Source organism: Callorhinchus milii, unplaced genomic scaffold, assembly GCF_018977255.1.
Source record: "Callorhinchus milii isolate IMCB2004 unplaced genomic scaffold, IMCB_Cmil_1.0 Scaffold2, whole genome shotgun sequence".
NCBI lineage: Eukaryota > Metazoa > Chordata > Chondrichthyes > Chimaeriformes > Callorhinchidae > Callorhinchus > Callorhinchus milii.
This window is the reverse complement of record NW_024704743.1, coordinates 66,760,921-66,833,009: the sequence shown is the minus strand read 5'-3', so window position 1 is coordinate 66,833,009 and position 72,089 is coordinate 66,760,921. Positions and strand designations below refer to the sequence as shown.

Here is a 72,089-nt window from a genome sequence, read left to right as displayed (position 1 = left end):
CTGTATTTGTTAAACATCATAGCAAAGTGGTTTCTTGTGGCACATATCTGGAATTAATTTACCGCACAGATAAGTGCATTCATCTGACATGAATACATATCCATTATATGGGACATTGTACTCTACTAAAATGTGTATTGAATTTAGTTAATACACAGGCACTGAATATTTACAATTTAACAGAAAGCTAATTATTTGTATTAAATTCAGTGAGACCCACAACCAGAAACAGTGAATACATATTAGTTAAGTATCCAAATCGATGAATATGTCCACAGTCTTCACATCAGTGTCATGCTGCTGGCTCTGTTAAGAAACTAGTTTATTTTTACTTATCTGTTTTATAATCTAAACTGCACCAGTCTGTGTATAGTCTTAGTGGCTTTATGGCTTGAAAAACTGCTTTGTAACTAGGTTGTATTTAAACAGGATTTGACAGAATTGTATTATGTTCAATTATGTTTATAGGGAACAACAAGACCTTGGATGTCTGGATGTTTATTGAGAAACTAAAGAAGGAAAACAAAAACAATCTTTTATCTCTTTTTATTTTCCATTGAAATCCAACTATTATTTATCCTATTATTCGACAGAATTGATTTAATATCTAATAAATACTAATATAGCTTGGCACATCAGTGAAAACCTATTAGAAAGACAAAAGCAAATTGGCCAGAGACTTCCCACTAACCATTGAAATCTTATGCTGGGCTTATTATGTGGAAGCAGTGAGATAGGTATGCATGAGTGAATGGCTTGACAAAGTGCAGTGAAGTCAATAGCTTTACAGCAAAGATGAACATGTATATTTATGTAAAAATCCGGTCCAGCATTCAATGACTGGCTCTCGTATCACAGCACTTGACTGCTGGTTTAGGAGGATTGTGGCTATAACCTGAATATTTTTGTTCATTGAAGAGCATTTTCTGGGTAAAGTCCACACAGATCGGTTATGCTTAAGATTCAAAGCACTTAACTTAAGGCACTTAAAGCAGACTGATAGTTTCACATATGCATGTCACCCTGTTCGTGGAAATTTCTCTGTGTCTGGAATTGAATGTGAACTCTTGGAGGGACATACTTTTCTTACCTATTTCCAAAGAGCATTAGGCGTAGATTGGCAAGAGCCAATAACCATCTTCATTGTAAGACTATCATATGGGTCCAACTTATAGCATGGCACACTGATAAAGCTGGCAATTTGTCACAGGGACATACACTGTAGCACTCAAGTTCCTCACAGGTAATTGTATCACAGGGACATACACTGTAGCACTCAAGTTCCTCACAGGTAATTGTATCACATTTATTTGCTTCTCTCTGAATATGCCCTGTAGCTCAGTGGTTAGAGCACTCGCCTCGCAAGTTAGAGTCCTGGGTTCGATTCCCGGCAGGGTGAAACCTTGGGCAAGTTTCCTTACTCCACACGCCTGATAATAATCCCTCAAGAAAAAAAACCAATAATGAATTGGTCACTTCAATCCACAACTGTTTGTGGGACACTGCTGTGTACAATTGCTGCCGTGTTTCACCCACAAATATACAGTCAATTCACTTTACAGTATATTCTGTGAAGCGCTTTGAGACGTCTAGAAGACGTGAAAAACGCTATATCAAATGCAAGGATTATTGTTATTATTATGTAATATCTGAGAATAATTTAGAAATGTAACACCTGTAGTTTTGCCTGAGTATTTTTTATGTATTTTAGTTTAGTACAAACTCTGTATACCGTGGACACATCTTAATTCAGAGTATACGAAAATATCACACCCAACATAAAACTTTTCTGTGTTTTTCACAGTGATGGATGAGTAAAAGGAAAAATGTCTCACTTTTAACGAGAGGATGCACTAGCAAGTCCTCTTTTTTTAAATTTCAAACTACAATACTGCTGAATTATCATTAAAAAAGTTGCATGTTTTCATTTTCCTGTTGATTTTTTAAAAAAAACTTGTCAAATTTGTCTCAAAGCGCTTCACAGAATATACTGTAAAGTGAATTGACTGTATATTTGTGGACGAAACAAGAACAAGTTGCATTTGTATAGAGCCTTTCACGTTGGGAGGACGTCCTAAGACACTGGACAGTCAAAAATTTAGACCTGAGAAGGGGGTTGAAGGAGGCAAGAGAGGGAGCAAAGCGAAGGGACTGTGGGGTGTAGTTCCAAAGGTTAGGGGCAGAGAGGCTGAAGGCCTGACCGCCGATGATGGGGCAGGCCAGGCAAGGGACGTAAAATAGTCTGCTGAGTGGAGAGAGCGGACAACAACAACAAGAAAATTACATTTATAGAGCACCTTTCACATCGGGAGGATGTCCCAAAGCTCTGAACAGGTTGACATGGAGCTGAAAAATTGCCAAGGTGGGGTGGAGATAGTGAGCAGAGGGTAAGACAGATGGATCTCTGAGGTAGGGAGGGTAAAAACATGGAAGTATTTGAAGATTGCACTTGAATGGTTAATCCACAGATCATAGCATTGCAATGGAAGGAGTGGGATCAGTAGGAAGCTGAGTTTGATGTTCCTGCAATAAAGAGATTAGTAGAGATATCCTCCTTTTTGGAGGACAGTGGAGAGCTAATTTAGATCCTTGATACCAGCTACAAGGTACCCCGAGATGGATGGCATCCTATATTCAGCTGCATTCAAACTCGAATCCCCGCTGCTGTGAACAACAATGGAAGTGAGATTTCTTTGGGCTCAATAATTATGCCGAAACCTTGTTGAGGGGAGGGAGAAGAAATAATGATTGAAATGAAAGTTCATTGATTGAGAAAACAGTCGGACCATTACAATGACAACCATTTAAAAAAACTGAATAAAATGTGCTAGGATCCACGGCCAGTCCTTAGGAATGGATGGCAAATGTGAATCTGTTATGAAATATCTCATTCTTCACCCCAGAAGGTCAACTGAATAGCATTTCACTGACTCATTATGTAGGGTATACAGAATAATGTTCCCATATTTAGACTCCATTAAAGAAAATATCCAAAGTTCGCAGTCTGCTTCAGTTCAAGTGACTTCAAAGGGCACATGAGCATACTTGCCATAAACTTGACCCCGTGTTGGCACTTCTCAACTGCAGGAGCTCAGAAGAATGGAGAGTTAACCCAAAGCCGTGCAACTTTATGCCAGATTGTTTGTGCTTCAACATGCTATGCCACTGAAAGCCAGAATTTTATTTTAAAAAATGATTTGTTTTAGTGTTGCAACTAAAGAAGTGTTGCCATGGGAATGTAAAGGTCTCTGGTCGAGAATATATGACCCAGGGACCTCACTGCCTGCCTCATGACAAGCGCTGATGCTCTGGATTGGTTAGAGGCACTGCGATGATTTATTGTAGTAGACATGGAGATTTACACAATGTGAACAAAATGGGTAGAGGTGAAATTAAGTACTGTTTGGGCCCCTAAAGGGGAACATACATCATCTATTAATTTACCATAAACTGCATAAGGCATATGTCATGTTACATATCAGCAAATGTAGACAAAGTATCTGTTACTGCTCAAAAATACATTCAGGATCTCTCAGCCAAACCCAAAAATCAACTAAAAGAAATGTCAACAAGTGCAGGAATATTAACCAGATAAATGATGGCACATTTTTGAAACATGGCAGGAATACAGAGCCAGACCCCAAATTTTACTCCTAGCAAACATTTCACCCAATTATCTTGATTTTCTGATTGAATTTGTTATTTTGACATCGCCAATAAGCATTATTTGCCTGGGAAATATACATTCGCCCGACTTTAGAGTATAGCTTGTGAAGAGTTTTGAGATGTCTTCCTGATGTGAAAGGTGCCATATCAAATTCAAGGATTATTATTATTGGCATGTACAATTATAGGTAGAATATGTTCTGCTAAATCATAGTTTCCACTTAGCTCATTGGTCTACAGAGTCGTTATTAAGAGGCAATTAGAAGGAAGAGGGAAAATAACCAGTTGCAAAACCTCAGCAGTGATAAATCCCAGCAATAAATACAATCAGAATTAGTTCAAATTGTATCAGAATATAATATAGCCAGTGTATCGTAAAAGTACTCACCGAAGCATAATGCATTCAAATCAATAGCGCCACAGGAGCAGAGTACCAGAAAGAAACATGATGACAATCAATCCAGAAAGGTGAAGTACCAATCTTAAGACCCATAAAATACCTGTCAGTTAATGAAAATCAATGTCTTTAGCCTACAAGGGTTCAGCAGACCTATCCTACTGGATCATGGAAGTAATTACAGAGTAGATGAAGATATCGCTGCAATTTCTATTGAGAGATCAGTTGCCCTTAAAGTGGCAGGATGCAACTCTTCAGGACGATCCTTAGAGAATCTTTCTCTGATCAAAAATGGAAAAATTAGGCCACAATGGTGGTGAACAATTGGTATATGATAATTATTACATTGTAAGATATTCCATTCCTGAAGTAATCAATCAGTGTTTAAGTCAGATTGTTTGGCAACAAGTTGCCTCTGAATCAGAAGGTTGTGAGTTTAACCCTCACAGGACTTGAAACCCATATAATTTGTTGGCACTCCAACACGGTGCTGGGGATGTGCTGCATTGTTGGAGGTGTTGTTCTTTGGATGAGACATTAAACTGAGATCCCATCTGCTTGTCCAGGTGGACGTCAAAGATTCAATGGCAGCATTTGAAAAGGAGAAGAGAGTTTCTCCTGATGTCCTGGCCAACAATCCCCTAAATAAAATTGTGGAACATTGCTGTGTGCAAATTGGTCATTGCATTGACTGTTCCCAAAATACACAGTGACTGCACTTTACAATAAATCCTGTGAAAAACTGAGATGTTTTGCTAACATGATAAAGTGCAATATCAAATGAAAGGAATATTATTATTAAGTCCCAATTGAACATTGCCTTAGGTTAACAGTTCTTCTCTCCAACTTGGTCAAATAGGTTTGCCCAAAGTTGGTAGCTGCAGCTAATGAGTCATCTGGTAATAGATTTAATCCTTTCAATTAGCACATCTCATTTTGAATTGCAATAGAAATTACGGTGATATTTTCATCTACTCTGCAATTGCTTCCATAATTCACATTTACCTATTCGGTAAATACAAGTTTAACTCAACTTTGAAAGTTGACTTCACTGTCCAGGGCCTTGGAGCATCCCCCTGACATGAAAGGCACTATAAAATGCAATTTGCTGTTGTTGTTTTTGGAACACTGACAGAGTGCATGCCTCAGAGAGAGTTCTGTTGACCAGCGCAAGGAGGGCAGCTCCAAGGCAATTTGAGGGTTCCTGGATTGCATCTGTAAGAACCTTACCATTCTGAGATCTCTGCAGTGAAATCTTTGAGCTGAAGTTCAAACAAGGATAACATTAAATTAGGAGATTCTATTTGCAAAGTTCCACTCCACTGCTATAACTGAGCTAGTATCACACTGTTTCTCACTCAGTATTGACTGGAGCTTGGTTTGCTCCAGAATCAACAAGCATTGATTTGAAGCTAAAAGTGTTGCTTGGGTGAAGTGGTGGACATCAACTACAGTCTAGGCTATCTACCACGAGAAACTGTAACCTGGGTCTGGGCTGGAAAAATAGTCAGCGAACCTTATTTGAGGACACCAATGAACTACTCAAACAGTTTTTTAAAAAAAAAATAGGAAATAAATCTTCTTAAATAATAGGATATCAGTCTGTCTCAGTTGGGAGCACTCTCACTTCGAATTCAGAAGGTTTTGTGTTCATTCTCCAGATAGGGACTTGAACTCATATAGTCTAGGCTGACACTCTAATACAATGCTGGCGATGCTCGACAATGTCACAGGTGCCACCTTTTGATGAGGCACTGAACTGTTCAGTCGGTCAATACAATCCCATTCAAAACGATTCAAAAATCACTATTCAAAACGAAAAGGGAACTTCTCCTGTTGACCTGCTCCACAACTGCTCAGGTAAAAATGATCATTCACTTTGTGCCTGTTTGTGAGACATTGCTATGCACAAATTGGCTGCTGTGTGAGCCTAGAAAATAAAGTCATGACCCTTCCTGTGAATCCTGTGAAGTGCTTTCAGAAATCCTCCCAATATGAAAACCATTATATCAAATGCAATGCTTATTATTATAATAAGCATCAGATCAAGACTTAACGCATATAATAATAATAATAATAATCCTTGCATTTGATATAGCGCTTTTCACGTCGGGAGGACGTCCCAAAGCGCTTCACAGAATAGACTGTAAAGTGAATTGACTGTATATTTGTGGGCGAACGCGGCAGCCAATTGCGCACAGCAATGCCCCACAAACAGTCGTAGATTGAAAATGACCAATTTATTATTGTTTTTGGTTTTGGAGGGATTATTATTAGGCTCTGTGTGGAGTAAGGAAACTTGCCCAAGGTTTCGCCCTGCCTGGAATTGAACTCAGATCTCTCGCTTGCAAAGCGAGAGCTCTAACCACTGAGCTACAGGACTCAGACTACAGGACTGAGCTACAGCATAGAGATTTTGATGTCATTATGTACTCATGAAAGTGTCTGAGTCTGCATTTCCCACCACTCACAGACAGTTTACAGTGATGCCAATAGACTCCACATATTTGAATTCCAGGGTCCCCTGGGTACACACCAAAGATCAAGACGTGATCGGGAAGCAGGGAGCCTGACACATCCAAAGATTCTCTAGAATCTGGACTTTGCTGGTTGAACTAAACTGAAGAAACTAAGCCTTACCAGAAGGTCCTCAAATCAGCCCCTTCTGCACATTGAAACATGAAAAACAAAGTGGTGGCAAATGTTAGCCAAAATCTGCACAGACACCTCTTCAAATAGGAAAAGTGGATGTGCAATCTGCCATTTTGCGATGCACGTGCGGGACTGTCAGTATTGTCAGTATTGACAAACTAATTGTTACAGGAAGTGGCCAACAAGGGAGAAGAGCATCCATCACAAGGGAAATAAATCATGGCAAGGCTTTGGGATGTCTATCTAAAGGAAACAGACGGCAAACATCACCAGAGAAAGCACTGATTAAAGGCTACAGCCTCACTATCAACAGTACGCCTGGAAAGTGTTGTGGGAAGCAGTCAGCACCAATTGTGGCCAAAGACATTCATTAGGGAAATACTCAGCAGTGGCTGGGCTGGCAGCGTTTGTCAGAGGAAACAGTCAACATTGACAATGGCCTATGGCATCTGTCACCAGGGAGGCAATCTGAACTGACTGAGGCATCACACGTCAGACAGATAAAATATACACTGACTTTCAGGACACAATATATTTCGGGAAGCAGCCAGCACTGGCTGAGGGCTGACTGAGGTCTCAAGTGTCAGATAGAGAAATGGACGTTTCATTTAGGGCACCAAACATGTCAGGAGAAGCAGCCTGCTGTGCCTGAGGTCTCGGGTCAATGAGGGGAAATCTTTCAAAATGATAAGTGACTATCAGGTGTTAAAGAGAGCAATTAGAATTAACTGACTTACAAAACAAAACGCAAAATACTGCAGATGCTGGAAATCTGAAAACAAAAATAGAAGTCGCTGGGAACACTCAGCAGGTCAGGCAGCATCTATGGAGAAAGGAAAGTGAGTCAATGTTTCAGGTTCACGAGCCTTGGTCATAGCTCAAAATACAATCAAAACCACCGTGAAGTGGTTTTGACTATATTTTGTGGTTACTCACTTCATGTCTGGTTGTTGTGCACAGATTGGCTGCTGCATTTCACCTAGAAATACAGGGTCACTACTAAAGCCCTGTGAACTACTCAGACATTTCAACAATGTGATAAAGCACTATATCAAATGCAAAGATTATTATGATCTGATTATTGTGTAATTGAGGAGAATCAGCAGCTGAAATCTGGAGATCCTTAGAGTTCTGAATAATCAGGAAATAACACCACAAATGCTACGGCCACAAGCTAACAGGTCTGATGTCGACAGCCTGGTCAGCCATGTCATATTGCTCACCCCAAGGCTGCTCAGAGAGAAACAGAACAGACACTGCAGCAAAGTAAAACAAACTGGAAAATATACTTCTGAAGGATGTTTTCTTACAGGTTTTCGTACAATTGTCCGGTTGTACATCTCTGACCTGCTGACCCCCTATCAAGCTATCCACTCCTTCTATTCAGCAGGCTCCAGCCTGCTCCATGTCTCCCGCCCGACCTGCCCTACCATCAGTGGCCGGGCTTTCAGCCTTTCTGCCCCCACTCTTTGAAACTCTATCCCACAATCCCTTCGCCTCGCTCCCTCCCTTGCCACCTTCAAGTCATGACCTGAAACGTTCTGACGAAGGGTCGTGGACCCGAAACATTGACTTACTTTTCTTTCTCAATAGATGCTGCCTGACCCGCTGAGTGTTCCCAGCGACTTCTGTTTTTATTTTCAGTGTTAGGGAGAGGTCGGTTAGGGTGAGGAGGTCTGAACTGCAGGAGAGCAGATGTTGACATCTCTCTCTCTCTCTCTCTCTCTCAGCCTTATTTATTAGGCTGTGACTCTGTCTAATGTAATAAATAAGACTATGAGTGCCATCGCCTCTCTCTCACCCTGTTGCTCTAACGCTCTAGCCCCCTACATGCCCCCACTGATCTCTCGCTCCAGGTCTCCCCATGTGCATTTTGGCTGCGGATCCCGATCTGAGCCAAACCCCCTCAAAATGCCCCCATTTTAATTCCTCACCCTCTGCTACTCAATCTTTGGCCTTCTCTGCCACCGCCCTCCTCGCCTTCTCTCTCTCCTGAACTCTTCCACTGCCTCCCTCAGGAGTGGGGAGAGTCCTTGGTGCAGGTGAGAGAGGGAGAAACTGGGGGGCAGGACAGCATTGGATCCTTGGGCTCTGGGTTGGAGTAGCCGGATAGCATTGGAAGCCTGAGGAAATCATCGAGGGCTATCACAGGTCATAGGTGTATCCAAGTGCATCAATGGCTTAATGGCTTGACCTGAGAAGGATGAATTACGTGAAGTCTCACCAAACCTGGTAAGAACTTCAGCTCCAACGTTTGTCATGAGCTGTCTCTGTTCACAAGTCGCTGGCAGTGAGAATGATGTGAAAGAATGGTCGTGCATCATTGATGTTGTTTTAAAATCAATACTGCATCTGTGAGTTTGAGACATCTGAACTCATCGGAAGAGTGCTAAAAATATCAATGATCTACACCACCTGCCGACTCCAGTCATGTACACAATCAGACTCAATTGTCTACTCATCCATGTGATTGATCACAACCTTCCAACCTCACGATTTACTTGAATTGGGACTGAAACCAAACAGTTTAAACTTTAAAAATATAACCCATTGCAGATCTTCAGAGATCAGGTAAAACTATGAGTTTATAAGTCTTCAATGTGGTAATTATTGCTGTGGTAACTATTGTTGGGGCTAATTATCACAGGTCACTATTTGTGAATGATTGGTGTTCAACAACAACATAACAACAACAACAAGATTCCATTTATAGAGCGCCTTTCACAAATAACCTACATTTATATAGCACCCATCGTGCAGGGCAGCATGTCAGAGCGCTATTCAACACTGAATGACCACTGGGTGGCAAAATCTCTCTTGGACGTAGGGTTTTACTGGCTTCCAGTGAAATCTAGAGTGGAGTGCACAAATTCTATAATAATAATAATAATCCTTGCATTTGATATAGCCCCTTATCACGTTTTTGAGAATTCTCAAAGCACTTCACAGAATGTATTGTAAAGGGAATTGACTATATTTTGTGGGCGAAACACAGTAGCCAATTGCGCACTGAGCAGTGTCCCACAAACAGTCGTGGATTGAGTGACAGAATTATTTTTTTAAGGAAAAACGATCCGCCAATCGACTAATAACCAGGTTCCTACATACTGCTAGATAAACAGAGGCACGTGGAGTAAGGAAACTTGCCCAACGTTTCGCCCTGCCCTGGGATCCTCTCGCTTGCAAGACAAATGCTCTAACCACCAAGATACAGGACTCCATTCTGTCCTTCACCAGAGAATGTCTGAAAAGTCTTTCTTCATCCAAACCAATCTTGTGATCCTGAGAAGCCATTGGGACAAACCATGCTCTGGGAGGCGTGTGGTGCCATCTAGTGGTTGTTTAATGTTAAACACCAAACAATTGTAAATGTTCCCTTGGGACAATTGATGCTGGTGATAGTTATCACACAACATTAATTATCATCTCGAATACATTTACCTCCATAGTTCCCGGGCTCTTCCTCAGATTCACTGAACCCGTGTGCAAGCTGGGCATCAGGTTTGATCCACAGCTTTCCTATCTCGCTACATCCGTTCTCTGATCAGGACAGCTTTTTCCCATCTCCGCCACATTGCCCGCCTCCGTCCGTACCTCACACCCACATCAACCAAAGCCCTCGTCCACGTCACTTCCCGGCTGGACTTTTTAAATCTCCTCCTCGCTGGCCCCCCCGCCGGTTCCACCATACACAAAATTCAATTAATTCAGAACTCCGCTGGCCAGATACTCACCCGCACAAAACCCTGTACCCCATCACACCAGTCCTTGTCAGGCTCCACTGGCAACCAATTACCGAACAGATCCACTTCAAAATCCACTCTCTCGTTTTCAAATCCCTTCATAGCCTCACACCTCCCTACCTTTCCAACTTGTTCACCCCCCACTCCCCGATCCGCTGCCTCTGCTCAGCCGGTTCCAGCCTCCTGTTCATCCCTTGCCCCCTCCGCTTCACCTTCGGTGACCATGCTTTCAGTCACTATGCCCCGAATCTCTAGAACTCTCTCCCTCAATCTCTCCACCTTGCCCCCTCCCTCCCCATTTTCAAATCCCACCTAAAGGCTTTCTTTTTTGATTGTGCTTACGGTCACCTCCCCGTCCCCTCTCCTCCTGGCTCAGGGTCAGACTCCACCACTGTGAAGCGCTCTGGGACTCTACTCGGTGTGAAGGGCGCTGTATAAACACAAGTTGTTGTTGTTCAACTCCTTTCCTTTTTTGAACAATGGTGTAACAGTTATCACTCTCCAATCCCTTTTGTATCCTTCCTCTTTTTAAGATTTCTTGAAAGATTTTTTTTCAGGACTCTAGAACTACAAATCCCTTTAAACTCGCTTAGCACTCCGAGAGGACATCTATCTGGGCCTGATGACATGAAACTCCATTAACCTTGGTCAGCCACTTCATCACCGATATCTGTACCTAACAGCTGTTCCTTCACATTTATTACTTTCAGCACCTCCCTGCCTTCCTGGTCTGTAAATATACTTCCAAACAACTTAGTTAGCCCGTCAGTCATTTTTTTACTCTCGATACAATTTTGGCTCGCTGTAGCCCTGAAAACACTCACAGAGTTCAACAGCATGAATGAAGCCAAAGAAATAACACGGCAGTGCACTAATTTCATTGACTGACAGGTATGGTATTGCAGAGGCATTGATTGACCCAGGAGAAAGGTGGTACAGCTCGTTCACTGTTCAGATTGAAACCATTGAATCTGATGGTCTCATGTTGAGGTGAAACAGAGGTCACAGTTTACTGAGAAAAACAGAAAAGGGAATGGCAAGGAGAGAGTGGTTCAAACCTGGATCATAAAGAAGAATGCAACATAAATGTGGGAAAAACTCAGGAAATCCTGAAAGGAGGAATAAATATCAGAGGGAATATTTATATTGAATGAACATCTTTAAAAATTATTTTATAATATTTCCTCAAATCCGCTGTTTGGAGAGTTCTTCACTGGTTTGGGGAGTTCTTGACCAGAGGACATAAATATGAGATAGCAACTAGGGACCTAAAAGAGAAACTACTTCACGCATGTTAAAGATCCCATGACATTATTCGAAAAGAGAAGCGATTTTCTCCTGGTGTCCTGGATAACAATCCTCCAGATAAAGAATTAATAATAATAATAATAATAATCCTTGCATTTGATATAGTGCTTTTCACGTCTTCTAGATGTCTCAAAGCGCTTCACAGAATATGCTATAAAGTGAATTGACTGTATATTTGTGGGCGAACGCGGCAGCCAATTGCGCACAGCAGTGTCCCACAAACAGTCGTGGATTGAAAATGACCAATTTATTTTTTTGCTTTTGGAGGGATTATTATTAGGCATCATTGATTGGTCATTGATCTCCTAGCTGTTTTGATACACTGCTGCATGCAAATTGGCTCCCGTGGCCTCCTACAAATTACACAGTCACTACACTTTCCAGTAAATCCTGTGAAGTTCTTTGATGACATGATAAGGTGCTATATTAAAAAGAAGGATTATTATTATTACTATTACAAGGGTCACGTTTTGTGTTCTCTAGAAACATTACACTGATCTGATGCTCTAGAATCTTAAATATACAAAGATTTACAAAAAATATAGAATACGGAAACAGGTCACTCGATCCAAACAGTCTGTCCTGGTGTTTATACTCCACAAGCATCTTCACCCTTTCCTTACTCCCTCCCACACCCTCAGACAAAAGTCAAGCGTTCTCATGAATGCATCTACACTATGTGAATCAACCATCTTTCATCTACTTGGCTACTCCCCTCTTGAAATTCACAATGGACTAATAATAATAATAATAATCCTTGCATTTGATATAGTGCCTTATCACGTCTTCAAGACATTTCAAAGTGCTTCACAGCATATACTGTAAAGTGAACTGACTGAACATTTGGTGGCAAAACACCTTATTCAGCAGGCTATCTATATCCCAACAAATTAATGTGTGAAGTAGTTCTCTTAAGCGCTTATTTCCCTCTTCTTGAGACGATCTTATATCTATGTGATTTATGTCATCTTCTTGTATGGTTCCTGCAGAAATTAAATGGACTGCTTCAGATGACCATTGAGAAATTCAAAAAGAGGGACAGATACTTGACAAGTGCGGAAATTAAGAAATATGGAGAAAAGGTGACAAAATGGAGATAAATTGAGTTGCCCGTAGATATAACGGTTGAGTAGATTTGACAGCTCAAATGACTATTCTTGATTTTATGGTTTCACATAAATGAAAAATCTTTGCCAAACATTATTTGTGCATTTTTTGACTGTTTAACACTCAAAGAAAAAAACAAGGTAATTTGTAGATTATTAGTTATTATTTTTTAATAAAACAGAAAAACAGCTGGAAGATAACAGAGTAACATATGCACCAATTGACATCAGGACAGACACTTAGCCTCCAAAAGCTAACAAAGCCTCAGTGTGAAAGTTTAGAATGTCCTCTGGGAAAAGGGAAGCTCTCCTTTTTCTTCAAGCGTGAACAAAAATAACACACAAAGCAGTCAACCAAAGTATAGAAATTTCCTACTCAGTGAACAAGAAGAGTGACAGCACATGAGAATTCTGCTTAAGATGCACATTACTCTAAGGAAATGGAATATGTAACACTGGAGTGCTGTGGAAGAGGTCAACACCAGGCCCCATCAAGTAAATCTTCCCATCAAAGGATATTAATGACTTTGAAAAAAATATTGCTTCAGTTTCCTTTGATTGAATACAATCCATCTCTGGGTCACCAAGCAGACTTTGAGTGGTCTATAATTTGAAACTTTTGAAAGGTTTCCCAAGACTCGGACAACACTGACAAATGACACGTTTTCAACCCTCTTTTCTTTTTGGAGATCTTGCCCATTTATGATCAGCGATGAGTAATGTGATTATTTAAACTGTGGTAAGAAACTTACCAAAGGAGCAAGGTAATGTTTGTTATTTTAAACGTATCACCAGAGTATCAATATGGAGCCTGGGACTCCTGCAAGTCAATACAACAGAATCAGCATACTTAGTTATTCGGAAACTTAGAGAAGTGATCGATTTTTAAAAAATGTACAGCACTAAAAGGGTCAATGCATTTCAAGGCTTTCAAACAAAAAGGAAAAGAAAGGCAGCCAATAGTCAATATACTTAAGGGTAATCCACTTTACATCCATTTTAAAAAGATAATGCAACACTTACTGTGCATGTAGCATTACCGTTCTGTGTTGTTAAAATGATCTGTGATGTATATCACTGTTATGACAGATTTTTCAAGGTATTTGAATTGACGTGTGTTTGGAAAGACAGTGCCAAGAACAACTTTTAATATCAGAACGTAGGGTAAAAATCAAAAACCACAATTGTATTTTCTTTGAGAAGTAGAAAGAAACTATTAGATAACCACAAAAATATAAGTAAAGGCATCTTAAATTTCACCGTTTAAAATTTGAAAATTAAGATTTTGTAGTGAAGAGAAGTTTAGGTGACAGTCTGTCTCATTAGGCAGCGCTTTCACCTCGAGGTCACAAGGTTGTGGGGTGCAGCCCTACGACTGGATTTTATGTGCACATTGAATATGTTGTATATCTCTGTATTCCCCCACACCCCCACCCATAAAGGGGGGAACATCAGAGAGGGGACAAGACCCACTAAGTAACTGCGTTCTGTGAAGGTAGAGGAAGCGGGTGGTGGGGGGAAGCTCCTTGATCCCTCCACCTGGGTGGTGTGTGCAGAGTTAGCCCCTCTCATACCCCCACATCCCCCATGCACCATGGTTGGTTGATGGGCGTACGACATGGGATATTGTGTGTGTCATGTTTTTCTCCTCTGTCACGAGAATTTGATGCAATTGCAACTATATACTTTATTTATCAATAAATATATATTTTACTTAAAAATCTATTGAATGGAACGTCAGAGCAGAGTACAATGTTGCTTTTTAATGACACAGTGTAGCTCCCAAGTGAGGAGAAATAGATACGACAACCTTTTTTGGCATCAGGACTACAGTAAAAATTTGGAAATCAAGTCTGCATATCAGTGCAGTGCAGATGCTTAATCTGGAGACTACACATGTCTCCACATCAGGCGTCTCCAGTGAGTAAAGATATGTGAAGCCGTGGATGATGTGCAGGGAATTACAATGCTACAATTCATCAGAGGGATTCTGATGGTGCTTTAAACTGTGAAAAGACGATTCAAACAAATAACGTTTGAACCTTGAGCATACAGCCATTAATTTCAACCATACAGCCATTCACTATGATAATGTACGCTGCTACTATTTTCAAAGCCGGCAAGACATCATTAAACAGCAATGCTCAGGGGACCTCTAATGGCGATCAGAAGTGAAGAGATGACACGTGAAAAATGTATGATAATTGATGCTGATGTTCAGTTCATCAAAATGAAGAACATTAATAAATCTGAAGTCCTGTGGCAATGGTCATTGATGGAAAAATATTTTTTTTACAGCTACATTTGAGGTCAGATGTAGGATGAATGTGACATTGATCTATATGGCTCTGGACAGGCAAATAAAGATTAAGTTAGAGAATTCCAGCTATCTAGAATAGGACTAGCTCTACTACTGGAAACATTTTCTGAGTATACATTGTAACATTAGTTCCTTATTCAAGGATAGCTTGTTTCTCCTTTATAAACACATTAGAAAGCGTGCAATGATATGAAACCTCTTGGTCATCAAATCCATTCCATCCACAGACCAAGCAAGGCTAACCTACTCTGGAATTAATTCTAAATACTCTTTCTTCTGGGGAAATTTCTTCATATAGTAGTTACTCTGTTATGCCCAGAAGGTCAACTATCAATCTTTTTCCTCTCAAATTTTGCCAATAGGGATCTATTTATTCTGTATCTGTTCCATGTTCTAGCCTGGGTTACCTTACATTTGTTTATATTAAAATCCATCTGCTACTCTTTGACCAAACTGCTTAATCAGTAATCTGTCTTCTTGAATTTATTTATCATCATCTCTGCTTCCAGTTTTTAATCTTACCAATCCAGTTTTAAATAAAAAAAAGTTAATTTGCCATTATTTTCAGGAGTTTTAACCATCTTTAAAAATCACATAGTAGTACTTTATCAGATGCCTTCTGAAAAGTACATTTCATCAAGCGGATATCCCTCAATGAACTTAATGAATCGTTTCTAAATCCACATTAACTGTTCGTTATAGATCTGTGCTCTTTGGATAAGATCTGGTAACATCCCCAGGTATTTACCCAGGCAAAAACAAAAGGAAGTTTCTCCTGATATCCTAGCCAACAATCCCCACAATAAAATTAGTCATTCACCTCATGGTGGCTTATGGGGCATTGATGTGTACAAATTGGCTGCAGCATTCACCCTCAAAACAGATAATTATTACACAGTTAACATACTCTAAGGATCAATTTCAAGATCCTCACACTCGTTTTGAAATTCCTTCATGCCCTGGCACCTCCCTGCCTCTCTGACCTGCTTACCCCCCAACCCACTACCCACTGCCTCCACTTGACTGACTCTGGCTTTCTACATGTCTCCTGTGCCCTCCAATTCACCATCAGTGGCTGCACTTTCAGCCATTACCCCTTGAAACTCTGGAACACTCTTCCTCTATCTCTCTGCCTTGCCCCTTTCTTCCCCATCTTCAGATCGTGGCTGGAGAAGTTCCTCTTCGACTGTGCCTATGGTCACCTCCCCCAGCTTGGTGTCATGCTCCGCCACTGCCAAGTGCACTGGGACATTACTCTGTGTGAGGAGTGCTATATAAATGCAAATTGTTGTTGCTACTGTTGTTATTAGTACAATTTGGACTGACTTGTATATAATTACTTGGTTCAAGAGTTCTTTTTTAAATTAGTTTTCCCTGGTGTTCATCTTCAAAATAGGTGATTATGAAAACATTAAAGACGCTATCCATTTATTTATTTAGCATCCAGTACCTTAAATGTCAATGTTGTTCAGTGATAACTAAATGTTTCAGGAATTCAAACACTTTTGGGCAAAACACATTTTTTTGTTACATAGTTTGCACAATCATTTATTTCAGTTTATATTGCAGAATAAATAATTGACTGGACTCTGCAAGATAGATTTTCAATTTGCTTGTTTTTTTTAAAATGAATTATGATCCAAGCACAGGATTTAGTGACAAATGGCATTCTCAACTCTTCCTTACACAAGCTCCAGACCATCTAGAACTATGTAGCTCATCTCTTCTCTTGCACCAGGCTCCATGAGTCTATTACCCCCACCCTCACTCGGCTCTACTGGCTCCCCATCCCCACAGTGGATCAAATTAAAGATCCACTTGTATTTAAATCACTGCCTTGCCCCATCCATACCTATGTGCTCCACTCACTCCTTCCGCTCAGCAAACAATGGCCTGCTCCATGTATCCTTGCCGTATTCGCCCTACCATCAGTGGAAGAATGTTTAGACTTTCTACCTCGCTCTCTGGAACTCTATCTAGAAAAGGAAGGAAATAACCAAACTTGTACACATCGATATGTTTTGTAGGTTTTGCATATAACTGACAACTTTAATTCATCAGATACAATTTTCTGTCTAAACTGCAATCTGTATCTTACAATAAAATCTAGATAGTTTGGCAAAACATTTTCTCTTTTCAATGGTCTTGTGTAAAAATAAGAACATCTCAATGATGGGCAGCCTTGCAACCTGAACTCTTGATCTCATAGAATCATAGAATCTTACAGCGCAGAAGGAGGCCATTCGACCCATTGTGCCTGTGCCGGCTCTTTGAAAGAGCTATCCAACTAAACCCACTCCCCTGCTCTTACTCATTAGTCTTTTTTCCTTTTCAAGTCTTCTGGCCCAGAGTCTAGCATTCAACTCTTTGAATTTCTGGTACCTTTAAATAATTGTTTGTTTAATGTTATATAATGTTTAATGTTATTTGCTGTTATATTTTGGTTGAAGAAAACACAATTAATTATATTTTTGTAGTGGTTTTCTATCATATAGTTATCAATTGGAAAAGTATAATAATAATATTTTCTAAGGTTTTGGGATATATAATTACTTATTAAATACCTCTTCAACTATGAATATATATTTAATCATGTACTTGTCTGGTGTATAAACACTGATTCTTTTACAGTCTCTAGTTCACAGTTACACGGTTCATTATTTGATACATTGCACTGTGCATCCTCTTAAACATACATATTCTTCCCACTTATATCTATATTTTATATTTATCAGAGGTATATCCATTCCAAAAATTCATTCATGCCCAATAATCGTTACATCTTAGCTGACATATGATTAGGACAAGTCAAAGTCACATGTGTGATGTACGGTTTCAGAAGTCTGCATAATCTGTAAACGTAACATCTTTTTCACATGTCATCACATGTGGCCACATCAAACCCAACATTACAGGATTGTACCTTTTGGCCATAACAAGTAATGCTTGACTTGTGCATCTTCTTTTTGTAAATTGGTGGCACAACACAGAAGGCTGTCTTCTGTCCTACAAATTTCTATGGTTCTAAAAATATTTCTATAGGTTTGCTTCAGGTTATTTCTACTGCAAAACGATGACTGGCATATTTCCCCCCCCCCAAGATATGCTGTCATCTACTATTTGATAAAGAAATATATTCAAACAGCTTCTGACAACTTTCCACATCTATAATTAATACTGGAATTATAGAAGGCAAAGCAGATTAGATTCCTGGATTGAAAAAAACAGGAAACAAAGGCTAGGATTAGACACTTAAGAAAGATTTTCAAGTTAAAAATAGATATTATTTTGGCCTGTAATATATATGTAATTCAAATGTAGGCATTGAAAACAAGCTATTCAAGTTTGGCAGCAGATAACATGTTTACTGGGGCAGGTTAGATAATGAGAGGCAATGCACACAGGCTAAGAAGAATTTGGATCTCCAAGAAAAATGGCAAATGGCATAAAATAGCATAAGATGGCAAATACATAAAATAATTCATGTAGCATACTGACTATGAAAGGGTGTTTGTTGTGCATTCTACAATATGTAAAAAGTACTAGGTTGCATCACCAGAGTGCTAGAGCACAAGTCAAAACATTAATACTATTAAGGTACAAACCCGTAAGGCACTTTTTGGATCCCATCCCAACTGCAAGCAGTTCTGGTCACTATATTATAGAAAGCATATTATATCATTCGGTGATATAGATTCAGTGTAGAGCAACAAATTTGATACCAGGTGTTAGGAATTCAAATTATAGGGAAACATTATGGAAACTTCTAATTATTGGAAAGGAAGGAGTTGCATTATAACCTTTAGGAATTCCAAACTTAAACTAACATTATCAACATTAATTTCTATTTAGATAGCGCCTTTCACATCAGGAGGACGTCTCAAAGTGCTTCACACAACGCCCTGGGAGCCAAGTGCAATGTCAACTTCATTTGTTTCTAGAGAATGAAATGTCCTCCTGACATAAAAGGTGCTATATCACATGGAAGGATTATTATTATTATTTTAATGACGAGACACTGGGATAATGCTAAATTGCTAGGTTTTCTTAAACATAATAAAATTGAAAAAAACAATCTGGTCATTCAATCCACGACTGATTGTGGTGCACTGCTGTGTGCAATTGGCTGCCGTGCTTCGTCCACAGAATATACAGTCAATTAATTTTATAGCATCTCCTTTGAAGTGCTTTGAGACGTCTCAAAGACATGATAATGTTCCACATCAAATGCAAGGATTATTATTAATATTATAATGCAATCAATTCTTCTATTCTGATTATCTTTTAAAATATGTTGACAAAAGACACATTGTTTTTTATTCCAGATGAAAATGAATACACTCTTGTATGAAAAGATATATCCACCAAGGAATTGAACAAGTGAGTTAGGATTATTTTAGTTAGGTCATGCTTCTACACAGAATCAGAACTGTGCCTGGAAGTGGATGTGATTCTCTGGAATCAGTTTAAATATTTGTGTAGTCTTGTACACTGAAGGACAGTACAGTTAACATCCTTTCTATTCAGGTTCAAAAATTAATTAAACCGTCTCTTTGTGTAAGGATCAAAAACAGATTTGCCAGAATCCCCAGCAGTGGGGTTTGAAATAATGACACAAGGAAACAATTTTCCAGAGGTGTGCAAACTCAGCTCAGGTTCAAGCAAAACATCAAAGTTTACCATTGACTAGTTCAGCCTGAGCAAACAGCCAGAGCCTGACAGAATCAGAGCCAGAGGCTGGTGAGAACAAAAAAAATATTCCTTCAATCTTGTTGATGCAGAAAGTTATTGATATTAGGCGGGCAGTCAGTCACGACAGTGAGGCTCGTGGATTTGAGGGTAGTGATGGAGCGGTAAAGGTGGGTATTAATAGCATATATATGGAAGCTAACTGCATCTTTACATATGATATTATTAAGAAGCAGAGTATAAATGAGGTTAGGAAACTTTCAAGACTGGAGGATTGTTAAGCGCCCTGGGACATCCTCCTGGCATGAAAGGAGCTATATATATTTGTTTTGTATTGTAGAGTGCTGGGTACGCATAAGATGATCATGCGGGATGACACTGGAAGAGATGTAGTGATAGCATTGGGAAAGGTAGAGTGGAATTATAAAATTGTAATCCCTCAGAGATGGATGATGGAGAAAGGTTGATGAAGGAGAATGGGGAGGGCAATGGTAAAATGCAACAGAGAGGTCAAAAAGGGTGAAGAAGGATAGTGAGCCTTGGTTGCCTTCTGACAGAATGCAAGGGCAAAGGTATTGGTGTTGTGGGCATATCGAAAAGCAGGGCTAGAGGATCGAGGTAAGCACATAGAAAAATGGCAATTTCAGATTCTAGTACCTAATAAGAAAGGGGAAGAGAGAGAGATGGTTTGAAAAGGTAGATGGGTCAAAGGTGACCTTGTTGAGAAGTGGGTAATGATGGCAGTTTTGAAATGAGGAGAAATAATCGTGCTCCTATTCTCTTCTATTATTGTCAAACATTTTGTCTGGGCTGTTCCTGTTCTTTTAACATTTTTTCTTTCCATTGAATATTTTCTCATATCATTCATTTTCCCATCCTTTTTTGTTTTAAGTGTCAACCTGGTGCAGTTGGTAGCACTCTTCCCTCTGAGTCAGAAGGTTGGGGCTTCAAGCCCCCCTTTAGGACTTTGAACTCACATTATAGGCTCACACTCCAATACAGTGCTGGGGATGTACTACTTTGTTGCAGATGTTGTCCTTTGGATGAAACATTAAACCAAGATCTGGTCGACTTATTCTGATGGATTTTAAAGATCTCATGAAACTATTTGAAAAGCAAAGGGAGATTTTCTTGTGTTTTTCCTGGTGTCCTGGGCAGTAATCCCTCAAATAAAATTGGATATAATAAACAATCCTCGCAATTTGATAAAGCACTTTATCACATCGTTGAAACATCTCAAAGAGCTTCACGGGATACACTGTTAAGTGGAACAAAAATAGAAGTTGCTGGGAACACTCAGCAGGTCAGGCAGCATCTGAGGAGAAAGGAAAGTGAGTCAATGTTTCAGGTCCAAGAGCCTTCGTCAGAACTTAAAATACAGTCAAAACCACCGTGAAGTGGTTTTGACTATATTTTGTGGTTACTCACTTCATGTCTGGTTGTTGTGCACAGATTGGCTGCTGCATTTCACCTAGAAATACAGGGACACTACTAAAGCCCTGTGAACTACTCAGACATTTCAACAATGTGATAAAGCACTATATCAAATGCAAAGATTATTATGATCTGATTATTGTGTAATTGAGGAGAATCAGCAGCTGAAATCTGGAGATCCTTAGAGTTCTGAATAATCAGGAAATAACACCACAAATGCTACGGCCACAAGCTAACAGGTCTGATGTCGACAGCCTGGTCAGCCATGTCATATTGCTCACCCCAAGGCTGCTCAGAGAGAAACAGAACAGACACTGCAGCAAAGTAAAACAAACTGGAAAATATACTTCTGAAGGATGTTTTCTTACAGGTTTTCATACAATTGTCCGGTTGTACATCTCTGACCTGCTGACCCCCTATCAAGCTATCCACTCCCTCTATTCAGCAGTGCCTGCTCCATGTCTCCCGCCCGACCTGCCCTACCATCGGTGGCCGGGCTTTCAGCCTTTCTGCCCCCACTCTTTGAAACTCCATCCCACAATCCCTTCGCCTCGCTCCCTCCCTTGCCACCTTCAAGTTATGACTCAAGACCCTCCTTTTCGACCATGTCTATAGCCGCTCTCCGACCTCTCTGCCCTCCCTCATCCGAACCCTGCCCCCCATGCTCGGGTACTGATCCCCAACTGTTCAGCGCCTTGGGATGTCCTCCTGACGTGAAAAACGCTTTACAAATGTAATTTGGTTGTTGTTGTTGTTCTTGTATAAAAGTAGAGGCTCTTCAAATACTTTTTAAACCCAAATCTTAAGTTTCCCTTGAGTGGGCAATGCTCAAATACATGCTGGGAATAAGAAGTTTCGAATGACAGTCCCAGTGGAAAGCTTTCAGACAGCAGCCTTTTCTCTTCCTCTCTAGTTGTCTCTGATAAAGGAGGAAAACTGTCTCAATGATGGCATCTCTTGCCACATCACTCAGGCAGACTTTCAGGTTTGTTGACTGTGGATAAGAATGATGGATTTAGGAGAATTGTGTGAAGAAAGGAGCCTGAATGTGGCTTTAATTCAAATGTAGAGGAAATAACAAATACAAAACAGGGTTGTTTTTCAAATGCATCTCCTCTTTTACACCACAGTGCTGAATATTATCTACTGGACATTCTGCTCTTTATATTGTATGGACCTCCATCCTAGAGTCCATCCCCTTCCCTTCCTCCCTCACCTCGTTCAAAATCAGTCTCAAGACCTACTTCTATCCGCACTTTCGGTCATCTTTCTCTTTTCCACCCTCCCCTTGGTTTCCACCCCCAGCTCGGGTGCTGGTCCAGCAGTGTCAAGCACTTTGTGATGTCCTCCCAACATGAAAGGTGCTATATAAATGTAAATATATATTGTATATAGCAGAATGCATTCACCATGTGCTATGCAGGTAGAATATATGTGATTTTTGTGCTCATCAGTTTAAGGTCGTAAATACTACTGAGAAGTTTAACACTCCTAAGAGCAGCATGAGTTCTATCAAGAAAAGTTTTAACTTTCTACAGATCAATGTCAGCAGGACGGAGATTTCCTGTTTGTCTTCTGTCAGTACCTTTCACCTTAGGCACTGACCGTATTGACATTCACGAATTCTCACTCCACATCAGAGCCAGTACAGAATCTTTCGTTAGACTCTCAACTGTCCATCATACCCTACACCCATGCTCTGACCAGCTCGATTTTCCTTCACCTCTACAACATTGCCCAACTCCGCCACGAGCACTATCCCCCCTTGGATTATTGAGATCTCATTCGTTTCTTCATCATACCTATGTTTGAATATTACAAACGTTAGCTGGTCTCCCAAGCTCCTCCCTATAAATGCAACAGACCATTAAGAACTCTGCAGCCTGTGCCCTCTTATGTACCAGAGAGCCACCAATCCCCATCCTCTTCCAGATGTGAAAGATGCCAACAACAACAACAAATTGTACTTATATAGCTCCTTTCACATGAGGAGGATGTCCCAAGGTGCTGGATAATGAGGGGTTTGCACCCGAGGCTGTGGGTTGGGATCAGATAGGGGTGGAGCGCAAGGTGGTGGAGGAGGGAAGATTACTGAAGGCACAGTCGAAGGAGGATCCTGAGATAGTCCTTGAAAGTGGCAAAGGATGAGATGGAGGGGCTGCAGGATGGAGTTCCAGAAGGTGGGGGCAGAAAGGCTGAATGCCCGACCAACAATAGTGGAGCAGGCAGACAGGGTATGTGGAGCAGGCTAGTGCCTACAGATTGGAGGGAGTGGACTGGTTGATGAACTTTTAGAAGGTTGCATAGGTAGGGAGAAGTAAGACCATGGAGGACTTTAAAGATGAGGACAAGAATCTTGAACTTAATCCTATGGGGGTTGGGGAGTCAGTGAAGCTGAAAAAGGATGAGGGTGATTGGTTCACGGAGCTCAGTGTGGGAGAGGGCACGAGCTGCAGAGTTCTGAATATTCTGCAGCTTGTGAATAGACGAGTTGGGAAGACCGGTGAGCAGGGAGTTAGCATAGTTAAGCCTGGCTGGGTTGGCTGAGGGTTTCAGCAGCCTGAGTGAAGAGATAATGGTGGAGCCAGGCAATGTTGCGGAGGTGGGGTATGGCAGAATAGGTCATAGCGCAGATGTAGGGTTTAAAAGACAGTTGATGGTCAAATAAGACATCAAGGTTCTGTACTGGCTCAGTGAGGTGGAGAGTGCATCCATGAACAATGATGCTGGCAGCGCCTAAGATGAGGAGATGCTATTGGGAGCCAAGCAGGAGAGCCTCGATCTTGTCGACATTCAATTGTAGGAAATTGGCTCTCATTCAGGACTTGATGTTTGACAGACAATTGGTCAGGACAAGAGTTGTCCTGGAATGAAGGGTGGAGGCAGAGAGATAGAGTTGGGTGTCATCAGCGTACATGTGGAAGTTGATCCCATGTCTGTGGATGATATCCCAGAGCTGGAGCATGTAAATATTACAAAAGAGAGGACAGAGCCCTGGGGAACACCACATGTGACTTTGTGAGGGCTAGAGGAGAAGTTATTGGTGGAAACAAAGTGGAAATGATGGAAAAGGTAAGAACGGAACCAGGCAAGAAAAGTGCTGGAGCTGAGAGGAGAGGCGGTGGAGAATAATAGCGTGGCCAACAGTGTCAAAGGCAGCAGAGAGATCAAGAAGGACAAGGAGACAGAGAGAGCCCTGGTCACAAATAGACTGAATGTCATTTGTAACTTTTACTAAGACTGTCTCTGTACTATGGGAGGGCGGAAACCAGATTGGAGGGTTCAAACAAGGAGTGAACGGGAGAGGAAAGTGCAAAGCAGCAACTCATTCCATATAAATGTAAAAATTGCAATTGAGCATTTTCAGAAAATTAGCACAAAATTCACAGAAGTAAGGAAAGTTTTTAAAAAAAATAAATTCATGGTGTGAATAGTATCAGCAGGTCCCAAACCTGTTCAGAATTGTTTCCCCTTTAACCAGGCACAAAAGAGAAGGAAGTTCTTCCTGGTGTCCTGGCCAACAATCCCCAGATAAAATTGATCATTCAATTCATGTCTGTCTGTGGGAAACTGCTGAGCACAAATTGACTGCCACATTTGCCGAGAAATACTCAGTCACTACACTTTACAGTAAGTCCTGTGTCGTCCTGACGAAAATGCATTTTATTAAATGGGAGGATTAGTATTATTTAGTATCATTCTAACAAACATTGACAATGATGTTTGAACTTCAACTTTCTGTTCTCTTTATCCTGTAAAGGCCAAAAGTCAGGGTGAATCTTTGTCATTTACTGCCCTCTGCAGGAATTTGAGCAGTGAAATGGATAATCATTTGCATGACTTGATTAACCAATTTTATTTGGCGGATTGTTGGCCAGGACATCAGGAAAAAACTCCTTTCTCTCTGAGTAGTGCTATGAGATCTTTACTGTCCACCTGGACAACAGATGGGATCTCGATTTAACGGCTCTTTCAAAGGACCATTTATCCGACATAGGGTTTGAACTCATAACCTTCTAACTCAGAGGTTTATCACTTGAGCCATTCTGACTCAATGAAAAGTAGCACATTTACTGAAAAGGATAAAAAAAAGGAAGGAATGTATAGTTTTATACCTGCTTATCATGTCAACGTGCCTCAAGTCATTTTACAGGTAATGACTTACAGGTAATTCCTGTCCAGTGTTGTGAACAATTCTGCGTGCAAAAATGTAATCCATTTGCACCAACATGAAGTGAGTGAACAAATTTATTTGGAGGATTATTGGCCAGGACTCTGGGAGAAACTCTCTTATCTTTTCAAATAATCTGGTAGAATCTATAAAGTTGAGCTCAATAGGCAGGTGGGGAGGAGCTCGGTTAAATGATCTACAAAGCAGGCCTCGCTCAGTATAGCACTAGAGTGGCAGCCCAGACTATGAGCGCAATTGGGGTTATTCATCTCCAAGGCTAAAACACATTGAGGACTTCATTAGAGATGCTGTTTCATAAGGGTTAATGGACCCATATATCAGAGCAAGCAACCATGAGAAATAATTTGAATATCCTTGATATTACAGAAAAATAGCAATGACAGCAGGAAGTGTGAGTCAATTTTTTTTATTATGCCACTTTTTCGTAAATTAGATTTAAACCAGATATTCCCTACGGTGTCGAATGCACTGACTATATAGTTTGTTCATACTTTGAGCAGTAACCTCAATATTCTTCTATTAGATTGTTTCAAGCACTAAGAAATTATAATCAGCCCAAGTGATAGTTCGCTAATTATTATTCCCGTATACTTGAATGAACATGCTTTAAATCGTTGATCATTGATAAAGTTTTGCATATTTAGCAGTGTTTACTTTTGTTATTCTAATATATTTATAAAAGACAGATTAATTACATGGAACACTGAAAGATTTCTTCTGGCATTATACAGGCAGTGATTCAACACAGTGGTTGCAGTAAAGCAATTGGGAGCTAACACACCAGTTATACCAATCTATTCTGTATTGTTCTTGCCCGATGCTGAGTGCAAGTAATAGAGCTCTGAACATGCACAAGCAAATCATGCACAGAACACAGCTAAACAGCTCTGCATCCTGGTTAATTGTTATCATTATGAATCACCAGGAGTCCTGTCAACATTTTAATAATGTTAAAAATCTTTCAAAGCTTTTTCTTACATTTAAATGATTTTTCATTATATTTAAAAGGCTAAAGGCATACAACATATATTGTGGTCAATGCCAAGCTGAAGAAGTTTGAGATTTCATAGCCCCTTGAGCCTGTATCACCATTCTATTGGATCATTTGTACCTCAACTCCATTTACCTATGCTTTCTCCTCCCTTTCTCCATATTCCTTGATACCCTTACCTCACAAATATTTATCAATCTCAACCTTGAAAGTTCCGAGCATTGACTGAGCATTCACAGCATTTTGGAGGAGAGAATTCCAAACTTCCACAACACTTTGTGTGGATTTTTCTCCCTCTGGTTTCAATCTTAACTGGTCTAGCTCTTAGTCTACGATTATGCCCCTGATTCTGGATTCCCCACCAGAGAAAATAGTTTCTTTGTATTTACCATATCGAAAGTTTGTTTATCATTTTAAACACTTCGATTAGATCGTCTCTCAATTTTCTGAACTCCAGGAAAGTTGCAAAGTCCAACACCTGTTCTCTTTTACTTTTTAATGAGAATAATGACCATCATTAATTGGTGGCTATTAATTGGTATTTAGAATGATTCCCAGTGTGTGCAATCACACCTCAAGGAGATCCTGAAATGATAGGTCTTAAATTGGAATTTTAGCATAATTATTCTGCTTCATTCCTATCTAGGTCACATTTAATATCTATTAAGCCTCAAGTATCTAATGGCATGTTTTTGAACTTGCTAAAACGGGTATACATCCCTGAAAGGTAAAAATGCATTTCTGATAGAAAGCAAACATTAATATATTATCAGTATTAAACTAAAAAGGCATATGAAAAAGCAAGTGACAGTGGTAAGATGAGCAAAGACATATGTTCAAGTTCATATTTTCTATGTTTAAAATTTTACCCCTATCCCCACTCAGGCTTCGCGAAAATCAGGACACAAGCCTGGAAGGGTCAGGTAAGAGGTTACCACCAAACCCTCCCTTCAAGGGGGATGATATTACAGCTAGATTTCTGATACATGTGGAAGAGTTGCTTTCGAATAAAAAGTACTGACCCACTTGATTAAAAGTCTTCTGATGATGTGTAATCTCTCAATCTCATGTACCGCATATGACACTCTTACGCAACTCACATAATATAACATTGCTTCCAGCAAAAAAGTGATTCAGAGCAGTTATAGCCAGATTTATATTTGCTGCTCCTGAACTGCTTTTATAGAGTATAGAGTGACCAGCAAATATCTTCCTTCCTGCATCCAGGAAGAACAATAAAGGCTAGCATGCAGCAGATGTTCAATGCTTGCTGTTAAAAAAATTACAATAATTTATCTGATGGTGTTTAATAAATCACGTGAGGCTCAAGGTTATGATTTGAGTCCACCTGTTTCAATAAGTATTTGTTGCCCCTTTTACGTGACAAATTAAAGTCAAATCAATGCAGTTTCGAAATTGAATTGATGTCAACATTAATTCAATAATCTTAGTTTAAGGCGTATTGATTAGATTTTGAGCTCTGCTCTCAAAACAAACTACAAGACCAGTTCAGGAAGCAGTAAAAATGAATCTAGTTAACTGCTCTGAATTGCTCTTTTGCTGGAAGCAATGTTATATCACGTCAGTTGTATAAAAGTGCCATATGTGGTACATGAGATTGAGAGATTGCACGCCATCAGCTGCAGACCAGTGTTTTCTTATCATTTTTTAAATAGGACATATTCTGGTATTGTATGTGCCCAGAAGGTACATTGATCTAAAGCAAATAGGCTCAGTGTTAATGGTTACTAATTTGACCTTAAATTCTTAGAAAACTTTGGAAGGGGGAAACCATCCATCCAGTCTTTGTGATTTCATAGATTTTAAGCAAAATTTTTGCAGCCTGAAGTCTTTCTGCCTCAGCGATTGGAATATTTCATTTATAAATCTTGCCAGCTTGCTGTTGAGATTTGCACAGTGGATAAAACGTCAGTCAGTTCTAAAACAATTGCAGTAGAATTGGCAGCATAATCCTGATGACAAAATTCTGCAGAGCACTCACTAATTTGCTTAAAGCAGAGATTATCCTGTGTGAAACATATGGTATTGAAAAAAAGTGCTACTGTCTTGTTGGTGAATAAGGGTATTTAACAGTTCATTTGCAATATTTTTTGCCTGTGTGTTCCCTTTTTCTCCTTAAGGCACTGATTATTATTGGAATATTGTTCCACTGGAACCAGCGGCCCTCTGGAACACTATTATTACTATTATTATTATAAATTAGTCACCGTATCAAGTTTAGGCACAGAAATGTTGAGGAGATCTTTCAGAAACCTTATCCTAGAAAAGCAACTAATCTTAAAAACTTAAGAGCTGAGATTCTCAAAGCCATATCCAAACAACTAGTTATTTCCCTTGACCCATACATTTCAATTTTCCATCAGAGTAAAAAGCCCTGAACAATGTTCCTATTCACAACTTGAAGGTCAGACCACAATAAGAGCAGACCGGGATCCCTATTGACAATCATGTCAAAACACATGGAAATTATGGTCGATGGAAAGCTTCTGCAACATTTCAATCACCACTGCCTAATTGGTAATTGTGTTTAGGATCCAAGGAAATTACTAACAATTTTCACAAATTGAATGATTCTCTTAACTTCCAGCTCCAAATTAGCCCTTAATACTTCTCAGGTGATAAATTCCTTTAATCACTAATTGTAGCGTCTTTGGAAGTGTGTGCTTTTACTGAGAATTCTCTATTATCAGGGCCCATCAACAGAGCCACAGCATTTAGCAGCAAGGGAAATTGTACTCCCCTGGAGTCTTCAATCGGGAATGGAATTGCATTCTCATTAAAAAGCTAGTCTCTTGCAAGATAAACTGTTAAATTGCATAGTCAATTGCATCTGAGAACATAAGTGAAAATCAATTTGATAGTGTGCAGGCTACCTTCAACCAGCTGCAATACTTATATTGTAGTTGTGCGCAGGCTACCTTAAACCAACTTGAACCCTTATTTATATCCATGTACATAAATTGGCTGGGCACCATTAGCTGATTATATTAGTTCTATTGTCAATCTCCCTTTTGTACCACAAAATACATAGTCAATCCACTTTACAATATATTTCTGTGAAGAGCTTTGATGGGTCTCAACGATGTGATAAGGCACTATATCAAATACAAGTATTATTATTATAAAGGTCAAAGATGCTACCACACAGATTTTTTGGATTCCTCCGATATTGAAGGCATAACCATTCTTCATTTGCTTTAAGTGTAACTACAGCTGAAGCCTTGCTCCTCTTACTGGGACACCATGTGGGCATCTTTGCTGTAATATTGCATCCAGACATTGACTAAATACTATTAACCTCTTTCTAAAACAGAAAAATATAAAACTATTTTGAATAATAATATAATAATTCTTGCATTTGATATAGTGACTTACACATTGGGAGGACATCTCAAAGAACTTAACAGAATATACTGTGGAGTCCTGTAGCTTAGTGGTTAGAGCATTCGCTTTGCAAGCGAGAGACCTGGGTTTGATTCTCGGCAGAGTGAAACCTTGGGCAAGTTTCCTTACTCCACACGCCTAATAATAATCCCTCAAAAAAAAACAATAATAAATTAGTCACTTCAATCCACGACTGTTTGTGGGACACCGCTGTGTGCAATTGGTTGCTGCATTTTGCCCAAATTCACTTTACAGTATATTCTGTGGGGCGCTTTGAGACATATAGAAGACATGAAAAGCTTTATATTCAAATGTAAGGATTATTGTATTATACTGTAAAGCATAGTCACTGTGTATTTTGTAGGTGAACATGGCAGCCAGTTTGCACACAGCAACCAAATGACCAATTTTAACTGGGGAATTGTTGGCCAGACAACATTTATCAGTGGAAATACAATGGGTTGAAGGATTCTGAAATTGCACATGATGTCTCATTGAGAAGCAAAATATATTTAAAATTCAATAAAACTTTAAGCAGGTCGTCCCAAAACAAATAAAATTCAATAAATAATTCAAAGAAACAATATAGAAAGTGAATCCTACCTTGCAGCCAAGCGTGGGAAACAGATTAGCCATTTATTAGTTGTGGCAGTAAATATGTGTCAGATGATGTGCCAGAAAAAACTAATTACATTTCCATGCTGTTCATTCCTGACAATTGTTTCTCTGCTTGTCTGGCTATGAATACCCTACCTGTTGGGGCTTTGGCTTGCAGGCACTGAAATGACCTTCCGATGTCAATTGTGTTCACGTTAACATTCAATTTAATTCAATGTGAATCTTAATTGTATTGTATTGTTGAGTGGGAAGAATCTGTACCCTTAGTGACCAGTTTGTCCCTCAAATTGCTGTCGATGAGCCAGAATGGCTGGTATAATTTATATTTCTATGTGTTTTATATGTTTAGCTAGTTTATTTATATCTTTTACTGCTCTTATTAAGTGTATTGTTCAGTTGAATCTACCTTATGATTTATGATTCTTCGAGGAAGCAATGATAATTTTATTTATTTCAATTTCCAGATGAATAGTTTCTCAGCATCTCTCCTGGCTGACCAACAGCCATAACATTATCTTAAAATGTAAAGATTTACTGGTTCCACTCTTCCTTATTGTTTGATCTGGTAGATCACAAGCTGACCTGCATGGATCCTCCCACCATGCTGATGCGGATATGTATAGCTGATGAGGAAATTCTGAGACTGGGATGACAGCTGCTGGAAGACGATACCTGGAGTCCAGATTTATTAACAAACTTTCATATTTCTCTTAGTATTCATCTTGTTTGGTATGCAAAGAGGTAAGCAACTGCTCCTTAAGTTCCGCACCTCTAACTGAGTAAGGATTATCATGGAACCACTGTTCAATGATAATCCTTGCATTTGATGCAGTTCCTTTTATATCACACAGCTACCTCAATGTGCTTCACAGGATTCTGTGTAAAGTGTAGTGACTGTATATTTGTGTAGGCAAATAGGTGGAGATGTGTATCCAAGCTGTGGGCAGGATAATACCCTCACGCTATTCACTAGTGACGGGAAGTTCATGAGATTCTCACTGGAGAATGTGAAGTGGAGCTGGCTCTAAGGTAATGTACTTGCGATGGAATATTGGAATCAAGCTAAAAGTCTGTGGCAGTCTTGATAGTCTGGTTCCTGAGCCACGTGGGTCCACAGTAATTCCAGGCACTGGCGATGACAGATCAGCTAGCATGGCTCATCAGCAGCACTTGGAGGGCAGACCAGTCACTGGGATGAGAGATTCTCAATTTCTATCAGACATGCACGTTAAATAAAGCCCTAAAAGTTAGGTTGGTTCTGGCTGAACAAACAGTGGAATTCTTGGCAGCCAGCGCTGACGCTCTCTCTAATTAGGTAAGAAGGATGAGTCCCTTCAGGAAGAGTGCAATCCATTTCCAAACAAAGAGTGACTTCTATGTGTTTGAGGCTTGCTTCAAATCTGATGAGTTTCTGCATGTATCAGCTACCTGGCTGGCCAAAACAAAATAAACTTTACAGTAAATCCTGTGAAGCACTTTAAGGTGTCCTTCAGATGAGAAAGGCTCAATGTCAAATAATATAATAATCCTTGCATTCGATATAGCACCTTATCGCATCTTTGAGACTTCTCAAAGAATATATTGTGAAGCGGATTGACTGTATTTTGTGAGCGAAACGTGGCAGCTAGTTGTGCCCAGCAGTGTCCCACAAACAGTCGTGGATTGAATGACCATATTATTATTATTATTATTATCAATAATTTATTTTTGAAGGGATTATCACCCCGGAAAAGCGATCCGCCAATCGACTAACAACTGAGTTCCTATTTACCGCTAGGCAAACAGAGGCGTGCGGGGGCGGGGTGGGGGCGGGGTGGGGTTAAGAAAAAATTGCCTGAGGTTTTACCCGCCTGTGAATAGAACCCGAGTCGTCTCGCTTTTGCTCCGGGCTCGCTACGTGCCGCGCTCCGGGACTTCCAGCGACGGACACCCGCCACGGCTCACAAACCACCCGTCCCCACCCACCGATGCTATCCCCACGGCTGATGCCTATTCCCAGTGAGGGCAGAATCGCTCCCTCCCCCCTCCCGTCCCATGTGAGCTGCCAATCACCGGGGTGTGGGGGCAGTGGGGTTCCACTGGCGGTGACGTGTGACCTGTGGCGGGGGATTTGAATGAGGAGCGTCGCCGCTGCGCTGCTTCTGAGAAGGCAAATGGAAGTGGCGTTGGATTCAGCGGCCGACGCAGCGCGGCAGCAAGTGAAGGACGAGCTGCCCGAGAAATGTCAGAAGCTCTTCTCTGAGTTTCTGGAGCAGTAAGTGGAGGGGAGGGGATGGGGAGAAGAGAGAGAGAGAGAGAGAGAAGGGGAAAAAAAAAAAAAGGAGTCGCGATTCTCCGTTAAATGTGTTCAGATATTTTTAACGAGTGATCCAAACGCTCCTCGTACCGCTCTGGCGAACAAGAACAGCAGATGTCTCAGGTTCAAGGGAAGAGAACAAACATTTCCCGGGACAGGTGCAGGTTTTACTGTTATTTCTGTTGAGTCATTACTTTTCTCACCCGTGTGGCCGAAGCCGTTGGGCTCTCGTGGGAAGGGTTTGGCAATTGTTTTGTGTGGTTTTTTTTTTGCAGTGGGGGATGTCCTTTAGGTTTTGAACAAAATAGGGACTGGCATTCCTCTTCCAACAGTGGCGATGTGCCACTGGGGTTTTAACGTGACATCTGAAATGATAGATCCGAATAGTCATTGGGGGGATCTGCTCCGTCGTTACTGCGACTGCAGTTTTCCAGCCAAAGCGGTTTTGAAATCGAAGGTTAACAGTGCAGCTGTGGGAGTGCACAGAGCTGATACTCTGTGCTCAGCAGCAGAATTGTTTGTGAAGGTGACTCTTATTCAGCGATTTTACCCTATCCTTCCAGAAATCCCCACCCTGCAGACCTCCTATTGCAATGTCGAGCTGTTTTTAATATAAAAAAGCCACCCTGGCCCTGAACCACATTTCCTGGTAACCTGGTCCAGTCATTAATCACCTTCTGGGTAAAGCAACACTTCCTCGACTAGTGTGTGTCCTGGTGATGTGACCCCACACTGGTTCTCCTGTTCTGCTGTCGTGGGGAATCTGAAAAATATTGTTTTGAGTCTGGACAGGATGTTCAACGCCCACTTGAACAAGCAGATGGGATGTCAGTTTAACATTTCATCTGAACAGTGAGTGGCAGCACTGCCAATGCAGCACTTTCCCTTCCCTGGATTAGAGCATCAGGCCATGAGGATCAAGTCCCTGGGGGCGGTTTGAAGCCACAACTTTCTGCCCCAGAGGCAACACTGTCCCATCTCAGCCAGGCTGACCCATGATTTTTGGATTCGACACCAATAATAATAATAATCCTTGCATTTGATATGGCGCTTTTCACGTCGGGAGGACGTCCCAAAGCGCTTCACAGAACACACTGTAAAGTGAATTGACTGTATATTTGTGGGCGAACGCGGCAGCCAATTGCGCACAGCAATGTCCCACAAACAGTCGTAGATTGAAAATGACCAATTTATTATTGTTTTTGGTTTTTGGAGGGATTATTATTATTATTACCAACTCTCTTATAGAAGAGAAGCTTTGCTTAGCAATGGATAAAAAGCTATATTCTGTATGTTACTTGGCGGACAAACTCTTTAGTATGAAAATGGGTTGCTTACCTTCATTTTTTAAAAAAATACAATTTCAATTTCAAGAATTTGCCCACAAGTCACTACACTTAAAAATGCTTTTAGACATCCTCCTAACCTGACAGGTACTATAACCGATGCAAGGGTTATTATTATTTATAATAGATTATTTTTGATTATAATAAATATTATTACAATAAATTTCTGGTCACTTGACCCTGGCTTAACGTGGTACTACCACTTAAGATGTCATGCTGTCAAATATCCTGGCTGCATTTATTTATGTATTTATACATATACCTAACTCACCACTCCTGATAATTCGACACTGAGACATTTTCCCTTGGAGCAATGAAGTTAACAATTTACTGTATTTCAAATATTAAGAAAGCCACCTGGTGGTGACTAGCACAACTACAATCTCCACATCTTCAGAACTGGCAAGTGGAGCACTTCAACTCTTTTTAAAGACACAAAAATGCTCCGCGATCAAATATTTACATCATCTGCAATATAGACATGTTCACTAGTTTTTTTTTAATCAAATGAGATTCCAATTGTGTTTGAGGAAGCAGGCAAATGTGCCAGGGAAATTGCTGTCCAATATTTGAGCATCAGATTGTGGTAATTTGCTGCTGGTATTCAAAAGAACAGAGAGAAAAAAAATGTTTTTCATTTTTGGATGTGAATTTTGATTACCATTGGTGTCATTTAAATATTTACAGGATAATATAGTTGGAATGGGGTTAGGCATATATGCACTGAATACAATTCAGATATTTTTCAACAATAAAATTGAAATTTGCTATTTGAATCAGTGGCATAGCTAGGATGGAAATTTGGGTAGGCACCAACTTATGGTGGATAGGGCCAATTTTTATTCCTACCTACGCCACTGCATGATACCTCTGCTCTGCCTCTCTTCCCATGGTACTATGTGAAAAAAGAGGGAGTTTCTCCCTCCAAGTGTCCTGGTCAACAATCCCCCAAATAAAACTGGCTGTTCTTAGTTTGGACATTACTGTGCACAAATTGGTTGCCATCGGCAAAAATTACAATTGCTACATTTTACAGTGAATCCTGTGAAGTTCTTCTGCTGTTTCAAGGCTATATATTAATGCAGTGATTTATTTTGTTCTACTTGAAGCTTAACACTGGCTAAATGACCTTTAGTTTATGATCTTTTGTAAGAAATATGTTCTTTTAGAATTAAAGATTGGGCAAAATGACCAGAATGGCTGTGATAATTTGTAAAGCAGAATAGGTTAAGGATATAGAAAGACGAGTTGGTTGTTGAAATTAAAGAGAAATGATTGATCCAGAGTGGCACAAGAGAGAGATGAATGGGGATAGGAACAGGTTATCAGAAAGAATGGCTGAGGCAAGGAGGCTGGACTCATTTTAAAGAGCAGTTTGATACTCTGGTTGGAAGATGATTGGGTAGGTATTCTGAAAGGATGCGCTCAAATGAGCTGAAGGGACTTCTTCATCTGAGCTTCTTGTGGACTAGAGCAGGGAGTAAATTGTTCATCTCTGAGCTCTACTAATGAGACCTCTCCGACCTACTATCCCCCCACGTACCTGCCCGTACCTTCTGTTCCTCTGGCTCCGGTCTGTTCCACATCCCCCGCCATCGGTGGCCGGGCCTTCAGTCTCTAGGCTCTGGAACTCCATCCCCCAGTGCCTTCGCCTTGCTTCCTCCCTTTCCTCCTTCAAGGCCGGTCTCAAGACCTTTCTCTTCAGCCATGCCTTCAGCTCCCTTCTCGACTCTCTACCCCCTCCTCGCTCCTTCCCTTCCCTCCCCTCACCCTGACCATTTCCACCTTGCTCGGGTCCTGACCCAACTGTCCAGCATCTTGGGACGTCCTCCCGACTTGAAAGGCGCTCTATAAATGCAATCTTGTTGTTGTTGTTGAGACATTGTCCATGGGTTTCTTCGTCTTCTATTAAGAGTAAGGGTTGGGAAATGCTTCCTCATGTCATCTTCCGACTAATTGCACATTCAGACTTATAAAGCTGCTTCCACAATCCTTTTTAACTTAATGACCTTAGGGTCTACAGTCTGCATTTTGTTGTAGCTGGGATCTTAGTTGTTTGTTCTTGGATGTGGTGGGATGGAATTTTCCTGATGTTAATTCCCTGATCACTATTACTCCAATGTCCTCCTCGCCAACCTCCCCAACTGCAACTGATTCAGAGCACCGCTGCCTGTATTGTCCCCACATTAAACTCTGTACCCCCATCACACCAGTCTTCACTAAGCTTCACTGGCTCCCTATCACAAAATGGATCAATTTCAACAAAATCACTTGTCTACAAAATTCTGTCACATCCTGGCACCTTCTTACCTTTCTGACCTGCTTTCTCCCCACTTGACTACCCATTGCCTCCGCTCAGCTGGCTCCGACCTCCTGCTTGTCCCTCATTCCCTTCGCTTCACCATCGGCGGCTGCGCTTTCAGCCACTACCTTAAGCAGTGAGAACTACTATTTCACCTTGAGCAGTGAGAACTGTACATTTGGCCTTCCTAATTGTGCCCTCATCAAATCTGGTGGGAACGACTGATCGACCTACAGAATTTTGATTCAATATGAATACTGCCTCTGAAGTATGGACTTCGTTTTATGATACCCCTTTTTCCTGGAATAAGGAGAATAAATTCAAATATGACACCAGGAAAATCTTGAATTGCAGAGAGCTTGAATTTTGTGCTTCTTAATAATCCTTACATTTGATATAGCGCCAATATATCAATTTTATTGATTTAGCGCTCTCGGTGTCAGGAGGATGTCTCTAAGCGCTTGATAGTATATTATGTAAACTGTAGTGACTACTTGTACATCCAAATGCAGTAGTCAATTTACATACCGCAATGTCCTACAAATTGACTAATTTTATTTGGGGGATTGCTGGCCATGATACTGGGAGAAACTCCCTTCGCTTTTCAAAAGGAACCATAGGATCTTTAACATCCATCTGAACAGGCAGACAAGACCTTGGTTTAACAACCCTCAGCACTGCATTATAGTGTCAGCCTAGACTATGAATTCAATGCCTCAATGTGGGGCTTCTGACTCAGAGGCGATAGTGCTACCAACTGAGTCAGGCTGATGTGTGTGTCTTTCATATCAATAAGTGGAGATCAAAGTGCAATCTGTTCCATTATCTATCAAATCACTTCTACAGACTAGCAATTGGGGCAACTGAGGCCGACATTAATATAAATATTTGTGTTAGATTTGAAAATGATCAGATGTATATTCAGATCACGTTGAATGTTTTCCCCAGTTGCCTAGGAAACTATTGTAATTTTTCTAAAATTTCCCTGTTAAATATCAGGTTTTGTTCTATTGATGGTGAAGTGAAGTATCTTCAAGGTGCAGAGGAGCTGATGCGACCAGAGCGAAACACTTTATTTGTGGATTTCACTGATATAGAGCATTACAATCAACAGCTGGCAACAACCATTCAGGAGGAGTATTACAGGTTTAAATGCTTCTGTTAATATACAGTCTGTCTGCGTTTTAATGCTTATGAACCATGCAATAGACATTTGTATTAGTTAACTGGTTCCTGCTTCTGATAGTACCAATGTGACAAATTTTTTTTTTGGTGAGTCGGGTAGTAACCTTTCTGTTTGGTATGGAGCACACATTTTCCACAGAGGAATACGCCCTGCTTATTAAATTCTTGGCAGTTTAAATTCCAGGTTGGAAAGAGCCAAGCCTTGGATAATCTAGAACAGTGGTGATAGCCAACCTGTGGCCAGCTCGACTGTCAAGAAAGCCCTTCCCCCCACCCACAGTTTGTGTCTGATTTGTAGTGTTTTTACAGTTATTTTTATTATTGAATATTTCTTGATTTATACCAAAAAACTAAGAAATATTCAATCAAGAGAATGTATTTTGTTGCCAACCATAAAGTTAGGCCACCATTGATCTAGGATGTGCATTGAGGGTAAAGCTGGAGTTTAATCATCTAAAATTGTGCAACTAATCAATATGAACATTGGCATGTTCTTGCTGTTTACTCTACTGGCATCGCCCTACTGCCTAGGTCTTTGGCTTTCAGAATTAACAGGCACAGGATGGGACAAATCCCACTTTGGCACCTGTTGGCCCTGTATCTTTTTATAGACCACCTGCACCTGAAATATTGCAATTGGATAATTGCTGCGGAAAGCTTTTTAATTCCTAGTAGCTTTTCGCTACAGCTCTCGGCTTCCAGTCTTTTACTTTAACTGAACTGATTCTGTTGCCTGTAAAATAGTGAAAGTTCGAACCAAAGTTCAGGAACTGATTGCTTTACATTAAATAACGTTTGTGTTAGGACTGCTTGTGCCAAGAGGGATTGGAAGTTACATGGTTATTGTTTCTGGTAACACTGTTTCTTGACCTCAGTTTGATGACACCTCTGTCAATGCAGTACTCCTCCAGGATTACACTGCAGTGTCAGCTGAGACTGAGCTCAAGTCCCGAGGTGTGGCTTGATCCGACAAACTTCTGACCCAGAGGCAAGAGAGCTGCAAACTGGGCCTGGTTTGTATGTCCTCTGTGTATAATTCTTTTCTAAAGAATGTACTGTGAGGTTTGGCAAATACTCAACATAGTTCTGACTGTTTAGGGTTGGAATCGTTAACTCATTGGCTCACAGAAAAATTGGGTTGATTCTGGGATCATTGGTAGTTTTAGTGACCTTGGCGGTGAGTTTGATTTTCTGCTGTTGGGTGGATTGAGTTGACAGTTGGAGAATCAGCCTTTAGGTTCACACAATGTTGAGAAATATTGTAAAATTGGGCCAATTTGAACTTTGGAATCATTGCTGCAATGAGAAACTGTGGAATTCCAAACAATTATCGAAAATTACTTGTTTGGAAATATTGTATTACTTGAGTAGTGGACAATAATCAATGCCATCAAATGTCTAGCATAGTTTGGCAAAGAGAAAGAACTGAATGATTTGTCAAATTTGACATTCGATCTGAAATTGTCATTAGGACCTTCTAAGGAATTTTTTTTGGAGACTTCAGTTCAACTTGCTTCTACCTTTACTTTCCTGTTTTGGGTATTACTGGGTTTTGGATATAATATTGATACTGTCTATATATTCTCTTGCTATTTTGGATCCCAGGGTCTATGGTTGATGAGTTTATTCATATGGTTGAATCTAAGAATGTTTCTGTTTTTATCCCTAGGGTTTATCCATATGTTTCCAGGGCAGTGCGAAACTTTGTTCGAGATCATGGCATTGTTCCTGTTTCTAAGGAGTTTTATGTTGCTTTCCAAGACTTTCCAGCGAGACAAAAGTAAATGGACCCTTGCGGATACAGTCTGAGTATTACTCAAATTTCTAACCAGTTTGCCTATTTAAAAAAAGCATTCACAAAATGTTCAATATGTGCAATTATATCATGGAAATGCTTTAAACACTGTCTTATGATCTGACGGAAAAGATTAAGTAATATAAAAACTCTTGAAGTTCAAACATTGAGTTTCCCCCCCAAATTTCTCGATGTTCTAAGAGATGTCTGGACAAGAGATAACATGAAAGTCAGATGCCTGCCTTTCATGTCATCCCTTATTAACATATTGATCTGCTGGTTACAGCTGGACGCAGAGGAAGCACTTTGTTGTCTGACACTCCCTCTCACCTAATGCAAGTGAAATCCTGAGATGAAAGTGGAAGAGTTCCACAGAAATGGCTGCTCCCATGCTTCTAAAATATAAAATATTAACAAGAGAGAGCATAGAGATATCAACTATTGTACAAATATCTCCCTTTCTAAAGTTTGTTTATTGGATAATTCAGATGAATTCATTCCCCCTTTAAACAGAAATAGTTTTCATGTAGGATAATTCACTTTTTTGTTCTTACTACAGATCACAGTTTATTGTATTAGCTTTGACATACAGTCTGTGAGCTCTAGCAACTAATAAGCAATCCATATTTAAAATGTTCTGTTAATTATAATCCTTTCATAATTTCATATTGCATCTGTTACATTGAATGTCTCAAGTGCTTCACAACGTTTTGAAAGTATAGTGATTGTTTGTAGGCAAATGCAGCAGTCAATTTGCACACAGAAATGTCTCACAAATACAAAATTATATTTGTTTCGCACCTTTCATGTCAAGAGGATGTGCCAAGGAGCTGGACAGTCAGGGATTTGAACCATGAGTGACCATGAACTGAATGTCTAATTTTATCTGGAGGATTGTTGGCCAGGGCACTAGGAGAAACTTCTTTGTTTTTAAATTGTGCCATGGGATTTTTAACACCCACCTGAACAGGCAGATGGCTGGAACACTTTTTAGCATGGAACATTTCAAAGTTTTGAAATGCTATTTGTGCTCTGAGATTGGTTTCCAAAAACTGTTAGACTCAGTGTTTGGACATCTGGGGGGAATCACATCATTGTTGTCTTAGGATCAACTTTACAGGGAAAGAATGCCACATATTACTGGTGGTTTGGATTTTAAAAAAATAAATGGTTTCTTGGCATACCATGCTTATTCTTCATAATAGGTGTCTGCTTGGTTTAGTTTATATCAATCTTGCTTCTGGATCAGAAGATTATGGGTTCACACTGCACCTTGGAACTTGACCTCATAACCTAGGATGATACTCCATTGCAGTACTGGAGGAGTGTTACATTGTCAGAGGTATCTTTGTTTGGATGAGATATTAAACTGAGGTTTGTTTCAGCACCTTAGGACATCCTCCCGACGTGAAAGACGCTATACAAATGTAATCTTGTTGTTCTTCCTGTTTGGGCTAAAGATAACTTAGAGTACCCCAGAGAATGCATCCCCAAGACTTGGTTCTTACCAAGTTACTTGAAAAAGGTATGGAGAGTGCCTCTTTCCAGGTAAAGTGTGCACTCCACTCCAGACAAAGAGAAATTTCCATTTATAAGTAGCATGTTTGCATGGAATTGTGTCTGATTTGGATACTTTTAAGCATGGCAATAGGTTTCACGCATTGGAACTATTTGAAAAGCAAAGTGTCCTGACTGGCAATCCTCCAGATAAATTGGTCGCTCACTTCATGCCTATTTGAAAGAATTTTCTGCGTGCAAAATGATGGCCACATTTACCTTCAAAAAGAACCTCCACACATTAGTAATTAATGCAAAACTGTTTGATGTAGTTTAAATTCCTGTGCCACTATACACATGATACGATTATATGTGCAAGTTGTTGTTGTTGACATCATCATTGTCCCATTTATAGGCATCACTAAAAGTGAAATCTGATTTATCCAGTGTTTTATGTCGCTTTTTTAATGCTACTGTAAAAGTTAGAATTGTTTTATATTTTGGGCAAACAGAATCCGAGAACTCACAGCGGCAAGGATTGGGACTTTGTTGCGCATTAGTGGTCAAGTGGTTCGAACCCACCCTGTTCATCCCGAACTGGTGAGTGGGACTTTCCTCTGCATGGATTGCCAGTCAGTTAGTAAAGATGTGGAGCAGCAGTTCCGCTACACCCAGCCAGCCATCTGCAGGAATCCAGTCTGTGCCAATCGTCGCAGATTTATTCTGGATCCCAGCAAGTCTCGTTTTGTGGATTTTCAGAAGGTTAGTGTGTAGTAATGAGGATTTGCTATTGTTTTAGTGCTCTGAGATACATCTTGCATAAAATGGCACTATATAAATGTAGGTACTGTTGTTAAGAAGGAAGCCTTTACACACTATTAATTACATTGCAAACTGAAGGTGAAAGATGATTTAACATTGAGCCGGTTGCCTGTCTGGGCTCTCAACGAGGAATTGCTGTCTGGCACAGGGGAATGTGGATTAGCAAAGGAGAAAAATAATTCACGGGAGAAACAAATTGTTCCACTCTTAGGTGAGAATTCAGGAAACGCAAGCAGAGCTTCCTCGCGGCAACATTCCTCGCAGTGTGGAGGTGATAATGCGGGCAGAGGCTGTGGAATCGGCTCAGGCTGGGGACCGATGTGACTTCACTGGTACATTAATTGTAGTGCCTGATGTAGCTCAATTCTCAACCCCAGGTAATGAACTGCAGAGCTAAAGTGTAAACCTTTATGATGGGAGTGACCACTTAACAGAGCTTGAATGGTTGAACGAGCACTAAGTAAAAGGCTAAGGCCCAAAAAGCATAGCCCAATCGAGTTGCAGAGATAACTGGTCGAATGATTTGATGAGAAATGGATGGACCGCTCCAAGCGTATGCTTAAAAAGCTTGCAGGTTTTATGAGGAAGGGAAAGGAGAGGCAAATAGAGCTTCACAGTTTGAGAATCTGGAAAGTAAGTTAGTGTGGATAATAGTCCTGAGGTTTTTACTTGCTGGATAGTTTGGATTGGTGAAGAATTTAACTTTTATAAGGTCTAATTTGTTTTTCTTAATGGGATCCTGTTGAGCTGTGAAAACTCAACGGAGATCCAATGGCTTGACATAACATACTGGAAAAAATCCTCATTACCACAAATGATTTGTTTTATTCAGGAATCCCATTAAGAAATGAAGCATATTAGATCCCAAGCCGTCAAAAGCTCAGGCCATTGTATTGCTTATAAATTGTCTTGTGAATGTTCATTCAGACTTATTAAAGTATTTCCGAATATCCCTTACATTTCTGACCATTAATAATTGTTCTGTATGTATTGCTCTGCAGCTAGAAGCTTGCTGTCCCCATCTGCATTGCTGAATAAATTTGTGTTTTCTTTTGGGGGAAAACCCCCCAGGTGTCCGAGCAGAGACCAGCAGTCGACTTGCAGGACGGCAACAATTTGAGGCTGAAGGAATACAAGGTCTTAAAGTTCTGGGGGTGCGAGACCTTTCCTATAGATTAGCTTTCTTAGCTTGTTACGTGACACCTACAAACCCTCGGGTAAGAACAATGAGCTGTTCAGTTTATTAGACTGAATCCCTGTCTAAAGGTTTACTTTTAGTGGTTGTATTTTCAGTTTCAAATTGCCAACATAAACTGTGGAGTAACATTCTGTGTACACACAACTGCAACTTACCTACATACTTGGCTTGAGAAAAGCTGTTGCTTATCCACTGGAACGTTAAGATGTACAACTTCGGTAAACTATTAAGGAAAGACCAGTTATTTTAACAGAAACATGTATTGGCTTCCTGTGGAACTGGCTACATTCTTGAGAAATCTTGCATTTCAGAACCCATGGTCTTCTGTTTTATTGTGATATTATTCCAGCCAACTATTTTATACTCAGCATTTCTCCATATTTTCATACGATTGGCATTAGTTCAGAATCAAAGGTTTTGTTTCAGAAAGTGTCCCGTTGTAATTGTATATTTTGAGATACTTCTTTGGTTGACCTTTAGGTTTCTTAATTATGGAATCTGAGTGGTGCTCTTTCTGTTCATGGTAAATATGTCCCACTGACCCACACAAATCTTGTCACAGGTGGTCCCCTTGAGCTGGCGTGACATGCTTCCAGAATCCTTAAGTAACCCAGTTTGAAATCGCATTGTTTTGGACCCCAATATTGTAACAAAGCTATCTTGATGTTGGGTAGATTTCCCACTAAAATAAGGACAAACATAACTTTAAACAGCATCAATAATAGTGCAAGACAAATATTTACAAACAGTTAGTGTTAATATTTAATATTTTGTTTTGATTAAATCATCATTTGAAGTGCATCCAGACATATTTGGAAAAAAAACACGAACAAAAGAATATCTGCACTGCATTTAAACTTCTGCTTATTGCTTGAGCTATCACTTGAAATACATTACATTGAAATACAATACATTTGTTGAATATTTTAGCACATGTTGAACTTCCTAAGGTTTTTCTATTATCTGGACTGTACTTTATGAATTTTGTATGTGCAGAAATTGTTCAAAAATGAATTTCTAAATTATTAATCTTGTGCAAATGTTTTTGTGTAAATCCTAAGAAATGTAATCGTATAAGTTTGAGAGTGTTCATTTTTCTTATTTTGCACTTGGTATTTTTTTTTCTTGGCCCATTATAAAGTTTGGAGGAGTGATGTTCAGAGATGAACCTCAGACAGCAGAAAACATCAAGAACCAGATGACAGTGCAGGAATGGGAGAAGGTGTTTGAAATGAGTCAAGACAAAAACCTTTATCACAATCTCTGCACTAGCCTTTTCCCTACTATACATGGTAAGTGTCTGGATCTTGAGCTATGCTTGTTAGAGACACTGGTAAAGTGGCCTTCAAATATAAGGCTGCGTTGGTATTTATTTGTTGTTGGTGTAAATCCAAAATAATGAATTTTACAGATGTGGTGTAATGGAAATAAAGCATTTCCAAGGGTTAATGATAGAGCATACTGACGCTTACCTGTTTCAGCCTTAGGAAATGGTTGGAATTAGTGACTGCAGTTCCCAAGTCAAATTTTTTTTCCTGGTTCCAAATTAGGACAGTGCTATAGAAAGATTTGTTTATAATAATCATAATAATACTACTACTTGCATTTGATATAGTGCCTTATATTAGGAGAACGTCTCAAAGTGCATCAGGGGATTTTCTGTAATGTGCAGCGACTGTGAGGTTTATTCTCTTTTTGTTGGTGAATGTAACCACCTTCAGTTGTGTGCATTCATACACTGAGAAGTCCTATTGTAAGTGTATATGACCAAAATCAATAAATTTACTGACAAAGGAAAATAACTTTTGTTTAATCCATTGCCTCCAGGAAAAGAAAACACAGGCAATATATTTGATCAATATATTTGGACCCATTAAAAACAGTCGTAGGTTTAAAATAATAACAGGATTCGATAGGGTAGATACAGAGAAACTATTTTCTCTGTTAGGGGAATACAGAACAAGGGGGCATAATCTTAAAATTAGAGCTAGGCCATTTAGGAATGTAATTAGGAGGCAGTTTTTCACCCAAAAGATAGTGGAAATCTGGAACTCTCTTCCCCCAAAAGGCTGCACATCCTCAAGACTCGGGTCGATAACTATGTATTAGGTCAGGGTATTAAGGGATACATGGCAAAATTGGTAGGACTCTATCTTCTGGATCAGATGAAAATAACCCTATAGTTTAGTGCACCACTGGGGGAATGCTCGCAACTTTGGAGGTGCTGTCAGATGATGCAATAAACTCTGTCTGTTTATATTCCTGTAGATGTTAAAATATTCCATGACACTATTCAAAAAGAGAATCTTCCGGTCTCCAAGACAACAACCGTCCGGTTAAATTAATCATTCCACTTGGATTGATTTCATAGTTTTCGATGGACAAGCCTGAAATCTGTAAACTAACTCTGATTGATCTAGAGATTTGATTAGCTTTATCTATTTGCTATTTCTGAGCTTGTTTCTTCTACCAAGGTCCAATCTGTCTCTGTAGGTGGATGTTAAAGAGTCCATCTGATTATTTGAACGAGAATGGATTTCTCCCGTTGATGTGGCCAACCTTCCCCCAAATAAAATTGGCCTCTCACTTCGACCCTGTTTGTGAGACATTGTTTTGTTTGCTGCGTTTGCCTGCAAAATGCACCAGCAATCCACTTTACCGTGAAGTGCTTTGAGACTTCCTCCTGATGTGAAAGGTGCTATATCAAATGAGGATTTTTTTATTCTTTATTTTATAGGAAGTGATGAAATCAAGAGAGGAATCTTGTTGATGCTGTTTGGTGGGGTTGGAAAGAGCACAATGGAGGGTATATCTCTCCGTGGCGACATTAATGTTTGCATTATTGGTGACCCGAGCACATCAAAGAGCCAGTTCCTTAAGTAAGCAGCGTCAGAAATGACTGGTTTCAAATTATTCTACTTAAAAAGATGAATGATTTTCATTGTAAAGGGGGAAACAATTGATCAGTAGCAATGCATACACTTCAATAAGTTTCCTTTTGTCTTGCAATTAAGAGATCACGAACAAGACATCAGTCACTAGTGATCAACCCTCTCCTCTACTGTTAACAGAGCGGGTCGACTTCATAGAGTGGATCGACTTCAAGATCCTCACTCTAGTGTTGAAATCCCTCCATTCCTTGGCACCCCCCTAGCTCTCTAACCGCCTCTCTCCCCACAGCAGTACCCACTGCCTCTGCTCTACTGGGTCCGGCCTCCTCCATGTTCCCCGAATTCTCTGCTCCACCGTCGGCGGCTATGCTACCTTCAGCCATTATGCCCCGAAACGTTGGAACTCCCTCCCTCAATCCCTTCAGCTCGTCCCCTCCTTCCCCATCTTCAGGTCGCCCCTGAAGACCTTCCTCTTCGACCGCGCCTCCAGTCACCTTCCCCCTTCCCCTGGCTCGGCCTTGGGCTCTGCCATTGTTAAGCGCTTTGAGACGCCGCCTGGCTTGGAGGGTGCTATATAAATGCAAGTTAACCCTGCAAACCATAGCCCTAGCAGGTAGGGTGGTCCTTAAAGTTGTATGCTTTTAGGTTAAACTCCAGTAGTACCCCACAACACACTCTGGGGTCCACAAGTCTTTACTTTTGTCAACCTCTGCTTAATACTTTCCTTGATAACGTAAGCAGGATGTGTCCCTCCGCGCACAAAATACACACAGCCAGATCAACAACAACAACTACTTGCATTTATATAGCACCTTTCATGTTGGGAGAACCTCCCAAGGCACTGAACACATCACTTTACATTATATGCTGTAAAACCTTTTTGATAAGTCTCGATGACATAATGAGGAGCTGTAAAAAATGCAAGAATTATCATATTTATATTCTGACCTTAGCCTCGCTTCTAGGCAACCTATTCTAGTCATTATTATCCTCTTGGTAAAGAAGAACTTCTTGGTGTCCTGAAATTGCCCCTTTCAATTGTAAATATATGTTCTCTTGTTTTACTGCCTTGGTATATCTGAAAGTATTGTTCTGGATTTTCTTTTTCAATCCCATTCAAAATGTTATATACCTCTTTAAGAGGTCCCAATGAATCATCTTTCAGTAATTGGACAGATTGCAAATGAGAACCAGCAAAGAATTAAATTAGTTAAGTTTAAGACACTCTGCTTTTGCCTTTGATAGGCCATTCCTCCAGGGAGAGCTTGTGCATTCCATTCCAGACCCAGGGAAATTTCCAAGCGAAGGCGACAAACTTACGTGGAACTCTTGTCTGGTTAGGATACTCTTAAGCACAGTGTTGGGCTTCTGCCACCTGGCACAAATGGGGAGACTGTGAGAATTAAAGAAATAAACCATCATTAAGACAGCGTAGTTCTACAGTGCTGCCTATTCACCTCAATAAGGGAGTGAATGCATTGGGGTCACTATCCTCTTCAAACCACTTCACAAATATTAAAGGTACTTCAAAAAATAGCATAAAATGAAACATCACATTAAGTCAAACTTGTTTGTGGGACACTCCTGCTGTGCGCAGATTGGTTGCCATGTTTGCCTACGAATAGTCCTTACACTTGCCAGTAAGTCCTGTGAAATGCTTTGAGATGTCTCGTCGAAATAAGGCAAATTACAATATTAAATGCAAGAATTATAATTCTGTCACTCCTTAGCTGCCAATGCAGCTTACTCTAAAATGGGGATCTTCTCTTTCCCATTATAAAGACTCGAAAAGATTGCTACTTTTAGCCATGTGGATAGTCGGCGCTCCACTGAGAAAAAATGTTGATCATGTAGTGCTCCTATTTTACCATTGGAGAGCAGTAGCACACTGTAAACTTGATATGCCAAAAGTCACAGGAAAAGTCTTTCAACTATAACACTTAAACAACATTTGTACAATCTTTCAAGTGGGGTTTTCTCTGAAAACACCTTACATGGACAGTGTGGAACGACAAGCAGGGTGATGGTAGGGGACTAGGAGGGAGATGTCTGAATGGTCATAGCTTAGTTTTTTAGATGATATTTTGTCTCACTGTTATTCTTCTCTCCTGAGGTTAACACCCTTGACTGTCACCATATCCTAGCACTTCTCTCTGTCTCTCTGATCTTCTCTTACTTCACTCCTCTGCCCGCCTTATCTGTAAAGCTTGGAAGAGTTCACCCACAAATATTCACTTTACAGCATATACTGTGAAGCGCTTTGAGAGGTCTAGAAGACGTGAAAAGCGCTATATCAAATACAAAGATTATTATAATTATATTAGAGCAGACCGGTCACTGGTGATCTCTGGATAAGATACTGAAGGAAGATAGTTAACATACATCAAAGCCAGAGCCTATGTGGTTCATATAAATATTGTCTGTTGCAAATTAGAAGCATGTCTGTTTTACAAGTGTTGCACGACATGACCAGGATGACCTCTGGTAATGTGAGACTACTAACAGGATAATCTGCGGGAAGATATTTAACATATGCCAGGGCAAGACTTACCTCTGTTGCATGCAAATATTACCCAATACAAGTTGTAAGCTCATCTGTTTTTTTTTCCTTGACATGTTGGATGTGTTATGATGGATATCAAACACCACTGCTAAACTATAAGCGTTTATTCTGAATGTGCTTATTGAGAAATAGTATTCTATACAATAGGGTAGGAACAAGAAACAAATCCTTTAAAATTAATGATTAACAATTATTCACAAACCCTTCTGATTTTTCATCAGTAAACGATTATTATTTTTTACAGCTCATTGACTATTGATGCAAGATATTTTTGCATAAAAACTAGCAATGTTTCCATGGTGAAACTGGAATTAGCTATGATGGTTTAATTTCTGTTTTTCTTTCTCTTTCACCTCAGACATGTGGAGGAGTTCAGTCCTCGTGCTGTCTACACCAGTGGTAAAGCCAGCAGTGCGGCAGGGCTGACTGCAGCTGTTGTGAGAGACGAAGAGTCATATGGTTTTGTGATTGAAGCTGGAGCTTTGATGTTGGCTGACAATGTATGTGAATTTTAGTGTGTTCACTCCCCTTCAGATTTTCTAGAGAAACTTAACTTTAAATTATAAACTATTTTCTAAAATATCTATTGGCAGTTCTCTGTTTTGCAGAAATCTTCGATCTAAAGAAAATCTTAATTTAGCAACATTTAGCTGTTTGTTGGAGTACCATCATACATGTGGCACAGGTTCAAGCTTGTAAAGGACCATTTCCGGACAGATGTCATAAAGTATTTCTTTACATAAAGAGAAATTAACAGGTGGAATGGAGGTTATTTGGGACCACTTTGACCCATTTTAACTTGATATGCTAGAAAAATTAAAGTTTCTTTTGTAAGTATTAATTTTAGTTCAGCTACAGGAAATATGAACCCGAGAACTCCAGCTGTTTGATGAGATACAGCCACTTTTACGTGGAAAAGATTACAATATGGAAATGCTTTCAATATAACATTTTATTTCTCCAATCCATAAACCTGTCAGATGGTGACGATCCATCAACTTTTATGCAACACTAGGGCAAAATTCCACCTGGGTCTAGATTTACTCTGTTTCTTAGCATTGCAGAACGTGCAGATTTTGGTAAATTGTTGAATTTGGTCTTGGCTTTGAAGTTGTTTTCAAGTAGTTCTTAAAAGAATATGCAGAAAACCAGCTTCAAAATTAAGGCTGTATTTAAAAAAAATCTGCCAGAACCTGGACATTCTAAAATACTATATAAATAGAATAAATCTAGACTCTCAGGTGGACTTCACTCTCATGCATTTATTTAATTCAAAGAGAGAGTTTGTTATGAACATTTCATGTTATAGTAATAATCATTTGTTTTGCAGGGTGTATGCTGTATTGATGAATTTGATAAAATGGACCCCAAAGATCAAGTGGCAATTCATGAAGCTATGGAACAGCAAACCATTTCAATTACAAAGGCAGGTGTGAAGGTAGGAAATTCAGCTGGGCTTTGAACACCTTAGCTGGTAACCATTAACTGATTATTAATAATAATTCTAGCATTTTATATGGCGCCTTATAACAAATCCCGACGTGGGGCTTGAACGTCTATAACGTCTTAGAGACAACTCAAAGTGCTTCATAGTTTATACTGTAAAGTGAAATTCAATGTATATTTTGTGGGAGAAACATTCAAAGAGAGAGTTCAGGCCATTCAAAACATTATAAGCTTATTCTACTTCACCAATACATCTTGTTTGTTTAAAGAAAGAAAAATGCTTGCAAGCATTCAAGTGCTTGTTCAGGAGGAATTAGCTTTGAGTGGCTCGCAATGCAATAGGCATCATATCACAGTATGCTCCGCTCCCCGATCACCCCAGTCCTTGCCAGACTGCACTGGCTCCCTATCCCAGAGAGGATCGATTTCAAGATCCTCACCCTTGTATTCAAGTCCCTGCACTCCTCTGCAACCCCCTACCTCTCTGACCTCTCTCCTCAAAACAGTACCCGTCGCCATCGTTCCTCCGGGTCTGGCCTCCTCCTCGTCCCCCAAGTCTTCCGCTCCACCCTCTGCGGCTGTGCCTTCAGCCACTATGCCCCGAGACTCTGGAACTGCCTTCCTCACTCCCTTCGTCTCGCTCACTCCCTTCGTCTCGCTCCCTCCCTTCACATTTTCAGGTCTCTGCTGAAGACCTTTCTTTTTGACCGTGCCTTTGGTCACCTTCCTCCCCCTCCCCCTGGCTCGGCCCCAGGATCCGTTACTGTAAAGCGCTCTGAGACGCCGTCCAGCGTGGAAGGTGCTATATAAATCCAAGTTGTTGTTGTTGTATGCACAATTTAACCTTGTATCTTTTAATCTGAGTGACAATATCCTTTTGAATGGAAAAAGTGACGTGTGACCATGTAAAATCCAGAATAATAACTTGGGGCTAATTCTTAATGCCCTGGGTAAGTTCCACGATGGCCAAGAATATAGATTCTGCTTGTTGGAATTGTTACCAGTTCAAGACAAAATATATTTTTTTAATCAAGCTAAAGCTTCAATTAGCATCCTTTAATTTAATGCCCTATAAGAATGCAGTTACTTTTGGGTGAAGAAATGTGACCAAACCTCAGGAATCAAACAATTCCTTCAGCCTCAGATTTTTTTTAAAAGAAGGGGTGGATTCTGAGAGCTGAAAATAAAGCAATCTGGAGGGGTGTGGTGCCACGTGGGGTCAATTGTTTAAACCAGCAATACATAAGGAATGTTAGAAATGTGTGCCAGCTTGGCTTGATTGGTAGTCCCTGCTTCAATTCCTCTACCATGCCCTCTTTTTGCCCATCTTCAGATCACACGTTAAGACTTTCCTCTTCAACCGTAATGTGGTTTTGGTTGNTTTTTTTGTTGTGGGTTCAAGCCCCATGTCGGGACTTGCAATTTTGTTTAGTCTAAGTTGACACTTTAATGCAGTGCTGGGTGTTTGATGACGTCCTTCAGATGGAGGGCCCTCCTACAGATGAGATGTTAAACTGAGGTCCCGTCTTCCTGTTCAGATGGATGTTCAGGAAACCTTGAAAAAGGAAGGAAGTTTTCCCTGGTGTCTGGGCCATCACTCCTCCAAACTAAGCACTTCATGGCTGATTGGGACATTGCTGTTTGCAAATTGGCTGCTGCATTCACCCACAAAATGCACAAACCATAGACTTCACAGTATATCCTTGAGAGATTCTCCTGACATGTAAGGCCTATACCAAATGTAACGATGATTATTATATGATTATCACAAACTTTACTTTAATAAAACTTTGTAGTATTCCAACACCAGTTTTATTGTCTCCCCAGGCCACACTGAATGCTCGAGCCTCTATCCTGGCAGCAGCAAACCCCGTTGGTGGGAGGTATGATCGATCCAAATCTCTGAAGCAGAATGTAAACCTTAGTGCTCCTATTATGTCAAGATTTGACCTATTCTTTATCCTGGTGGATGAATGTAATGAGGTAACCAAGCAAAATTCATTTTTCCCAAAAATAATTTGATGGCCTTAAAATAATTTGTCCATTGTCTTTAGCTTGAATGGAAACATGCACAGTGTGTTTGTACGTTTTCTGCTTGGTTTCAAACTAACCATTCAGCTATCTGTTTAATAATCTCTCCCATTACATTAATATCTGATGTATGACATTTGTTTGTGTTTATCTGTGCTGTGAGTAGTTTTTCTGTGTTTCTGTGTTTATCTGTTTATCGTGGAGTCCTGTAGCTCAGTGGTTAGAGCACTGGCTTTGCAAGTGAGAGACCTGAGTTCAATTCCCGGCAGGGCGAAGCCTTGGGCAAGTTTCCTTACTCCACACGCCTAATAATAATGCCTCCAAAAACAATAATAAATTGGTCATTTTCAATCTATGACTGTTTGTGGGACATTGCTGTGCGCAATTGGCTGCCGGGTTCGCCCACAAATATACAGTCAATTCACTTTACAGTGTGTTCTGTGAAGCGCTTTGGGACGTCCTCCCGACGTGAAAAGCGCTATATCAAATGCAAGGATTATTATTATTACTATTATCTGTGATGGTTTCAATTTGTGAATCTGTTTCTATTTCCAATCTTTCAATTGTGACTGTGTTATGTCAGCTGGTAACTTAAGTTAAACTTGAGGGGAATTAGTTGCTCCTTACAGAATCTGAGAAGCTTTTTTTCTGTTACAATTTTTCCATTCCTCCTAATACAAAAAACATTCAGTTGTTTACGGTACATTCCTTTTCCGCACGTAGCTTGTGCACACATTTTTTGGGATGCTCCCCTTAAAACAGTTGGGAGTCACCCCTGTGAACACCACATCCATGTGCGTGCCCGCATACCTGAGACGCATGCAGGACAGAAGGCCACTTGACCCATTTTGTCTGAGCTGTTAGTTCCCACACCGGATTCATCTGTTCCAATTACAATGCTGTTTAGCTCATAGTTTATAACTTTGCCTTCTTTTCTTGCAGCATGACTTCAATTTTGTTTCTCGCTCAATGTTTGCTCCCAACATCTCTTTAAGTAGTTCATTTATTTAAGACTTGATAAACTCTTCCCTTTAATCCCATTTCAATCCTGTTTATTTTCGTAACATTTACATACATTTTAATGTAAACTTGGAATTTGATCAGCACTTGAAAGAGAAAAACAGGTTAACATTTTGGGAGTGGAGTTTGAGCAAACTATGGGGTAAGGGGGAAAGGGAGGAGTTTGGAAATGTGCATACAATAGCGGAAAACAAAAGAAAATGACGGTCAGTTACAGGAAGGCAGAGATTTAATGTAAAGACTAAAAGAGCAAAGTGAGAGGCTGGGAGATTATTTTGCACAGAGGTGTGTTAGGACATGGAATCTCTTGGTTAGTATGTGGTTGAGACACAATCCTTATTAGCTTTTTAAGAGGGAATTAGATAAATTTCTAAAAATGTGAAATACCAAAGGATATGGGAAAGAGGCAGAATAACGGGACTAAATGTAAAGTTCTTTCAGAGCCATGACAGACCCAATGGCGTCATCTGTAAATTTCTACAGTTCAAACTTGACATTTGTTTAGACTTTCTGGTTGTGGCACTGGAGCTAGGATGGGAGAAAGCACTAAGTTCCCTGAGATCTTGTCAATGTCACCAAGGAAAGTACATCTTCACAACTGATTTTGTCCCAACACTTTAGCAAATAACTTTCCCATTTGAAATGGCTGCATGTGAATGTTCCATAATGTGACCAATTGGCTGGTTCTGCAGGTTACAGATTATGCCATTGCCAGACGAATTGTCGACCTTCATTCAAGGTGCGAGGAATCTGTTAATCGAATCTATTCGGTAGAGGACATTAACCGATATTTATTATTTGCTCGGCAGTTTCAACCAAAGGTATTTTTTCTCTTCCAGTGGCTTGTTTAATGAAAATAACAGTTTTACATTAGAACACCAATTCAAACACCAATTTGATATAGGTGGAGGATTGTGATCTGATGATGTTGGTATATGCATTGCACTTAGTGACCATTTAATATTTAACACATCAACTGGTTCCTGTGGCACTTGTATGGAAATCTCTCCCCCACCCCCTTCCTTTATCAATGCATTTGTTTATTAAGATGCTATTCCCTCTCACTGGCAGTCCAGATTCACTAAGCCAGAGGCAACTGAAATTATCCTAATGTTACAGGAGCTAGTTTCTGTAAGTAATTTTTAACTTGTACATAAGGTATTAAGAGGAGCAATCTTAAAGATAATTTCCACTGCTTGCTAAAACTGTAACATGCAACCTCTAAGGTTGGAAGATTTTTTTCATTCAGAGGGTATTTGTCACAAGTCACTATTAAGTCTGAGTTCACAATATGCAAAAGATAATCGAAGAAAAATTTGAAAAGAAGAAAGAATATAACTGAGTGCAGAGAAAGACTGGGCAATTGGCATTAGTGTAGTTAGCTGCAGTAAAGGAGCTAGCACCAACCTGAGCTCAATGGGTTAACTGGCTCCCAATAGTTGCTATGATTGTTTAAGTGCTCCAGGATGCCACCCACATGAAGGGCACTATATAAATGTGAGTTGTTGTGTTTCTACATGTTGCCAAGTAAATGAACATCTTCTGATCTGTTTCAGATAATGAAAGAGGCCGAGGAGTTCATTGTGGAAAAGTACAGACTCCTCAGACAGCGTGATGCTTCTGAAATAAGCAAATCAGCTGGCGTATTACTGTTCGTCAACTGGAGAGCCTGATCCGATTATCTGAAGCTATGGCCCGTATGCACTGTATGGATGAGGTAATGTAATGACTGCCGCACCTTTGCTCACACACTATAATAAATTGGTACAATTACACAAGGACCTTATTTTTGTTTGGGTAAAGGGCACGGTGGATGATGGAAGGGAAAGCCTTTGTAGGGTGCCCAGATATGTGAATTTAACTTGTTCTATCCAGAACTCAAATTGAAATCAATATTTTTAGTTTATTATCTGTTCCCATATATTTACCATTCTCTTCTATTTTTCCACTCCTCAACCATTTACGTAAATCATAAGATACCAGTCTTGCAAATATACCTCTGCTAGCCAGACAAATGGGGGAGGTGGGAGGAAGGTATCCGGTCCAGCAAGCTGGAATTTCCAGCTAAGTGTAATTACAATGCCGGGACCGACATTATAATTGTTTGAAACCTGCGAGCAGAAGATGGTGAATGAGCTGTCCTGCCAAGTTCAGCTGCAAAATATACAGTCACTACACTACATTTCCTGTGAAATTCTTTGAGACTTCCTCCTGATGTGACAGGTGCTGTATCGAATGCAAGGATTATTATTAAATGCAAATGTAAGGATTACGAAAATTCTATGAAGCACTTTGAAATGTCTGAATGTGATGAGACAAATGCATGTCCCAAATATGTCAAAAATGTGATATGATATGCAACACCCAAATAGCAATTGCTATCCAATTTGCAAATATTGTATTCTAACCCCCCCCATGTAACTTGTAAAAGCTGACATGCAAATTCATTTTAGTACAAAGGATCAAGGTGATAGTGTGTCTGGTATAAAGGACATATCTCAATCTTTGGAGGTGTCCTGCATTGTTTTTGGATGTACTGTTGGATTTGGTTTTGCCACTAATCACAAATGCTTTATGTTGGTGCTTATTTTGCTCTGAGATGTTTTTTTGTGCATGAAGGGCACTGTAGAAATGCAAGTTGTCAATGTCGTTGTTGGTATTGGAAATCAATCGAAGTACCCAGAACGATATAACTCGGTCCTGATGATGTAGACTGAGTTTTGTATTGCTGTATTTGTTTACAGGTCCAACCAAAACATGTGAAGGAGGCATTTCGGTTGCTGAACAAGTCAATTATTCGTGTGGAGACGCCAGACATCAACTTTGACCAGGAAGAGGGTAATGACCAAAATGGTGCAAATTTACCTCTAAACAGAGGATCTTTTATGTAATGCACATTAATTAGAAACAAGTTTTTTTGACAATCGTTTTCTCTGATTTTCAACCTAATTTGTTATAAACTTGCGCTGAAACAGTAAATGCATATTCAAACAGAATCTCTGCTCTATGCTGAGGTCACTCGTGGGTATTGCATTTGGTTTCAATGGCCAGAAAAAGTATAACTTGGCTAGAGCTCGAACTCCCTCCTGAAAGAGTGAATGTCCAAGTATTTTATTTGGAGAGCAGGACTGATCTTGGTTGAGATGCTTCCCATGGATAAATAATATACAGTAAACTCCTGATAACTTGTCCCTCCAAAGGAAAAGGGCTCAATGAGATGTTATCTGGAGTGGTGAGTTAGACATGTGTATAAATACATAAATAAATGCAGGTGGGATATTGACGGCATGATAATTTAATTGGTAGTGACAAGTTAAGCCAGGGTTGAGTTATCAGGAGTCTACCTTATTGACATTCAATAGCAATTTCATTTTGATGAATATCATAATTCTGCTCAATTCTGTCATCGCCTGATGTCTATACATCAGGCGATAATCAGGATTCAATGGATGGAGTGCTTTCTGATTCTCTTCTCTCCCTCCCCCTCCACCATTGCTGAGGCTAATTCTAGTTCCTCAGTTAAGATAAGCTATAAGCATGGTCCAACTGGCAGCCCACGGGCCGATTTCATCTGCCCCCCCCACCCCACCTCCATTTTATCTGGCCCACTGCTCTTTCCATAACCCGTAAATGTTATGTTTCTTGAAGGGAAACGCAAAAATATTGCTTATGCAGCCTGTGGACGGTTCTCAAATAGGGCATTCAGCCCTCAGCAGACAAAAGGCTGGACTACCCTGAGCTAACTTATCACAGTCTAGAGATAAGAACTCAGGCCATCCTGATCTGTAGGATTCAGTTACATACTAGGCAATGGGTTTACAAATGTAAATTGAGCAATGAGGTTAAAATGTTATCATTAAAATAATTAAAAAGAAGTTAAATTGAGATTCTGTCTGCCTTTACAGGTGAATGTTAAAGGTCCCATTACACTATTTGTACACAATTCCTCAGATATCTGTTGCACAAATTGATTCCTGCGTTCATCTGCAAAATACAGTTGCCACACTTTTGATACTTTGCAAAGCGCTTTGAGACTTGTGATGTTGTAAGCACTATATCAAATGGAAATATTATTATTAGTGTTCAATTTCTATAACTGACTTTAAGTCTTGGGAATGAAGCCATTCAGCCCCTTGAACCTGTTCGACTAATTTATTAGATGGTGAGTGATCTTCTAATCCCATTTCCCTGTCTTCTTCATAAAACTACCCTTAATATCTTCACTTCTCTCTTTTAAACATCCAAATTGCTTCTGCCTCTAGCGAAGTACATTCTCATAGGAACTCTGGCTTGGCATTGCAGGAATTGTTTTGTAATTTTAGTTGACGTGCCTTTCTTTTCTTTTCAGCTGATGTAAATGGTTTGGCTGGGGAGGACCATGCTGTGAACAGTGAAGTTATGGAGGTAGACCAGGACACTCTGAGGTCTGAAATGCAGCCTGCTCTAAAGATGTCATTCACGGAATACAAGAAGATCTCTAACCTGTTAGTTCTACACCTGCAAAAGGTAGAAGAAGGTAATTTTTTGTGTACGTGGGTTTCTTCAATTAGTCAATACTTGCGTATGGGCGCTTGGCTGTGGAGGTCCAAGATCCTACCCAATGTGAAGGGTGCTATATAAATGTAAGTTGATTCTTGGTTATGAAGAGATTGATTAGGGTTGGCTTCAGCTATTCTGCCAATGCTTTCCGGAACTCTGTCCAGGAGTCTCTCTGATGGCTCCCTCCCATCTTTTCAAGCACCTCTCAACCCCTGCATCTTTCTGGCCCCCTTCTGCTGGTACCTGGAATAGCCAACTAACAGGAACTTGGCTATTATACGTAGATCCTGGAGAACTTGCCGGTCTCCATGACCCAGTTCCAATTTTTAGCTAAAAAACTTTCTTTCTAACTACAAATTTGAATTGCCACGTGTCAAAACTCCAAAATCAGAACAAGATATTTCAACCAGGGCCCACCATTACACCTGTGATCCAACTTCAGAAAGCTGAAATTTGTAGAGATTTCCATACTGTTACATGCAGTGTAATCTCTATGCCATGGTTATCATGTCATCATAAATAATATCCGCCAGACAGCCTCATCCTCCTGCGTGTTGTCACCCACCACCAGCCCCTCTCCGTCCCCCTCACCCTCTCCATCAGCAGGACCTACCACAACCCCCATCCTACATTCCTTCCACCCCATCTCTCCTTTCTCCCTCTCATCCACCATCATTTTGATGAAATCCACCACCTGGTTCGAGTCCTAACTCACAAACCGCAGCAATATATATCTGCCTGTCAGATCTCAGGGGTTGGATGAGCGCGAATTTCCTTCAGCTGAACATTGACAAGACGGAAGCCATACTCTTTGGCTCTCGTCAACATCTTCAATCGCACGGTTTTCATCTTCTCCATCTACCCGACCTGTCCCTAAAACTCTCTGAACCCATACGCAACCCAGGTGTTGGGTTCGACCCCCAATTATCCTTCCTCCCCCACATCCAGTCCCTCACCAGCACCGCTTTCTTCCACCTCCGACGCATCACTCGTCTCCGCCAATATCTCACCCCAAAAGCCGCCAAACCCTGGTCCCTGGTCTTTGTCACCTCTCGGCTGGACTATTGAAATGCCCTCCTCGCCGGTCTCCCCTCCAATACCATTCATAAAATCCAGGTCATCCAGAATTCTGCCGCCCGCAATCTTACCCACACCAAACTCCCCTCCCCAGTTACCCCAGTCCTTGCCAGACTGCACTGGCTGCCTGTCCCAGAGAGAATCGATTTCAAGATCCTCGCTCTTGTTTTCAAATCCCTCCACTCCTCTGCACCCCCCTACCTCTCTGACCTCCTCTCTTCTCACAATAGTGCCCGTTGCCTTCGCTCCACCGGGTCTGGCCTCCTCCTTGTCCCCCGAGTCCTCCGCTCCACCATCGGCTGCCGTGCCACCAGCCACTACGCCCCGTCCTGCCCCCTCTCTTCCTACTTTCAGGTCTCGGCTAAAGATCTTTCTTTTCGACCGCGCCTTTGGTCACCTTCCTCCCCCTCCCCCTGGCTCGGCCCCGGGATCCATTATTATGAAGCGCTCTGAGATACCGTCCGGCGTGGAGGGCACTATATAATCCAAGTTGTTGTTGTTGGAAAACAATCTGCACACATGACTCTGTAAGACACTATTATTTTGTTTGAAATCAAAGGAGTTTCACAACACTGCCATTATGGCATCCAAACTGCACTTGGCTGCTGTATGCTATTCCATTTGCCTATAATCATGGTTTACTTTGAAACCTAGAATGTGCAGCACAAAATGTGGCAACTCATTCCATTACACCTATGCTGGGAAAAAGGGGTGGGATCAGCTTGTCCTCTGCAATTAACTTGCTTAATCTCAATTCTCTGCTCTCCTCTTTCGCTTTTACATTACTTTTCTTCAAATGTTTATCTAATTTTCTTTTAACTAGTCTGCATTGAGTGTGATGTAAATTACCATACATAGCCTTCATTAGCTGTTCAACAACGCTCAAATATGGCAATTAAACAGTCATCAAATTAGCAACTTACTAACTGCAGCACATGTGGCCAAGATACTTAACTCATAATAACGGTACTCCAATACATTTGTCACAATTCTCCTGACAATAAGGATGCAGCATCAAGGTGTACTTAACGTACATTACACAGAATGCATTAAAATTACTCTTTAATGGAATACAAAACATTCCTGCCTCTGAAGTTTTATTTTTTTCCGTTGAATAATTTTATCTCCAGGTTTACTGGTTAAGGATATGCCTATGCCAGCTGTCAGCCTGGCTTAGTGGTAGCACTCTCGCCTCTGAGTCAGAAAGTTGTGGGTTCAAGGCCCACGTTAGGGCTTAGAATCACATAGTCCAAGCTGACATTCCAATGCAGTGCTGGGGTGTGTTTCTTTGTCGGAAGTGTCGTCTTTCAAATGAGACATTAAGCCAAGGTCCCATCTGCCTGTTCAGGTGGGTTTTGAAAGATCCCATGGCACTGTTTGAAAAGAGATGGGAGTTTCTCCCATTGTCCTGGCCAACAATCCCCCAAATAAAAAAAATATCTTCACTCATGACTGTTCGTGGGACATTGCTATGTGCAATTTGGCTGCCCCGTTTTACTGTGAAGCGCTTTGAAACCCTCGACTGCATGATAAGGTGCTATACCAAATGCAAGGACTTTTATAATGAATTTCAGTATCTAGTAATGTAGGACCACATCTGAAAAGCTGTGTCTCCCATAGTCCTTTTGCAACTGTATTCTGATCTGTGTGTGTTTGCAGTGGAAGGAGATGAGGCTTTTCGGAAAAGCGACTTGGTAAATTGGTACCTGAAGGAAATGGAGAGTGAGATTGAAACCGAGGCTCAACTAATTCTAAAAAAGACTATGATTGAAAAAGTTATTCACCGACTAAGTCACTGTGTGAGTATGTTTATTATACAAATCACTTTATTATCTGGCATAGGTTTGAGGTGGTGAGTAACTCTACTGCAGTCTCTATGGGCAAATCCCAGTGCATTGAGAACTTTAATTAATAGATCAGCATCTACTATTTTTGTTTAGTTTTTTTTAAATCCAATAATAAAAATTTACAAGATCATAAGAGAGGTTTGGATGAAGAAAGTTTGTCTTGACCAATTTGGATCTCATCCTTGCAGAATATTTACTATTATCTTTCCAATACAGCATCAAGGTGCTAACTTAAACCAGCCTTCCTGATACTTTATTTTACCTGTTAGGTGCTCTCTGTGTTACGAATACCCTTTGTGTAAATAAATATTTTCTATAGTCTATCCTAAAATAAATCTTCACAGATACAAATCAGTGCTCTCTTGCCCAGCTGCCTTGGTGTAGCTGCAATCTTGTTTGTAAACATCAATAAATATAGTTATGCATTTATTTGGGTGTGTGGGTGAATGGGGCCCTAGCTCTTGCTTATTTACTTTTCTGTAGCAGAAGCATGAATAGAAATGTCAGATTCATTGTAACTACTCAGTAACTACTTTTGTTCTTCAGTTTTGTTGTGATGTATTTTGTCTGGTTAGCTGAGTTGCAGTCAACTGGAAGTATTTTGTTCAACTAAGGGTAGTGTTGCAGCAGAGATTTATGACATAACGATGATGGCTTGCGGATGAAAGACTGTGGAAAGATACCAGTGGACCACAGGGTGTGTATGTGTGTTGCTTGTGATGTGACTTAAATCTACTGTAAAACCCAAGTAAATCTTCTGAGTGCGATGCCTGTAATTGAAGAATGACGGTGCAATTTTTCTATGAGGAGAAAATTTAAGTATTTTAGAATGCTTGATTTTTCAAAGAAATAATTCAGGTTGCATCAATAATTTTTTAAAAAAGAAGTAATTTGAAAAACGGAATTGGAAAGTTTATTAGTGAGGCTGGAGAAAAGCATCAATTTTCTGTTTTTATTTGTGCTGGAGAATTGAATGTTTTTCTCTTCTTCCCTTCACCTGCTTTTCTCAATGTGGCCATTTTTGAACATGTTTATGTGATAATGATGATTAATTTGTAAATTGCTTTGGTGATAACTTTTTGCTAAAAATCAAGCTGGTGGAATTCACTCTCTTTTCTCATTTTTGCTTATTGGGCTCTAGTATGTGGTGGTTTCTAATAGAATGCTTTGAATAAGGACACTAAAAATATGTTTGTAAGATGACAAGATAAGTTTGAATGAAGAAGATCCTTTGGCCACTTTGAACTTAGCCTTCCAGTGTACTCACCTTACTGTCCTATCATAGCTTGAAGCTATATTTTAAATGAGTGCAACAATCTGGCCTCACGACCCTTCCTGGTAACTTGTTCCAGTCATTAAATGCCCTTTGGGTAAAGAAATACTTTCTGGTATCTGTTCTGAAATTACCTTTTGCAACTCTGAACTTTTGTTCTTGGAGTATCTGAGACTATTATTCTGAGTTTTCAACCCCAATTAAAATCTTATATAAATATAACAACAAATTGCATTTATATAGCATCTTTCTTGTCAGGAGTATGTCCTGGTGTGAAATTCTTTATTGAAGTTTTATCTGAGATGCCTCTTTTCAAGACTAACTTGTCTAAACGTTGCACCAACTCACAAAGACATTGCTGTGATGAGCTACCTTCCTGAGATGGGTTTCCAGGAGTGAATATAGTGTACTTGTGGACCAGAAGTCCAACTCAGATTATTTATAAACAAATCCTGTTAGAAATTTCTGCTCATCAGACCCCCATTGAACTTTAATTCTGCTTTGAGTTTTTTATCTTCCCATTTCCATAGGACTTAACATAGGTGAAAAAGTGTGTTCATGTGGGTTGGCTAAGAAAGAAAGCTTGCAAAAATTATAGTCTGATTGCATGATACTTTGCACAACTCCATTTATAGTGCAAGTGTATCGTGCACCAATGGAGATGGGAACATAGCAGAATTAAAGCTAAAGTTTGAGCCTCAGAACACTGTCAGCCTGGCTCAGTTGGTAGCACTCTCGCCTGAGTTAGAAGGTTGAGCGTTCCCAAGCCCTTATGGAGTTCGTAGTCTAAGCTGATACTCCAATGCAGTGCTGGGGTGTGCTGCATTGTTGGTGCTGCCTTTGGATGAGACATTAACCTGAGGTCCCATTTGCTGGCTTTTTTAATATGCCGTGTTGTAAGGCAGGGGCTGATGTTTAAACACAATTACTGCATTATAACTGGGCCCGACTGCAAGTTTGTTGCACTTGAGAAGCCTTCCTCCCCCCTCCAACCCCATTATGTTTCAGTCCAGAGAGGGGAATATTTTTGCCTCAGATACTGGTAAGTGAAAGCAACATTTTGTTTGATCTTTTTATATGCCACCAGAAAAAGGAGTAATTCGAGCCACATGTTTCTTGGCTTGGCCTTGGATAGATTGAGCTAGCTCCTACTTGAATATCAATTTCAAAGGACTTATGCAACTTTGTCACATTGCCAACCACGGAGCACAATCTTTCAGTGTTACTTCATGAGATACTTATTAAACATTAAGCAGGCACCTATGAAACAACAATAACATCCTAACTGTCCAGCGCCTTGGGACGTCCTCCTGATGTGAAAGGCGCTATACAAATGTAGTTGGTTACTGTTGAAGTGGAAGGTCTACACGTGAAATCTGAAAGGGCGCAAGCGGAGGGAATGAGGCAGGGAGTTCCAGAGTTTCAGGGCATAGTGATTGAAAGCCTATTAAAATTGTCACTGTAAACCTATTAATTCTGTGAAACTCTTGAAAGGAGCACTTGAATATCACAATTGTATGTCTAATTCCCAATTCTCTTCCCCCCCCCCACCCCCCAGTCTTGAAGCTACATTGCATTTGGCAACTGTGATTACCTTCATTGTCAGTATTCTTTATCTATTCGTTAACATCTTCTCTTTTAGTAGCTGTGGAGGAACCACTCGCTACAGAAAATGCTTTTTCTGTACAGCTAGTAAGGGTACTTTAATTAAGATTGTTGAAAATGAATGTGGTGAGTGATTATTTGCTTCTTGTAATATATTTTCTTCAAAGGCAATTTCTGCAGCGAAAGAAGAATCAAATATCCTGAAAATATCCTTCAGATCATTTTGAAATGAGTAATGATTGTTCCACCAAGTTTGTACGTGTTCAAATGAAATCCAAACTTGCGACATGTTGGATGGTGAAATGATTGTGGTTTTCTTGCTTTTTAGGACCATGTTCTGATTGAGTTGAAAATGTCTGGGCTGAAGAGGCTAAAGGCTGGCGAAGGTGATGATGTCATTGAAGAAGATGATCCCTTCTTAGTAGTTAATCCAAACTATGTGCTTGATCTTTAGCAGATATTACATTTCCAAAATAAATTATAAATGATTATTGTTGCAGTTTACATTCAAATTAAAATGCCTGTAACACTACTAATTATATCTATGCAAGTGCTATTATAACTGAAGGAAACAAGTATTGCAGTGGTACTGCATCAATTGTCTAGTTGGTGTGAAGTGTTGTATTGCAGAAAATAAAGGTCTGAATTGCTTTGCAATATTTTATTCATTATTGTATTATTAATGAGATCGTCACTGGTAGAAAATTGTAAGCTAGATTGCTTTGAGCTCCCACCCTCACCCAAAGTACCCATTTAGCACTATAAACACATTTTGACATGAAAAGCACAATATAAATGCAAATTGTATTGTATATGTTGCTCATGACTCAAGAGTCCGATTTCAAAACTTTGCGCTGGAATGCTGAAATTTCAACTGATTGAAGAGTTAGTAACACGGGCACACGTTAAATTTAATCGCAAAAAAAACATAAGAAAAGTTAGAATTTTTTTTCTGCTGATTGGAAGTCTAGATACACTACATCATATGGTTTCCAACAGTTAATCTGGATTGTCGCCTCCTCAAAATTCTATGAGATTGATCAGGCAACACCTACCCTTTCCGAATACATGTTGATTGTCAATTATTAGATTTTCGCTCGCCCCACTATTAGCGGGTGTCCTTCTGCTACTCTGCCCCCACCCTCTGGAACTCCATCCTGCAGTCCCTCCGCCTCACCCCCTTCCTTGCTTCCTTCAAGACCCGTCTCAAGATCTTCCTCTTTGACCGTGCTTTCGATCTCCCTGCTTTCCCCCCTCTCCTGCCCTCCACTCTCCCTGACCCCCAGCTCGAGTCTGAAACTCTGTCCAGTGCTTTGGGACATCCTCCTGACGTAATTTTTTTTAATAATAGTTCCTTTCTGCTGATTGACTCCTTCATGGTTCAAATATGACATTTTCTTGCACAGACTGTTGTTGAGTCTATAGATTATGTGTGTTCAGTGTGTTCTGTGAAGCGCTTTGGGACGTCCTCCCGACGTGAAAAGCGCTATATCAAATGCAAGGATTATTATTATTATTATTATTTATTATTATTATTTTAAAGTGGAATGAGATAGATTAATTTTATTAAAAAAAAATTAGAGTACAGGGAGCAAACAGGAGAGCCGTGCAGACTTGAATGGCATAATCGAAAGGAAAGAAGTTCAATGTGGCTTCGGATCAAGGTGGGACCATTGATGGGCCAGCATTCAGCCATTCTTGCCTCTCCTCTCTGGTATTCCATCCCGAGCTCCCTCTGCCTCTATCTTTAAAGTCGGCCTTAATTGTACCTTTTTGTAATAATCACTTAAAAAAAATTATTTGGTCACTCAATCCAAGATTGTTTGTGGGATACTGCCGTGCGCAATTGGCTGCTGAGTTTTGCATGCAAAATATATAGTCAATTCACTTCATAGTATATTTTGTGAAGAGCTTTGAGACATGATAACGTGCTATATCAAATGTAATGATTATTATTATTATTTTTTTGGCTACACTTTTAGTCACCTTTATACTTCTGCCCAAAGCATTGAACAATAATTTTGGTGCTGTACGTACACAGTGGAGTTCTGAAGCCAATGAAACTTTCCTTTCCAAATTATTGACAGAATATTTGAAAAGTTGTGTCAGAAGATGTGCAGGATGGCTATAGCTCACAAAAATGGTTCACTTTCCAATTTGAGACTCAAAATCTGAGTGGGAATAACATTTTAGATTTTCCATTGTAAACAAACCTCTGAGCACACCTAGTTGGAAAAAATTGTGCAACCTCAAACGCTGCAATTTTTGTAATCTGTTCTATTGGAATTTTTCACAGGAGTTAGACTTTCACTTTAATGTTTTCTACCTTGTCTAGAACAGGCAGCAGATCAATCTTGTTTCTTTTGCAGGCAAGTAGATTCCGCTAGGATTTGGCAAGCTACACTGAGTCTTATGAGAAAATCAATCCGAATAAATGCTCGCCAGACACCACCACTGTATCTTCTCTTGTTCAAACAGTGAGTTTCAGATTTTAATTCTGTTTGATCCATGTCTTTGGAAGCCAAGAAGCTTAAAAATCTTAATACGATGAAGATGAACAAAGTACAATGTGAAAAATAATAATTAGCACTGGTGAAATCGTCATTGTTAAAATTTCCACCCCTTTCAATATCCCAATCAATGTCTGGCCTCGGAAGAACCTCTGATCCCCCAACCTTTCCTAAGCTTTGGCACTAGGGTGTTGGCTCAGTCATCTTGTGGTCACCACTGAACGTGCCTTCTTGTGGATCAAGCCTGATCCTGGAATGCCACTTAACGTTAAAAATTATAATAATCACATAGCAGTTATATGTTCACTTTGCCATTAAAAAAACTATAAAGGTAAATTTAATGTTATATCATCATTTAAGCAGCTTGTGAATTGGTATATGGTAAAATTCTGATTTCTTCATGTAGTGCCTTCAATTTTGCAGTGTTCATGTTAAAACTTTCTCTAGTATCATCACCCAATTCTACAATTTCTTTCCACTTGACTTCATTTAACACAGTAGCTCTGAGATGCTATCTTGTGTGAAGGGCTGTATATAAATGCAAATTATTGTATCTTATCCCATTTCTATGCAATATTCCACAACATTTTTTGTGTTTCATATAGTGTCTTTCGATTCGGGATGACATCTCAAAGTTGGTACTGGTGTATTCATAGGCAGCCAGTTTGCGAATAGCAATGTCCCACAAACAGTCATGAAGTGAATAATCGTAACTGGGAGATTGTTGGCCAGGCCACCAGGCAAAACTCCCTTCTCTTTTTGAATAGTGCTATGTGATCCTTAACAGGCAGATCAGACCTCAGTTTAGAACTCAGTGAAGGATGACAACTGTGACAATGCAGTGCTCCCCTGGCACTATATTGGACTGTCAGTCTAAATTAACATGGGGCTTGAACCCATAATCTTCTGACAGCGAGAATGCTACCAACTGAGCCAGGCTGACACCAAGCATCCATTCTTCTAACCCCAGTGAATAGTTCTGTGTTAACTCATTTTGTTTTTTAAAGTGTAAACTGAGTGCAATAATAAAAATGTAATAACACAAATGCTGTGTATTTTGTCGGCAAAAGCACTTACTGTGAACATGTAGGAAGTCAATTGGCATGGGAGAGAGAGGGATGGGTTATTGTTCTGGGTGTGATGATCTGCCCATGATGTTTGCCTTAAATGAACAGACAAGAATCTGTGTATCACCCACAAAATGCAGTCACTACACTTTCAGTATATTCTGTGAAGTGCTTTGAGATGTCCAGAAGATATGAAAAGCTATATCAAATGCAAGGATTATTATTATTATGTAATGGAATTCTCTGCTAGCATCTTAACTTATTAATGCTCCACATACTGCTGCTGCTGGGGTAAATCAGGCAATCAGAAAAAGTCTAAGGTGTCCTTAGAACACAAACAATCTTAGATATCTGCGCCGCACTGAAACATCCCCTCGGGAGCCTGATCTATGTTTCTTTTTCCCCATGGGTTAACATCAAGTGCATAGTCTGCTGCTACAGTTAGTGGACAAGTTTAACAAAGCAATGTTACTATATGTGAACATGTTTTTTAAATGTTAATCGTGTCTCCCCACTGATTTGAGTTTTCTTTCACTTTAATGCCAATGGCTGAGTCAGGATCCCAGAAAGACTTGCAGGATTAAAAATATAGTAATGACTTGGCCATTAAATGCAAGAATTTATTTGGAGATAAGGTAGACTCCTGCTCTTCAATAACTAGTGCTATCACTTCTTATGAAGTATTTGGTCTTAGTTTGTGCCATTCTTTTCATCTCCAATCCCTTTCCAACCACGTATTGCTCTATCTTTTCATCTTTATTTTTGTATCTTTCTGCGCTGTAGATTTCTATGTTTCTAGGATTACACAGATCACAAGTTCACATATATTAATTCTGTTTCTCACTTTTTTGAGGTAAGAGTTTTAAATGTATTGAATCAACAACAATAATAAATAATAACTTAAATAATAATAATCCTTGCATTTGATGTTGTCCCTTGTCATTTCAAAAAGTCTCAGAATACTTCACAGTAGTTTGTGTACTTTGTAGGCATCTGTGGTTGACAATTAATGCATAACATTGTCCCACAAACAATCAGGAGGTGAGTGATCAATTATTGGAAGATTGTCCATAACATCAGGAGAAATTCCCTTCTCTTTTTGAAGAATGTTCAGAATTCTCTAACGTTCACCTGAATGCATAGATTAGACCTTGGTTTTCATATAGAATCTGAAGGGCAGCATTTCCAACAATGTAGCGCTCTACCAACTGGAATGCCATTTTAGAATAGATCATGAGTTCAAAATCTGACATAATAATCCTTATATCTGATATAGTGCCTTTTACATTGGGAGGACATCACAAAGCACTTCACAGAATATACTATAAAGTACAAATGATTGTATTTTGTGGGCAAATGAAGCTGCTAATTTGTGCATAGCAATGGATTGTTGTCCAGGACACTGGGAGAAACTCGCTTCTCTTTTCAAACAATGCCATGGGATCTTTAACGTTCACCTGAACAGGCAGATGGGGCCTTGGTTTAATGTCTCATCTAAAAGACGATATCTCCAACAATTCTGAAACCATAACCTTTCGACCCAGAGGCAAAAATGCTATCAACTGAAGCAAACTGACATAGCTACTGTAATCCTACTAAATTAAAAATAATATTTAAACAATCAGAAAGGCTACATTGATCCATTTTTAACCAATTTAGACATACTCTGAATGTTGTACTTAATCCACTGGTTTAATCATCTTATTCCATTTGAGGTATATATTAAATTAATGATCCTGAAAGTCAATTTAAACAGATAAATCCACATTCAATTTAAATTAAAATATAATAACAATCCTTGCATTTTATGTTCTGACGAAGGGGAGTGGATCCGAAACGTTGACTCACTTTCCTTTCCCCATAGATGCTGCCTGACCTGCTGAGTGTTCCCAATGGCTTCTGTTTTTGTTTCAGATTTCCAGCATCTGCAGTATTTTGTGTTTTGCTTGCATTTTATGTCTTTGTGAGATGTCTCAAAATATTCCATAGGATTTTACTGTGAAGTGCAGTGACTGTATTTTAAGGAGAATGTAAAATATCTTACAACTTTATTTCTGCTTGAGCACCATGTTAATACTGGTGCATACACATAATTAATGTAGAAAGCATCAAAGCAAAGCTATCAGCGAATGCTCTAAAGTGACAGAGAAAAGATGCAAATATGTACTGTTGCCAGCATTACATAAACGCTCTCTTTATTATTCCACCAAACGTTTAACAAGAAAGTGATCTTGTCTACTCAATAAAAATGCTAATGCCTAAACAATTATTCATGCAGCCAGTCCATAATCTGATGATTAAAATGGTAAGAAGCTCAATTGGAGGTTCATAATTCTCATTATTAAACTGACACTGACACGAGCTGTTTGCCATTCTTAATATTTAATCAATCACCAACGTCTGACAGCACATTCCCACAGGTACTGCTCTGGATAATAGTTGAGTTTCTGTCTGGTTTTGCACAAGCTCTACAGTCAATAGCAACTTGTGATAAATAGGGGATTGAAAAATGTGATGTGTGCAATGACAATTATCACTGGTAATGAATATCACATCATCAACTAGATTTTTCACCCCCTACTGAATGTGAAATACAATACAAAATTACATTTGAACAACAATAACAGCAAAATTAAATTTGTATAGCACCTTTCAAGTCAGGTGGATGTCCCAAGGTGCTGAACTATCAGTATTGCGGATCCGAGCTGGGGTTCGGGATCGGGGAGGGTGGAGGGCAGGAGGGTAGGACGGCACGGCCAAAGAGGCGGGTCTTGAGACATGCCTTGAACTAGGCAATGGAGGGAGTGAAGCAAAGGGAATGTGGGATGCAGTTTCAGAGGGTGGGGGCAGAGAGGCTGAAGGCCCAACTGCTGCTGGTGGGGCGAGCGAGGTGGGGGACATGGAGCAGGCCGGAGCCTGCTGAGTGGAGGGAGTGGAGAGATTGATAAGCATTGTATTCCTTGTGACATGAAATACAAACAAGAACTTGCATTTATATAGCACTCTTCATGAGGGCAGTGTCCCAGAGTGCTGAACTAAGAGCCTGAACTAAGAGAAATACCTGTTTGTCTGCAAAATACAGTGCAGAATACTTTGCAGTATACCTGTGAAGCGCATTGAGACATCATCCTGATATGAATGGTGCTATATAAAATAAACATCATTAGTGAACTAGATCTACAGTAGTAAACTTGATCAGAAATAAAGCTACATTTATCAGGTTATTGGTAATGTAGTTAGTTATCAGTGGACATCACCTGGACACATTTCAGTCAATTCCAAAATGTTTGATTCCCAGGTAAAGCATTCTGTGGGATTCTACAATATTTCACATTGTGCATCTTGAATAAATGCAAAATGATTGTGGTTCTATGGTATCTATTTGTACTATCACACAAGACTTGTGACTACAAGTCTAAATTGCTCTATTTCATAATGAAGTACTGTCGACCTCTGATTCATTTGAGAAATAGTTTCCACGGGTCAGACTTGCTGCTGCAATTCGTTATTGTCCCACACCAGGCTTCGGGACCACATCACTCCCACCCTCGCTCGCCTCCACTGGCTCCCCATCCCCCAGAGGATTGATTTCAAGATCCTCATCCTCACCTACAAGGCCATTCACGGCCTTGCTCCCTCCTACCTCTCCAACCTACTATCCCCCTACCTACCTGCCCGTACCCTCCGTTCCTCTGGCTCTGGTCTGCTCCACATCCCCCGCCCCAACCGCCCTACCATCGGTGGTCGGGCCTTCAGCCTCTCAGCCCCCAGGCTCTGGAACTCCATCCCCCAGTGCCTTCGCCTTGCTTCCTCCCTTTCCTCCTTCAAGGCCGGTCTCAAAACCTTTCTCTTTGACCGTGCCTTCAGCTCCCCTCTCGACTCTCTTCCCCCTCCTCGCTCCCTCCCTTCCCTCCCCTCACCCTGACCATTTCCCCCTCCTTGTTCCCTCCCTTCCCTCACCCTGACCATTTCCCCCCTCCTTGCTCCCTCCCTTCCCTCCCCTCACCCTGACCATTTCCCCCCTCCTCGCTCCTCCCTCCCTCCCCTCACCCTGACCATTTCCCCCCTGCTCGGGTCATGACCCAACTGTGCAGCGCCTTGGGACGTCCTCCTGACGTGAAAGGCGCTTTATAAATGGAATCTTGTTGTTGTTGTTATGAGTGGGAATTCCTATTTGTTGAACTCCAGATCTCACTCAGAATTATTGCAAATTTCATACATGCAAAATATGAATAATTCACACATATCTGCATTACTCCACGGATAATGAATGACTAGAACTGGTTCCCAGGAAGGGTGGCTGAAGACAGAACACATTGAAACTTTGGTTTATCCAAAGAATGGCACCTCCAACAATGCAGTGCATGTCCAGCCTGCATTGAACTGTCAGTCTAGACTACAGGCTAACATTACTGAAGAGCTGCCCATCTGTGAATTAAATAACAGCTCTGGAGGATGGTAGGGTGGGTATCCTGCAGGGATGAAATCAGATGGACCAAAGGGCCTTCTTCATCCAAACTAATCTTGTGATCTTGCAATGAAATAACCATCAATAGGCCTTACTGACATAATACAGAAATGTTATGGTGATTGCTAGGTAAATAAGATAGCTGAGTTGCAATGGTAGAGTCTGGATGGCCCAAAATATTAAGGAATCTCTCTGCCACCTCTGGAAGCTGTTGTCACAATCAGCCTTGGGACATAACATGACAAACTTCTCTCTTCAATGCCTTTTCTTAGTAAAATGGATGTAAGCTGTCTCAGCGTAGTTCCCAGTGGACACAAACCCAGAACACTGATGACATTCATTGGTAGAAATACTGTAGAGCTAAGTGAACAGAAGTTGATCATTTTGATTATGACTTTCAAAATATATGGAACTTAGGAGACCAACAAACTGAACTGTCTGCTTGATATAAAAGGCAAAGGAGACTTTGCAGTGAATCTTTCAGGCAGTAACTTTGAGATGTCCTGACATGTGATAAGGCGTTATATCAAATGCAAAGATTATTATAATAGTGTTTTTTAAAAAACAACAAACAAATCTATATTAAATAATTTACAAATGAAAGACAATCTATACAACTTACCCATCTTTGGTTTTCTGAAAATTATGTTTTTGTCCATCTTCAAATCATGCCTGAAGACCTCTTGACCTCATGCCCAAAGTCACTTCCTATTTCTCCCTGCTTCAGTGTAAAACTGTGCCAATGTTAAGTGTTCCATCACATTTTCCTAGAGAAGTGCAAGTTGTTGTT

The 72,089-nt window shown here is 40.1% G+C and overlaps 1 protein-coding gene across 1 annotated transcript; it reads left to right on the top strand.

The window, feature by feature from the left end:
- Window positions 1-32,630: 32,630 nt before the first annotated feature.
- On the top strand, window positions 32,631-63,885 carry LOC103187009 (maternal DNA replication licensing factor mcm6-like). The gene is given in 18 exon segments (XM_042332076.1): window positions 32,631-32,775; window positions 37,465-37,611; window positions 39,320-39,430; window positions 41,455-41,704; window positions 41,976-42,141; window positions 42,836-42,981; window positions 44,104-44,258; window positions 45,704-45,841; window positions 48,775-48,916; window positions 49,747-49,854; window positions 51,690-51,845; window positions 53,606-53,734; window positions 54,470-54,545; window positions 54,548-54,630; window positions 55,658-55,800; window positions 57,305-57,429; window positions 60,189-60,328; window positions 63,583-63,885. Coding segments are annotated over 18 exon segments (2,481 nt in total). The 5' UTR covers window positions 32,631-32,635; the 3' UTR covers window positions 63,709-63,885.
- The last annotated feature ends 8,204 nt before the right edge of the window (window positions 63,886-72,089 follow it).